General features: G+C 29.0%; 1 long non-coding RNA gene and 3 other non-coding genes across 5 annotated transcripts; 3 read left to right on the top strand and 1 right to left on the bottom strand.

Moving 5' to 3' along the window:
• Positions 1-592: 592 nt before the first annotated feature.
• On the bottom strand, positions 593-755 carry LOC132951514 (U1 spliceosomal RNA). Its single transcript, XR_009665342.1, has one exon. It is a non-coding gene; the product is annotated as a U1 spliceosomal RNA (small nuclear RNA).
• Positions 756-5,900: 5,145 nt separating this feature from the next.
• LOC132951516 (U1 spliceosomal RNA) lies at positions 5,901-6,063 on the top strand. Its single transcript, XR_009665344.1, has one exon. It is a non-coding gene; the product is annotated as a U1 spliceosomal RNA (small nuclear RNA).
• Positions 6,064-10,214: 4,151 nt separating this feature from the next.
• LOC132951515 (U1 spliceosomal RNA) lies at positions 10,215-10,377 on the top strand. Its single transcript, XR_009665343.1, has one exon. It is a non-coding gene; the product is annotated as a U1 spliceosomal RNA (small nuclear RNA).
• A 17,475-nt stretch (positions 10,378-27,852) lies between these two features.
• LOC132950981 (uncharacterized) lies at positions 27,853-38,637 on the top strand. 2 transcript variants are annotated; one of them, XR_009665275.1, is made up of 5 exons: positions 27,853-27,997; positions 28,065-28,204; positions 28,963-29,162; positions 29,263-29,772; positions 38,402-38,637. It is a non-coding gene; the product is annotated as an uncharacterized LOC132950981 (long non-coding RNA). The 2 variants fall into 2 exon arrangements; XR_009665274.1 differs by having other exon boundaries at positions 27,861-28,204.
• Positions 38,638-72,089: the final 33,452 nt, after the last annotated feature.

The raw sequence follows: 72,089 nt of genomic DNA on the forward strand, positions 1-72,089 counted from the left end.
ATGTTAATTTTGTAAATATTATATACGATATATAAAATATATAATATCCACCAAATTAACTATAACTATTATTGAAAGAATTGGTAGTTGATGGTAATTCATTAATGTTGTACGTTATAAATTATAATAAAAGCTTATCGAAAGTTTCGATTCATTTTTACTTAAAGGTTCAAAACCTAAAGATTCCTAATTACTAATAGTGGGACTTCTAAAAAAACCTAAAGAATCATTGCTGTTGCCTGTTGAACATTTCAGCTGTACACATCTTTATGACAGAAATGAGAAAAAGTCGATGTATGATGTATATAAAATATAGGTACCATAAATTAATTTGACCAACTTATAGAGTAAATAATTAAATGTACATTATAGTGTAAGATTTATGGTTAAGTCACGGTTGTTCATTTTAATAATATTCAAAGAATAATACGATGCGCAAAACTGAAAAGCGTATTTTATGCACAGTTGCAACGCCCAGGCCCTCAAGCGGTGCTCAGACACACTACGGGAAGCGAACGGTCGTAACAAGTAACAACGCTATACCGAAGCATACCGAAGTAGATTTAAAAAAAAAAATGTTTTTGGTCAATGTGAGGGACGGCGCGTACGCAGTCCCAGCTAACAAAAATTCTGCGCCCGAGGTATCCACATTAGGGATACTCGCAGGGGTCAACCGATTCCATGTGCAATGAACCGGCCTCGCCCTGGAGGAACCGCCTATGTGATCACGGTTGACCTCCACGCCAGGTAAGTATGCTCGTTGGATGTGTACCGAGACCTTATATGCTGTCCTATAGTGATCCGAAAATGGTAACCGCCAACAGCGAACCGGCGACCGAATCAGTCGGCCAACGGTGACGGCAACCGGCGATCGGTCTCGCGGTTTACCGATAAAGTGTCGATGACCGGGAAACGTTTGTGCAGCTTTCAGAGATGTTATTACGCGCCTAGAAGGTACGGTAAGTGCCAGCTCAAAGAGGCGGTCGGTGCGCAGCGCTTCCTATGAGTGAAACCGGAGACGCATTTGTGCACTTCTCAGTCGTCACCGCTTGAGTTGGAAATATTCACCACCGGGCGCAAGTGTTTCTTGTTTCAACAACGAGACGCAATACGCAATAACACATAATTGATATTAATTATTATAATATTCACCTTGTCTATTGCCATTCTCCATAGTCCATAATAACGCATGTAAACTTTATTTACGATTGTAAAATAATTATTGGTAATTATCCAACTATCGTAATCGTGTGACAATTTTATACCAGTGTCTGTAATCTGTATAAATTTATAATAATATATCTATCCGTATGCCTGGAGGCTAGAACTTGGTGATTTCTATATTGTAATTTATTGTTGTTGAACAATCGTTATTCGACATTTTGAAATTGTATAATATGATGTATTTAGTATTCGGTTACCGGTGTATTACGGCGGTACTACAAAGTTCAAACACTAACTAGAGACTAAAACAAAAACTACTTCTATCGGAAGACACTGGAAACGGTTACGACAATAAGTAACACAAACATACATAGTTTGTATAATATATTGTATATTGTTGGGCACCTATAAGACATTATTATTAAATCTAATATTTACTATCGTTTATGAACACACTTTTTCTCAAATTAATATAAAAATTATCAATACTATAAACATAGGTCATTTGTAAAATTGTAATATGTTAAACATTTCAAACATTTTGATGTAATATTCGTACGTTACAAAGGAGGACGCGCTTAACATCTCAAGATTATTATTATACTATTAATTTTTATTTATATTACAGGTATTAAAGTTCATAAGTGTTATGAACGTTGATCTTAAGTATTTTCTGTTTAGTACCTATTAACTATACAATTGCTAATATATTATTATGCACATCTGGCATCTAGCGATCTAATATTCAACGACAATAATATTGCAATAGGTATTAGGTATATTATATATTATTATGTTGACAGTGCTTTTTATTATTATACATACGACTTAACATAGGTTGAGAAACGCTGTATAAAAATTATTACATAGATAATATATTGTGTACCTATCTAATCATTCTAATCTTATAAAAATATAATAACTAGCATAATTTAAAGCCGTCCAGAAAGCAACGACTAAGCACTCCAGTAAGCAGTAATGTTAAGATTTATAATAAAGGCAGATACAAATTTTTTTTAACACATTTTATACTATATTTTGTTTTAGAAAAAAACAAATTTAGTAGGTATATTATTGTTTTATTCAATTTTAGAAATCCTGGAAATTATATTAAGCTGATAAAAACTGTTTTTGGCTTTTAATTTTTATTTGATATAAAACAGGACTAACTTAGTATGGTTAATGCACTCTAGTGGTAAAACCTATTTTTCGTCCAATTTTCAATCGGATTTTAAACATTTTAATAAAGTTATTAATAAAATTGGTGTTCATGTAAATTAAACATTATGTGTTCAATTTAATTCCAGTTTAATCTTTCAGTTGATCTTCATTTTCAGTGGAATCATAACTGTTATTACAAGAAATCCACAAATTTCAATTTATGGAATTTTGACCACTTTATTTAATTGGTTATTTAATATTTTTACTAAATTATTATTATGAATAGGTGGAATAGCCAATAGGTACTTAGATAATATAGTTATTTACACTTTGTCATCATTAACAACAATTTTACAACTCATTATAATATTTTATTGTCCGATAATTAGAGATGTTCAGTAGGTACACTATATTTATGTCATGATGGTAGGAAAGTCTCAGGGGAAAAAAATTCTGTTTTCTAAAGATAATATCTAATAATTATGTAATCATATAATAGGTAACTACTAAATACAAAACAGATAAAACAAAAATAATAGCCAATAATAATAAAATTATAAAAAAAAATATCTCATTGAATCTTAGTCAATAATATTATTAAAATATTATACATATCTATACCACTAAGTTAGATGTCAGAATAGAAAAAAAATTTTGCATAATTATAAAAATCCTACTTGTATTAATTGTTATCGCTGTAACTTTTAAAAATTATTTTAATAGTTTTATGAACTTTTTTTGCCAGACACTATTTTTCCTTGAGACTTTTTTTCCGGGAAAAGTATCTAACTGGTAAGTTAATAGTTTCTCTGTAGTCTGTACATATTTAAACATTTGATGATATCAGCATCGATTTGACTTATTTTAGATTCTGAGCGGAGCGAGGAAGCTAGTGGTTTTACAATGATGTTTATTTTAATTTTTAATTATTTTATATTCTGTAAATACAATTTCTACCAAAAGGAGTGCTTCGATGTCAACATTTAGTATCTTATCTTTTAGTAAATAGGATTAAGATGGTACTTTAGAGAGGTCATTACTCATTTTTCAATTTTCTCAATAGTTTTTTTAACGCCACTGAAAAAATCACCAAAATACCCTATTGCTAAGCTATTTTTTTTCTAATGCTTTATTTATTAGGTACCATAGAAACAAATACAATTTTAAAATAACCGCTAAAAGAAAATGTTTGAATTTATATTTATTCAATTTACTATTGAACACAAACATAATTTATGAATCTAATTTCAAATTATATAATATTATTTATTAAACATGCCTACTAATTTCAGTATATAAATAATAAATATATATATTACCACATATAATTATTAACTGTTACACTGATCCTCCACTCAGAATCGTATATATCGAATATGCATTTAAATCGATTTCTGCAATTATATACTATCTTGTCCAATGACCGAAAGGACGATGGACAAACTTCCAACACCGCTGATGGAGTATCCACCCTGCTGCACTTATCTGCTTTTATTAAATTTACAGTGGGAAAAGTTGATGGGAATAACTTGAACACTTTGGAGTGTAGTGTGTAGACAGGTACTTAGATCTGGCCTTCAACCAAATTTGGTCTGCAAATCATACTCCAAATATTTTATATAAAAGTTGTTACAAAGGATATTAAACAAAATAAATGGTATACAATTATAGGTCTCCTAATAATTAAATAATATAACTGGGCTTAGTATAATATTGATTTACAGCATTGATCCAATGATCAATAAGTCTTTCACAATATTATGTTGTTCAGTCGGGTGATTGAGAAAACTAAATAATTTGATACATACCAGAAGTATTTGTGCAAACATTATTATTTATTACTACTAATTACATAGCAATTTATTATTGCTTGATTTACAATTTAGTTAATAAAAAACATGACAAATATAGGTAAAACAACCTTTTTATAAATTATATGTTCCAACTATGAGTATTGTTAGATTTAATATTGGCCAGTTTTGTAATAATAAAAAAAAAAAAATTAGAATCTATTATCAAGTTTAAAGGTAAAAACATTGACTATTTTTTCACCGGTTTTTTGTTAGTTATTTTAATTTTATAGATATTATGTATGTGAATGTAAAGTATCACATTTTCGAAATGCTAGTTCACTTTAAAAATTTAATATCGAAAAAAAACAGATAATGTTCTTAGTTCTTACCTTTGAGTTACATAATTATTCATAATAGGTCATAATACTCAATAGTCAATATCGGTATTCACTTTAAATTTTAAACTTCATAAATTTGAAACTGCCGAACACAAAATAAATTGTCAACGATTTACGTTTGTAAGACGGTGTAGGTGTGGCGTCCTCTAGCGGAATGGTAATGTACGAGTTGAGTTGGAAATTTTGGACGATGGATTCTTGGTAGTAGACGACGAGCCTTATTTTCGTCTGTACGAGATGGACATTTAGAATTGAGCAGAATTAAGATCAAACATTAGACTAGATGAAATATAACTCTATAATAATATACTATATTTATAATCAATAATTAAACATAATATTAATGAGCATTTAAAAAAATGTATATGAAGATCACTTGCGCCATCTATGAACACCCAGTATTAAGCATTTTGTTCTCTCGATCCGTGAAGCGGTAGGACTGCAGCCATCTTTATGGCATATTATAATAAATATATTATAATGATTTATATACGATATTAAAATGTATGTTATAATATTCGAATGGTATATTGATATATTAGTATTATTATTCACGCCCACGGGCATGGGCCATGGTCGGGGGGTTACACTACGACTACAACACACGATAATAAAACATTTCGAAAATGTACAACGTACAATCGAAATCGGTTTCGCGTAGAACTGGTCGAGTTAAACCACTAATGAATTAATAACGATAATATTATGTTCGATTCGCGTAGCGCTCATAAATCAGCACACAATTTTATCGTTACAAAATGGAAACCAGACTTAAAAAAACGTAAACTGACCATACCATTCGAGTTTGGTGGTCTAAGTAGTGGAAGTTAGTACCCGTTTATAATATTTAATTTCAATAGATTGCGCGTCGAGAATAGGGATTAGTGTCTTGCCGACCGTCGATGGGACGTACGAAATCTCCATCTCCAAAACGGAAAACATAGGGAACCGAATTCCCTTCGAATTTAATCGACATTTTTCTTTTGAATACCGACAAGTGTAATCGAATTAGCGGTGAGGGGGGGGGGGAGCGTGTGATAAAAACTCGGTAATTTGTCGTCGAGCGATCGATCGTCCGTACGGGCGGTAGGCGGCGGCGACTTGAAGGCGACGAGCCATTTCTCGCCGACAGATGGCGGCGCGCCGGCCGTCGTTTGTGGCCGTACCGCTGGCCAACCGATTTACCTGCGATTTGTCGGCGGTGTGTCGCACCCGACAGTCGCCGACGGCCACGCGACCCGTTTACTGACCGACCACGATGGGCCAAACCGCGGCCGTTAAGTCACGCGCAATCGGTCGACTGGACCGGCGGCCACACCGTCAAACCACGTGAGCCCATCGGAACCGATTCATTATATAGGCGACCGGCTCAGCGGTCTACGGCATACTTACTTGGTGTCGAGGTCAACCGTGATCAGCGCGGCGGTTCCTCCAGGATGAGACTTTCCCATTGCACACTGGGGACGGTTGAACCCTGCGAGTATCCCTTATGCGGATATCTCGGACACGTAATTTTTGGTAGCGGGACTGCGTTCGCGCCGTCCCTCGTGTAAATTTTGATATAATAATTTTTTAACGCACAATTTAGTTATATCATTGAATTTAGATTATATTCTAAAATCAATGGATGGTTATATAGATTATTCAACGTTGTGCACGATTTTAATTGTTGTTTACTCGTCGTAATATTATTTGATTGTAGTATACGATTACCCGTTGTGCCACGTTGTCAATTACCTGTGTAGTGTGTGTTCTACGTATATGTTACGAATTCGCAAGTGTTCAGTATACTACGTTAGTACGTTATAGATGAGTGTTCGAAAAACGTACTCTGACTGCGTGAGCGTAGTCGACATAATAACTTACTACACATAACATTATCATCAACACTGATAACGCATGACCGGCAGCTTCTATTGTATTATTAGTTAATTTCGTAATTACGCAACACATCAATCAATTTTAAGAGTAGATTAACACTGATATTATTTTAATTATTGTAAATCAATGAAGGTAATATTCTAGTTTTCTTATCTTAATTTCTCTTTAAAAATGCATCGTTCTTTAGAGTACCTAGTAAATTAGTATGAATATTATCATAAAAAGTCAGTATTTAACGTAAAATAACGATGAAATAGCTGTACTTATAACTTATTACTACTAACTTGGCGTGAATGACCTTACACTATTTTCTTGGCATAAAAAGTAAATACTGTTATCGAAATACAATCATTAAATAACAATTAATAGTTATGTATGATATTAATATTACTATTTATAGTAACAGTTGACTAAAGAAACCAAACTAGCTTCCGCCGATACAATTATTGAAAAAAGTCCCGTGAAAAACCGCACGGATTAATTGACAAACTGCCACCGGTAGCGTCTAGGTCGTTTGCTAGCAACTAGAACGTAAACTGTGCATCATAAAATTTTATTATTTTTGATCATAAACCTCAAATACATTTTTAAGTGGACAAATTACGAAGTTATGCATACTTGTATAATATAATATTTAGGTTAATTGTTAATATAATATTTAGGTTAATTGTTAATATAATATTTAGGTCATATTAATTGAGATTTCGGATTTGTATAATGATTAATGATTAGGTACCTACCTATTATCATTCATGTTTTGCTATGAATATAATATTTTCCTATAAAACACACTACACAGATATTGCTTTATAAAAGTAATAAATTAAATTACTATTTATCATTGCGTTTATGCCACATCCATCGAAATTCATATTGAAGTTTTAGTGCATTGTTTGCAGTTCGTTGTTTACTTTTTTTTCATATACATTTTTGTACGAGGCTAAGAAAAATATAATTACATATGTTATATATAACTAGATGATAAAATAATTGTTTTATTTTTAAATTATAAAAATTAGAATAACCAAATTTATAAGTACAAATAATAGGTATTGTAGTAGGTATATGTTTATCATATTATATAAGTATGATTAACATTTTACTCAAATCGTATTCTTAAAGCTTTATTTCAATTTTCAATTATATAACTGTGTAACTTTATATAAATTTTAAAAATTAAAACCAATCATAATAAATTAATAGTTAATACCTATATTAAATTAATAATAAATGTAAATTATTTGAATTAAGATTATTAAGTACATTCCTTAATAGTATCTATAAAACTACCTGTAATCATAATATTTGTTTACACTACCACTGTCCATCACCATTGGCGCAACTAGGGGGGGGCTTAACCCCCCCCCCCCTCAAATATCCCTTATTGATTTAGATATAGGTTATTTTAAATAAATAGTTTTGTAAGCCCCCCAGAATTTTAACCCTAGTTGCGCCTATGTCCATCACATGTATTACTTTTTTAATTCATAAATATTTTTGAACAGCAGGAAGTACAAATATTTATTTGGAAGTATTTGTTAAAAATTATATTAAAAATGTAATAATTATAATATAATAATTTATGATTTGATACTTTTTTGTGCAGTGTCTCTATAATAAGATATAATAGTTATAAACAATCTTAATATAGACTTACAATCTACTTAATAGTTTTTGTCATAGGTATCTTCGTATTCACAACCATCAAATTGTTTACGACAACCAACCAATGATATGTATAATACAGTTCAGTGCAACCAACACATGGCAATGATTCTTATTATAGTTTGTCTTATTCTATAACTCTATACGATTAAAAAATACCTCTTTTTTACTATCTATAGGTAAGTACATACCTATAGTTATATTTTTCTTCAATTCTTACAATATTGTAAAAAAATGTTTTTCCAAAAGAAAACTACAATACAAGTGTAATCTGCTTGAATCATTGATGGAAACAATGCAGTGAAATTCAATAGATAATTTGTATTGAATTTCAGAATGGATATTGCGATTTCAGGTGATATGTTATCTAATGAATAATGATTAATTATTCAATTTATTACTTTTATATAGCACTTAGCAAAATTATATTTTATAGAAAGATATTCATAGCAAAACATGGATGACTATTTATTATTTATCAATTTACAAATCCAAAATATCAATTAATACAACGTAAATGTTATTTGATACATATAAACAATATACATAAATTCGTAATTTCGACACTTAAAAATGTATGAGGTCATGATCAAAAATATTAAAATATATTAATATCAAAAATCATCTAAAATAGTATAAAATTGTAATTATTATGTGATACACAGTTTATTTTCTACGCAAACACCTATATAGCTACTGATGGCGCTACTGATGTACGTGTTTCCTCGGAACGTTTTTCGTAAATTAATTTTGGTCTTCTTGTCTCTAGTTTTCATTATGTTGGTCACATAAATTAATGGGTACAAATAAATTATTTATCACACTCAAAATTCTATTATTAATACATACCTACACATTTGAATAAATTATTATGACATACCACATACTGTATACCTATACAATATACATATTAATTATTATATACTATATTGTACATCGTTCATATTATTATATAATATTATCTTAGTTCCGCACAATAAAGTGTTTATAAAATTTTATCTACAGTTTAATATAAATGTCGTTAAATAAACTTCAACTTGGCAAATTTCTTATTACCATAGATAATATAGAATGGATATGACCTTAGATCATATACAATGGATAGAGCTACTGCCTAACTATTTGAAACCAATAACGGCGCGGTCCTGAATTAGACCGTATTTTATCAGTATAGTGTGGCGATTTGCTTACATTTCAATTATGTGATAAAAGTAAAAGTAATAAGTATTAACATAGAATATTCTATGGTATTAAGTAATAACGTATATTCATTATTTTAAATACTTGCAGTTACATACAATACATTTGACAACAATTGTATTCCCTGCAATGATAATTATTTATTTATTTCATTTCGTAACAGTATAATAATAATGTATTTAAATAATTTGTATCAAATAATATAGTTATACGGATCTTTTAGATAATTAGGTTAACCTATTCAAAATGTTATCTAATATTACAGTCGGACTTGGTGAACTCGAAGTTGAAGGGAGTATGGACCGGGAAAAAGTTCAAGGTATCGACGATTTCGAGTTAAAAAAGTTAACGTTAGTGATATTGTCTGTATAAATAGTTTTTCAGACGAAAATGTTTCAAAAATATCATATGGGTACCTAACCCTTCTACAAATTGGATATAGTCACACAGTCATACAGAGTATTTTTTTTCGATAACATATCTACAAACAATGAACAAACACAAAATATTTCAGTCGGTGTACAAGTACGACAATCTTATGTACAAACACAATATACGTTATTTCGTTCATTCAAAATATCTGTTGCGAATAAATACAGTTTGTCAAAACCATGTCGTTTATGGTACGACGTGACATGGAGCATTTATGTCGACTATCCGTGAATAAATGCGTAAAATCATTGCGAATGACAACTGTTGCGCTCATAGGGGGCGCTGCACATCGACCGACGTTTTAGACATGTGCCCGCCGTACCGTCTAGGTGTGTAACCGCGTCCTAGAAAACTCCATAAACATTTCGAATTTACCAAGACTGTCATAGACAACTGCGGGACCGGTTGCCGGTTAACATAGTTGACGGGCGACTGATGCGGTCGCCGGTAAGCTATGAGTGTGACCGCTTTGCGGTTGCTGGAGTACAGTATATATAGGCCCGAACCGCATCTCAACAGCATACTTACCTGGCGTGGAGGTCAACCGTGATCAATTCGGCGGTTCCTCCAGGGCGAGGCCGGTTCATTGCACATGGAATCGGTTGACCCCTGCGAGTATCCCTAATGTGGATACCTCGGGCGCAGAATTTTTGGTAGCTGGGACTGCGTACGCGCCGTCCCTAATTTCAAATTTTAAATACCAATTTTATTTTAAATCTCTGACCGGGGCTTGTACTGGTGTAGACGAAGATGCATGTCTATGAATTGGAGACGGCCAAACGCGGGACTTCTCTAACTCGTTCATGGTACAGACTTTCTAATAGTATAATACCTCTATATTACCATAATAATAATATTTTATTTATCACGGAAATAAATTCCAATTACAGTTTTTTTTATTTTTTTATAATATCTATCGTAGTATACATACTAAATATATTACCGTAATATGGGGCGACTTCGGACAATATCATATACACGTCTAATTAAAGTTGAAATCCACGTTCATTTCTATTATAACCTCCATAGAAAATAATATTTATCGACGACATAATATTGTCATACTTACCACATGCTATAGGGTGGTAAATACAAAAGATTCTGTTTTTGGATTTTTAAATTATATAACTGATAACAACTGTAGCACAACAACACATAGACATATTTGATAGCTGTTTTCGGTAATCTACTCGTCAGTGGTGGATCCAGGGGGGGGGGCAAAGGGGGAATCCCTCCAATCGCCTTAGTTTTCTTTTGTTTTACACTCTGTTTAGCCAATTTTGAAACTTTTTGTACTTTTGCTCTCCATGCCCCCCCAAAAAAATTAAGGCCTGGATCCGCCACTGCTACTAGTTAACTTGTTTGTATTAATTTGTATATGTACAAATTATTAAGTTATTTGATATCACATAGGATATCATAGGACAAGTAAAAACAGAAAACTAAAAATTAAATTTTAAGTTGACATTTTTATAGAAAAGTAAAGAATTATATTTTTAAAATATTAAATAAATTATGTTGTATTTGCGAAAAATGTATGGGTTTTTTTATTTCAATTTATTACACTTTTTAAAAAATAACTATATTGTCCAAAGTCAACCATTGTAATTATATCATAGGTTTTTAATGAAATCTAATATATGTGTCCGAAGTCACCCCTATATTTTGTGAATCACTCCGGACAAAATTCAACTCTTAAAAAAGTGTGAACTTTATGATTATTTTTCTGCTATAATATGGTTTCAACATACTTAATGACCACGGTATATTATTTTCATAATTTTAGAAACAATAATATATTGAGGTTAATTTTTTAAAAATCGTTCAAATCTGTCCAAATCAAGTCATCCCATTTTACGGTACCTACTTGTGCATAAGTACTTTTGTATTAAAATCATAGCAATCTATTTCATATATCTATCATAAATCATAATTCATAATAATTAATGAATGCTTTGATACAATATTGTTTATACTTTATTTAATATATTTCTATAAACACAAGTGATTTTATCCAAATGTGCATAATATTGTTGTTCTGTTGTAAGTACTTATATAATAGTATATAATATATTTTTTTTATTTTATTTCTAACTTAATATAATTGTATTATAATATATTATGAACAATTATCAAACAAACATTTGGTGAAAAAGTATCTACGGTTATTGGTTTTCGAGTTACATACACTTTGGTATGAATTCATTGATACTCATAAATCATAACGAAAAATAGACTAGAGCATAATGTACCTACTACATCCAAATATCCAATTTTTAATACACAGAAATTGGATTCAATCCTCACTAAAATTCGATTACCATTAGCGTGTTGAATTGCATATTCGACTATAAATAAGGCACTATCAATTGTTTATTTATATTTCAATAAAATTAGTACCTGTTAGTGGCCATTACTAACACATAATTCAATTTATAAAACAATCTTTGATGTAATAATAATTTTCGTGTTTCTATTAAATTATCATAGTAGGTAGGTATTGAATATTTATTAACATATTATTATTAACTGTTAAAATTATTTTATTTAATATGATGAGTATTATAGGTACATTCTAACATATACCTTCTAATGCGCGTTGAGTAATGTTACTAATGTACAATCATCTGTTAGTAGATTTTTTTAATTACCATGTTTAACATAATTGGCGAGATATAAATGATTTTCTGATATTCAAGCATCACACTGGCACTTGCCATTTTGTGTTAGATATATTATGAATACTGATTAATGACTAATTAATGCTTTAGACGTCAGAATTCAGTAATGTTCTACGTACCACCTATAGTAGCCAACAAATAAAGAATTTAGTGACTTATATGAACTAGAGATAACAATGATTACCACAGAATTTGGGTAGATGATTTCTAGACGTATTTATACTTTTCATCTCAATACTTATTACATCTCAGTAATATCTGTGTTATAGGCAACGGTTGTTATAAAGGTGATTCTAATGTAAACTTTCATGAGTTTATTATTTTTAGAAGCTCATTTTGCTCATTGAATGGTATATTAAATGTTAAAGAATTCAAGAAAATATAGACGGAAACCTGATTTTCCCTTATTTATAAATGTGTAGGCTATTCAACGCACATATTACAATCATATTAAAAATAATAGTAAAAAAGCATCTGCTGTACAAGTCACTGTATAATGGATGGTATTACTTTTAAATACAATGATATAGTATAATATAATTATATTATATTATATAATTTGTATGCGAAAAACGATTCTGAGCGGAGACGGTTTGTCAGTGTGGATATTTTATATTATATATTTTATATTGTTATTACTATTTTTAATACGGTATCCAAAAGTTGAATTAATATTATTAATTACAACAAAATAATTAAGATCGTTATTCTTGGTTATGTAATATTATTCAGATTCGAACATAAAATAACTATAAAAAAACTGTTTTTTTATATTTTTTGGTCACAGAATAACTTACTTACGTGGAACCTTGTTTTAAATTTTAAATACTTAGCTATAAAAGTTGAACATTTTATAAATGTTTAGCTACAAAATCATTTTTAAAAATGTTGTCAAAGATCAAACTCTAAATGCTTACAAAAAAAAAAATTGTGCCTATATATTTTTAATATTTTTAACTGTCATTGTAACAATATATTAGGAGCGTTGTATTAAATTGTCAAGCTTTTTGACACAACGAATACAATTTTATTGATATTTATAGAAAAAAAACTAAAAAAATTGGAAACTGAATTAATCAGTAGGTAAACAGCTCAAAACAAGTCTAAATATTTTTTAAATGTTATAGTGTATAGAAAATGCTAATATTAACATTCAATAAAAATGTCATGTTTCTATGGACATTTTTTTAGAGTTACCCCAAAAACCAATTGTCAAACACCAATTTTGCGTAAAAATTCCCGTTTTTCCTTAATTTTTATTTTGCTTTTCTCTGCGCTTTTGAAAACAATTGTTAATTTTAAATTGTTACGTTCTGAACGCACCAACTAGATCCCCATCGAAGAAGATACTGTTGAAGAAAATCGACAGTTTTACTGCCTCAAATAGTGATGACTGACACAATAATATAAAAATTAAAAAAAACCACACATTATCATCGCTCAGCTCAGAATCTAAACTAACATAAGTAAGACATTCAAGTATAAAAAGGGGGAAAGTAGGTAACCACTCTGCTGTACAGAAGGTGTCGAGTGTACCTCGTCATTATAAAGTGTAAGTCACTGTAACTTATGCGTCTTAGAATTAGAATTCAATGATAAATTATTGCATGTGGAAAACGATTCTGAGCAAAGACTGTCTGACTAATATTATTATTACTATTGGCCGTTCTTACGACAATGTCCGGTTAAGTGTCGGTTAAGACCATGCGGCAGAATTCTATCGGTAACATAAATTAAATTCTGCCGGTTAGCGTTATCAGACACGCAACCCGACATTGTAAGAACGGTCGTCCAAAGTGTATTTTATGAAAATATATTTATATTGCTGCTATTCAATTAATTTATTTCCATTGGTAATACAGTATGTTAAATTTAATTTTGCCGAAATAATTACGTGCATGCGCCAGCACCGCCCATTGAAAAATTTTAATTTTTTATTTCATCAATAATTAGCACGCAATTTGCATGAATTTACAAGACTAATTTTTTAATTCGCACGATATCAGTGTCTCCGGAATCGCAAAAATCAACGGCCGGCGCCGTCAAAACATTTCCAAAAAAAGGAATTTTTTTAAATTTTACATATCCTTCATTTAGCACGCATTTAGCATGAATTTGCACGACCATCGACGAAATCCGCATGATTTAACTTCCGTGCAATGTCGTCCCCAATAATTTGCTGAGCGAAAACGGTCAGTCAGCCTATGATGTTACCAAGTATATTTGATGATATTATTGTGAATAAAGTATTATAACCTATTTACGTGGAACCTTAATCTACCAAAAACCTAAATCTATTTTCTCAAAAGCACTTTTACTGTCCTAAAAGGTGATGACAGACACAAAAAAAAATAAAAAAAAAATAACACACATCATTAATCAAAATCAATACATTTATCGCTTCGCTCAGAATCTAAAACACACATCATTGTAAAATCAGTACATCTAAAATCTTAATATAAATATAAAGTCTAGTTGAATAAATAATCTATTTATAAATATAATTTATAAAAAAATGAACATTTTATTAATTTTAATAATTAATTATTAGCAACCAGCGGCGCACATACGGGGGGGGGGGGAGGGATGGGTTCAAACCTTCCCCAGGACTAAAATAAAAGAAGTTGTGATATTATTGCTGCATTTCTTATTATTAATCATTCGTGTATACACAAACATACGTCATAATAATATGACTATTGAGTATTGCCTATTGAGTATATACTATACTTTACCAACAACGAAAAAAGATTTCATAACGAAATTATGGTTGCCGTAAAATAGACATTTGATTGTACACAGTCAGTTGCGTGCGGACATAATTACATAAACTAGAATTTTTACTATAAATAATTAATATAAGTAATATAATATAAATAATATTCTGTACACACTTTATGTGCATATTAAATAGTATTTAACTGCCATGATTTATGTAAACCTTTGTATTTGTTTTGTTATTTTGCCTAAAAATATTTATACGTGTATTATGGTGTTTGATTGTTAGGAAAATGGGTAGTTTTAAATAGAATGTTAGGATAATTTACGTCACTGTTAGCAACTAAAAAAATAACTTCTTATAATTATTAATAAAAATAATAAAAAATAATTCCTGTCGTAATGATTGGAACGTGAACGAGGTTGCACGGAAATTTCGATCGTGCGGATATCGGCGATAGTCGTGCAAATTCATGCTAAATGCGTGCTCAATGAAGGATATGTAAAATTAAAACAAATTCCTTTTTTTTCGGAAATGTTTCGTCAGCATCTTCCGTTGATTTTTGCGATTTCGGGGACACTGATATCGTGCAAATTGCAAAATTAGTCATGCAAGTTCATGCAAATTGCGTGCTAATTATAAATGGGTTAAATTATAAATATTCAATGGGTGGTGCTGGCGCAACGCACGTGAAATAATTACATTTGAAAATGTCATATTATATGTACAAAATATAATAATATAGATTGTACGTTAAAAGTGTCAAGTACCTGCCCACGAATAATATATTTATTTCACAACATAATAACTTAAATCGTTATTTTTCGTATAAATATCAGATTCTAATTTTGTCCAAATTTGAAGTTAAAATGTTAATAAAAAAAACTGTGTTGATACATTTTTAAATTTTTTGGTTTTAGTATGAATATTTATACGAAACCTTGTAATATATTTTAAATCTTCATCTATACAAGTTGAACAAAACCTAATTAACATTTTTAATTTGATAAATGTTGTCAAAATTCAAACATTAAGTGCTTGTAATAAAAAAAATTTGCATATGTATTTTAAATATTTTTTAACTGTTATTGTATCAGGAGCCTTGTATTAAATTTTCATGCTTTTTGACCCAACGAATAAAATTGTATTGACATTTATAGAAAAAAAAATTGTAAATTTAAAATGTCCGTAAACAGCTCAAAATGTGTCAAAATATTTTTAAAATTTTATCAAGTATAGAAATTTATAAAATAAACATATGGTGGAAATTTCAATTATTTAGAGTTATTCATTTTTGAATTACAACAAAATAAGAAAATCGCTACATGTGAAATCGAGTAACCGTATAATGTTTTAAAAATGTGTTACTTCAAACACTCATAACAATTTGATTTACGCTCATTTTTTTTAATTTCCACCAACACCAACTTACGAGGAACCTTGTGTTATATTTTCAAGTATATTGATCAATCGAAAATATTTTTTACCTACATAAACTGACAACAATCGAACATTTTATATGTCTATAAATAGCTCAATATGAATAAAAATATTTTTTAAAAATTGAATGGTGTAAACAAATTGCTAATATAAACATTCAGTGAAAATTTCACGTATCTACGGTAATTTGTTTTAAGGTTACACAAAAAATCAAAATCGATTTTGTCGAAAACGTTTTTCCTTAATTTTTTTTTGGTTTTTTAGGCAAATTTGAAAACTATTGGGAATTTTAAATTTGAACTTCCCTAATGCACCAACTAGATTCACTTTACCATCGGAAAAGATACTGATAAGTTGAAAATCTAAGCATTATTTCGACTACTTATCGCGTACACAGACATAAAAAAAACAAATCATTGTAAAATAAATACATTCATCTTAAATAAAGTATAATACGATAGGGACATAGGGATAAAATTAGTTTCATCTATTTTGTAAAAATATAAAAATATTATACATATTTTGCACACTAATATAGACGTTATCTTCACAAAATGTACTTAAAAATGATGTCCATTTTCAGAAAAGAGTGCTGTTAAAGATGCAATTTTATATAAGTACTGGTAGATAAAACGAAAAATTATCACGATGTTTATATTATTGTTTTTGAGTTTTCACTTATACTTTCACCAATGTGAAACGTCAACTGTAGGTTGTAAGGAATTCAACTTTGATGACGACCTTATTAATAATAATTACCAATCCGGTCAAAGCTATATACAAACTAAAAAAAAAACGCATTATTGCATACCTACATGTAAGTCATCGATTACGAATAATGGTAAATAGTAAATACTATAATTATACAGTACCTATATAATAACATTATATTATAGTACAATATTCGGCAGTAGTATTAAACAATATCTACGCATATTATTATTATATATATTAATATATTACAGTATTTATAATCAATGTTATCGTAACGTGTTAATATAGTAAATAGTAAACATAATATATTATTATAATTTATAATTAAAAAATATTATACGTTTTTCGTTTTAAAAAAATAACAGATTTGTTATTAATAATCATGACATTAACACGGCAATAAAATAGTCTCGTTAACCTTCAGGGGTTCTACAAAAAGTGTTTTCATGTACTATACCTAAATTTCGCACTGGACCTATATACACGATGATGTCAAAATTCTTATGAGTTTTGCATGTACAGTTATTCATTTTTAAACTGGTTTTTAAATTTTGAACGAAGTGATTATTCCATATTGGTTTTCAAATTGTATTTTTTATAGAGATAATTTTTTAATTGCACAGTCATTTATTAATTTGAAATCCCAATTATACTCGATTAGTTAAGGCCATCGCATAACGCAAATTTCAACTCTGCATAATATACCCTGCAATCCCATATAATATAATATGCTGGCCCATCTATCGAGGGAGGGTGGTTAGGTTATAGGTTTAAACCCCTCCCACTAAAACGTTATGCGAAAACATTTTAACTTTTAATTATTTTTGAACAATTATTATTCATATTGATTATGGTTTATAAATATATACCTCCGCCTCGAATTTATTTCAGAGTACGTGATTAGTCCAAATAGAAAGAAAGTCAGATGAGATGAATTTAGGTAATTGATGTCTTTAGGGTAACTATATTTGCCATCAATCGAATATTTTTGATACGAGTTAATTTTTTATTAGACAATCGGGAGAATTAAAATGGGTGAGAGGTTAGTTAGGATATAGATCTGTATAGTCTTATAATTTATATTTTTGTTACTCGAAGTACTACTGCATTGACTCGTTTAATAGAAGGAAAGATGAATCCGTACCGGTTTTCGTACTTTCAGGACGTGCAAACAAGAAAATTGGCAATTTATTTTTACTTGATTGTTTGTGCCAAGTTTTTGGGCATATTCTCATTACAAACAACTTATGAATGCATGGTATACCGTTATTATAGATCATGGCTGCATACCAGTATTCAACAATATATTATAATATGTGCAACAGGTTTACTGGAAATCGGAATATTCCAATTTGTAAACAAACGGCTTTTGGCTGGTTTAAAATCAAGGGGATTATGAATGATTTATTCATCAAATGTCCTAGGGATTTTTTATCACATATATTTCTACAAGTGAACAACAATTATTGTATTTTAAACTTTATATTATTATTATTTATTATATAATCAGCAATTCACCGGGAAATGAACGACTAACGTAAATATATATGTTTGTTAATACTTATCGCTTATTGGTGTCTATAGCTCCGAGCTTCTGAAAAACATAAATTGTATCACTTTTTATTCCTTCAGGCATTTCGCGTAACAAAAGTTGTAATTATGAACAGTGAAAATAAATATATGACACTCTTGATTGAGGCGAAGTTAAGCGATAAAGATGCTGCTCAGTAGTACAGGCACAACCAAGATTATATTGTTCGTTGAAAAATAAGTAAGCGGAAAGATGATAATAATAATTTTTAAAAAGACATTACATAACATAAAATATAATAAGATATTAAGATATACATATATCAATAGATTTTAAATTAATCAAATATTGACGAAATAAAATATACGATAACTATATATTATACTGTCGATTTCACCTCCGACCACAGAAAAAGATTATTTTCAGTCAATGTGTTCAAACAAATTTTCATAATAAAATAATATTGTGAAGCCAAAACATAGTCGTGTAAGCATTTAAGTTATTTGTTGAAAATACTACAAATTTTTTTTAATACTATTTACAACAAATTAAATGTTTAATATTCAGTGATAAGTGATAACTGAGAAGTCTCAGAAACTCTTTCATTGTGAGCCTGGGGCTTTATGTCCGTAATGCCATTTTATCGTTATGCCACTACCGTCCATAGGACTAGATACCTATACCTTATTATTTGTCTCAATTTATGAAACAATAGAAAATACTTGATCTAATCCTAATACAATTTACATATTTGGCATACATTATGTTAATTGTATTGCTCTTGTATAGCTTTTTAAAACGATAATTTTTAATTAAAAATAATTAAGAAAATTAAATAATCATTCTAATAGACCACTGACCAGTTATATAATATATACCTATTACATTTAATATTTTTTATACGATAATGTATATTGTATACACATAGATAATTTTTTATACCTAGGTTTTAAATATTAACTTTCACAAAGTATGAAGTAAGAAAACTCAACATGCCATTTCCATAAAATAATATTTGAGAAATTGAGATTAATGATAAATTATAATTTAAAATGTAAATATCAGTTGACGGATTAATATTACGTACATAATTTAATATAAAAAAATAGTAGCATTGGAAATACTAAAATAAGGAGGATTTATGGATAATATAAGTATTGTATATTTGTATATATTATAATATCTGTATAGAAAATAATTGGTTGTAAATTTATCCGATCCACTTTTATTACCTAAAAAATTATTTTATAAATAAAACTTAATAATACGTCTCAACAAACAATAATTTGGAAGCCATATTTACTCGTATTGGGTAGTAAACGAATTACAATGATGTATTTTATTTATTATTATTTAGTACTTTTGCGACTGTTATCACCATTTGATTCAGTAAAAATGTTACAATCTTATTCTTTTAGGGTAATTTCTGGTAATGAATTGTATCTAGTTGGTACTTTATAGTACTACTAAAAAGAATAAAGTACCCAGTACTTTTATAATTATGTATATCATTATTTTCTGCGCACAATTACATTTTTAAATATTTAGAATTAGCTGTGACACCCGGTATGGCCCCTGCCGAAGATTTGTTTTCTTATAAATATATAAAACTAGCTGTCCTGTCCGACGGTGTCCAGGTTTATTTTTAATAAATATATATTTTGTACAGAATGTATATGCCATATTTCTTCTAATTTATTATAATATAGCTAATCCCGCCCACTTTGTTGTCCGTAAAAAATGTCAACTCTAAAAAAAACTGTGATAGTTCAACTCCTTTTGGGTTTAACCTGCTGCAGTAAGTGCAACTCAGCCACCCTGGTAGGCAATTTCACTATGTTGGATTGCGGACAATGTGCGACAGCATATCAAGTATAAGGCATTGTGCGAAAATTTGATTGTATGCATGCTTGATCTGCCTGATTTTAAATAAACTGAAAGTTTTGCGTTTTATATTCTTATCATTTTGTTTAGGTTTTTTTCATAATTTCAAGCATTTGAAGAGCCAAAGGATAGGGCAAGGGGATAAATGTCCCCCATAGGCGACATTTTTCGGAGTTCTAACTTAAGACGTCTAGCTTTAAAAGCGGAACTACTGAATACAATCATATCCCCCCCCCCCCCATGACAAAAACCTAAATACGCCACTGAGCCAAATAGGTATACAATTGTATGGTTGTTTAAAAGTTTAAAAATTGTTTATCTTGGAATTATATGTTTTTCGTTACTACGACGAGATATATCACAAATCCGTAAAGGTTAACGGTTAACGGTTAACCTAATAATATAATATAAGGTTATGTATATTGGTACTAATATATAATATAAGGTTATATATATATTGGTACTAATATATTATAATATAAGGTTATGTATATTGGTACTAATATATAATATTATAAGGTTATGTATATTGGTATGTTCTAATGAAGTGTGAATTTTGTTTTGGGTATTGCACGTAAACTGGAATTTATTTATCCACCCTAAATGAAAATCGGTCACTGTTGGGCCAACCCACTTAAACATGAGCATGTACAGCTGGCTACGTTCTAAAATAGGTAGTCATCTAGTTTATGAATATAAATGTATAAATAATTATATGCATATATATTTTAAAAATATATTCGTATTATATTATAAGATAATACAATTTCGGTTTACGGTTGGACGCAAAACCTTGATTTTCAAAAGCCATCTAATATGTATTATATACGTAACGATAAAAATAAGGTACTAAATAATAAGTGCTTGGCGATTAATATTATTTTTGTGTGACGATAAATCTATCTATTTGGTATTCGTCCTTTCTTCTGCTCGAGTTGAACTCACTATTTTGATAAGAAATTCGATGGTCATAATATTTTATTACTCATAATTATATAGATCGATAGCTTGTAATATTCAAAATTCAACGTTCTAATATCTATAAATGTGGTTACAATTTCTAAAATTACGTGTTCCTCATACAAAATACGATAAATATATAATTGACAATGTATCAAATTGGGTCGTATAAACTATAAAATCTTGAGGTTATAAGTTAATAGGTTTGGTCAATAATACCTATAGTGGACCAAATGGCAAATTGATATATGTTCTAGACGATAAAATAATAATATCTATACTATCTACTGAATAGTGTAATCACGTAATAGTTATGTTACAGTACAATTAATGTCAATTAGAAATTAGACGTAACATATAACAATCTTTGGTACCAATAAATTTTAAGCTATTAAAAGTCTTAAAATTACATCAGAATAAAGCTCATCGCGTGAATGCATTTTTTTAGTTGATTATAAATTATTTTATTAAGTCTTAGCGTATCTATAGATATTTATTATTCCATGTTTTAACAAATTGTATCAATAATTTAAATTTTAAACAATTATAAGACAAAAACCTATTTTTAAATGAATGTAAGAACAAATAATGAGGCCGAGTTATCCCAAGACTTCACCCTCCTAAAGTACTGATTAGATCAAATTATCTACCAGAAACCACTCTCATTGTTGAAACGAATTGTCTGCTCCAAAACGTGGCTTTTGCGCTTACAAAGTACAAATATGCACTTTTTTTTCAACAATTTAACAACGCTCCGACAGTGTAACTCATAGAATAGTTTATCAATTATTATAAAATTATTTCCATAGTTTTAATCACGGACTAAGATAAACAGGACTGGAAACGAACAATAGTGCACTGTATAATGAAAAGATCCATATCTGTTACGGAAAGTCAACGAGCGATTGTAGCGCCATCACCTAGTATCTATCTTTTTCACCAGCTTCCTACACTGCTCTATTACTATACACAGTGACTAAATTTTAGTTACTCAATTTTGTCGCCACGATCGCTCGTTAACTTTCCGTAACAGATCTTGATCAAATGAGAAAGGTTCGTTTCCAGTCCTGTTAATCATAGTCCGTGGTTTTAATCAATTAAAATTTCAGTTGATAATACATTTGCAACATTACTATAAAGTAAATTAGAAATCGCCATAACATAAATACATTTTTTTAGACGAGAGTAAGTAATATAAAGAGTAACCCATTATTCATTAATCAAACAACTATTTTTCATCTCATTTCCCGGTAATGTACGTATAAGACTCAAAAGACAGTGGGTCAGAAACATACGAAAATGAAAAAAAAAAAAAACAATAGGTAATACCATGGTTGAAATATACAGGTTATTGCATATTGACTCGGATTGTTATCATCAGAACCAAAATGGCTGCGTAAAGGGATATCACAAATATAAATTTTTCTTATCATCAAAAAGACGCTGACAAAGCTAACAAATTCAAAATTCCCGCGCATGTATACTTGATTATTATTGGCTCCCTTTACGCTGTCATTTTTGTTTTCATAATCAAATATTTGATCTAGAATGGGGTTTAAATGCAATAACGTTGTATATTTCAACCATGAGTAATACCTAAAAAGTACCTGGTCGGGCGGCATTGCTCGACACTTATTACATTTACTCACAAATCACAATTGTACTAATTATATTGTATAGATTGTAAATCATTTTTAATAAAATAAAAAATAAATATAATTTAAGAAATCTATTAAATAATACTATTGTATCTTCACAAACCATGTGTTATTTCTAAAAATATAACGTAATATGATACTGATCATCTGAAAATACTTCTTGAATAAATAAATACTTTATTGAAAAAATCTACAAAACTGTCCTGGTTATAATAATTGGGTTTTTCACGTAAAATAAAATAGAATAATAATTAGGCAGACCAAATAAACTGAATGGATAATATTTTTGCAAAAGCTTTTTATATAAATATAGAGTAATTTTATAATTACGCTTGTAATATACATACAATGTTAACGTGTCAACATGTCATGTTAACACAATAAAAAAAAAATATAGTGCAATATTTGTAATGTGAAAATGTATAATTAAAAGGTGGGGACTCTCTTATAGACTAATAATTACTATGCATATAAATTATAATGGAGTTTGAAGTAATTATTCTATGAATAAATTATATGTATTGATGTCGGACAGATGCATCGATTTAGTATATCAAATTGCCACCGGGTTTCCAAAGTGTTGACGCCTATAATACATCTGCATATCGCCAACAAAAATACAACATTGTAATAGCCAGTAAATATATAGGTATCAGAAAAGGCACGGCGTACCTATACTATCGCAGCGACAAAACAAATGCGCGAAGCAAGGTGCATTGATCAATACACCTTAGCGCGAAGTTTATTATAATGTAATGTGATAATGAACCATATCACACCCACAGACATCAAATAGTGACTGCGTACAAAACGTCTCAATATACGCGTTGTCTCTTTTTGTGTGCGGATTTTTTATATGCAGCCAAGTCATAAGACAAATTATTATCAGGGGGACGTGGTGGCCGAGCGGTCTAACGCGACGGATTCGGCACAGCCGGTCCGAGTTCGATCCTCGACCACCGGGCGGCATTTTTATCCGTGCAAGTCACGGTGTCCGGAGAACAAGTGCCGCCATCCCCCCACCCGGGGCACGGCAGAAACCTACGGGTGCCCCATTAGAAATTCTGCCAAAACACAACACACACGTGTACCAACCTACCCAATATAAAAACCTACAGTGCCCTCCCCCACACCCAATGGCCTATGTTGCCGCGGGTTATCCAACAAAAAAAAAAAAAAATTATTATCAGTTTCTTTTGTTTAATAGTGTGCTCTGCCTTAAAGCGAGCGATATATTACTATCGTCCGTGCAGAAAAAATAAAGCTTTTACATTGTATAAACGAATAGTGTGCTCTGCCTAATGTTGAGCGAAGAAAAATGGCGTATTATGCATAAAATATCGCATATCATGTTTGCCTTTATTATTATTATTATGTAACTTTCTATCTATTTTAGAATAGCGTGCTCTGCATTTTAGCGAGCAGTGTCATTTATTTTGTATGTGATTTATTTAAATATTATAAAACCACGTATACTTTATTATTATCTCTATGTATAAAAATGAATCCCGATTTCCTTGGTCATCGGATCACGCGTGAACGGCTGGACCGATTTTGCTAATTCTTTTTTTGTTGTGTTCGTAATTGTAGAATAAAGTTCTTATGTAATAAAATGTTAGGAAAATTTCTCGGAAAAGTAGAAAATTTGGATGTCAAAAAATACAACCGTGGCGCCATCTGTCCAGAAAAAAAAACTAAATAATTAAAAATTCGAAATTTTGAATATTAAAGACATAACCAACACTAATGAACTAATCAAAATTTGAACTTTAAATGCTAATAAAAAATAATTGTGCCTATGTATTTTTAATATTTTTCAACTGGTATTGTAACAATATATCAGGAGCCTTGCATTAAATTTTCATGATTTTTTACCCAACAAATAAAATTTTATTGATATTTATAGAAAAAAAACTAAAAAATTGAAAACTGACAATGTCCATAAACAGCTCAAAAAGAGTCAAATTATTTGGAAATTGTTATGGTGTATAGAAAATGCTAATATAAACATTCAGTGAAAGTTTCAAGTATCTACAGTCATTCATTTTTAATTACAACAAAATAAGAAAATCGTTACATGAGAAATCGAGTGAATATCAAATGTTGTAAAAATATGAATTTCAAATGCTCAAAAAAATTTAATTTGACTTTCTTGCAGACATTTTTTTATTGATAAAGGTAGACAAACTTATGGATAATCTTGTATTACATTTTCAAATCTTAAATTTAAAAAGAAAAATTTTAATGAATTAACTCAACTCAAAATAATTTGCTAATTTTAGTGATTTTTCCGTATTTTGTCAAGATTTGAACTTTAAATGTTTAGAATAAAAAATTGTGACTATGGATTTTTAATTTTTTTCATCTGCCTATGAAACAATATTCTAGGAGTCTTCTAATACATTTTCAAGCTTTTTTAACCAACAAATAAAATTTTATTGATATTTATAGGAAAAAAAACTAAAAAAAATAGAAACTGAAAATGTCCGTAAACAGCTCAAAATATTTGGAAAATGTTATAGTGTATTGGAAATGCTTACTTCAAACCATCTTTAAGTATAGTTTAGTAGTTTTTAATATGACAGAAAACAAATTAGGAAATTAAATTTTTACTTTAAATAGTGTGAGGAAATTATTGTTTATTTTTTATTTTTTAAATTCATTTATTATGTTTTGATCCAAGTGCTAGCGTGCAGCAAAAACGACCCGGTGTCCTTAGGAAAAAATTAAATATTAAATTAATTTTTAGTTGGTAAAATATTATAATAATCAAAATATATTAAAACTACAGCTGCCATAAATATATACTTAGAGTAGGTCGGTTAAGGAATGTTAAGGCTATAAAACTGTTAATAAGAACAAGTCTATTCACTTTCTGTTTTGGTGAGAATATTTTTGAAATGTATTTGAACACATTTTCACAACAAATGTGTTTAGTAATAGTTATTATATGTATTCAAAATTCAATGAAGTAAGTATTCCTATTTCCTGAGTATTTTTTTTATTACAATTTTTGTTGTTAATCTAACTAATCTACTAACCTTGATAAAGCTTAATAATTAATATGGGCACAAAAATAAGCCTACTTATGTCTCGTCCTAATACTAGTCCTACATTTTAATATTTCATAATCGTTTTTATATACGAAAGCACGACACAATCATATCATTACCCAAATCAGTCGTTATAAATTATAATAATGAATAAGTAACTGAAAACTAATACATTTAAAATTTAAAAACCACTTAATGTGTTGTAAATTGTAAAAAATAAAAATAGGTAATTTTTGAAATTTAATTTGAGTTTTTAAAAAAATGTCAAACAACGTATGAAATATAAATTTATAACTCGATGGGAATTAAATCTGATTATCCAATGACAAAAACATCTTTAATTATATTTAAAACATACATTTTTTACCTGACTAAAGTTTCTAATGTATAAAATGATTCATCAAGCATGCTTACCCAATTTTCTCCTTTAGTAAATATGTACTAGATTCAATTTTACATCTATTATATATTTTTGGGAAATCATTATACATACTTATGTATAATATTATGTACATTTTAATGACTCAGAAACTATTCGCTCAAATTTAAATGTAAAGACACCAACGGAAGTAGGGTCATTGGACCTCCCCCCCTTCTATCACGCCGACCCGTCTTGTAAACTTGTATCCCCCATATTACCCATTGTATATATTCTTGTTTTATAATAATAATAAAAAAAAAGACATCAACGTTTACAACATATCAATAGATTAACAATTTACACAAAAAATGTGATTACCGTTTAAAAATAGATGTTGGCAATAGGTGATGTTGCCATAGAGAGCTCCTTAAATGGTATATAAAATCAACATTTTATACATTAAATATCTATACTATAAAAGCAAAATAGAAATCTTTGTTACGGGTTGGCTCCAAAACGGCTTGACCGATTCGGCTTATTCTTTTTTTGTTGGGTTCGTAATTGTCAGGACAAGGTTCTTATGAAAGAAAATTTTAGGAAAAGTAGAAAATCTGGAAGTCAAAAATACGAAAGTGGCGCCATTTTTCCAGGAGAAAAATAAACATATTAATAATAGTATTATTTTTAGTACATTTTTCTTTTGTGTGTGTTTTATCGGAGTGTACATATGAATTGTTCCGAGAAGTAAAATTCAACAATCTAAATATATCTATACTTCTATATTCATATATTTACGTGCTAAATATATAATACGCTATAAAGTAGTGAAAATGAAATCTTTGTGTCGAATGTACTCTGAAACTACTCATCCGATTTTCTTGATTTTTTTTTTTTTAATTGAAAGAGTACATCGCGGACCTAATTTTAAGGTAATTTTGTAATTACCTACCCACCGGTGTGCGCCTATCTGACTGGTTTATTCATACCTTGACCGAAATATAATACATATATACCTATATATATATATTTATAAAATAATCAAATCGTATTCACGACTGCACAAGCAACAGCCCCACTATTTGCAAACAACTATCCACGGGGGCGGAGCACGCGGGACACAGGTAGTTATAATTATATTAAAATGTTTCAATCGTGTTTTTTATGTTTTATAATAAACTATCAAATATGTATTCGGGTACTAATTACTAGGATCGAAAAATAATTAACTCCCGTCCAGTTCAAGTTGATCAACTATAATATATAATTACTAGCTGAACCCGTGCACTTCGTTACCTGTTAAATGTACAAACTGTATATGACTCAAATTTTGTTCAATGCGTTATTTAATATTCGGTGTATGATGTTCTAGATTTATCTTAACTTAATGTTGCCCGGAATAAAAATTCTGATTCGCAGCAGTATATTATCAGGTAGGCCATCTACCTGCGGTAAATCGCGGACCCCGTGCTGTTCGTACATGAGTGTATGATTTAACTATAAAGTATCAAAGTTAGTATACCAAGTTTGTCGTTTTTACTTAATTCCACCTACGGTGGATTAATATAATCAATTAATACAAAATCCTAACCTAACATAACCGTACTAAAATCCGATGAATAAAAAAAACCAAATTTAATCCTTTTTAAATTAGCCTATCTTCTTCCCTGAGGTCTAATCTAAACCAAACATTCATTTTTATGTATATATATATTGACAAAAAATAATAATACAAATTAACAAACATGCCCGATTAACTAATAGCAACCAATATATAATGCACTATTATTATTTTTTTCTGGACAACCCTTATCACTTAGGGGTATGAAAATAAGATAGTAGCTGATCCTCAGACCTACTGAATACGCATATAAAATTTCATAAAAATCGGTTAAGCCGTTTCAGAGGAGTATGATAACTAACATTGTGACGAGAATTTTATATATTAGATTTTAGACTCCATAAATAATACCTATACGTCGTGTAGTAGCACGAATAAATTAAATCTTAGGGGTATGGAGTGGCCGAGCGGACTAAGGCGTCGGTTGTGACGCACTCCGGCGCTGGTTCAAACCTCGGTCCGCGGGCGGCATTTTTTTTCGGTCAAGTCTGGTGTGCGGAGATAAGTGCGGCCATCAAACACAATTTGAAAATTCAAAAAATTCAAAAATTCAAATTTAGAAAAAGATTAAACACTGCTGCATTAAATTATGACTTAATTTTTTTATTTCCCTAAATACAATATAATATAAAGTAATTGTGTTTCTCAGGATGACACGCACGTCCGTTGTTCCAGACACTAGAAGCCCTCGTCAGTCGTCATCATCATCGGATAAAATATGACGTATTGTCATAGGTAGTATACCTATACGGTATAAGTGTATAACTTATAATATAATATTCTAATATTATAGCCGGGTGCACAAAACCTGGCACTGCTGATTCTCGGGTCGTCTTTTACACCTATAAGGTATGCATTATAATGTATATATGGTACCCCATTCGGGTCACACGCCGATGACCAGCTGTAGGGGGCTTTATATAATTGTCTCGTGTTTCGTCCCATACAGAGCGGCGGCCTTGGAAGATACTCCCCCAGAAATAAAAATAATTTTAAACGAAAAAATTCACGAGGGCGCCACCCCCGAGTTTGCCGTGTCAAAGTTCACTCCCAACCCTTATGTATATTATATTATGTATGTATTTTTATATGATATCAGACCTGCGCAGAATCTTTGGTTGTCTCCTGGTGGCGATGCGACCCATCGCGGTCTATCGACGTCGTTGCATATAGAAACCTGCTATTTATATGGGCAAATGTGTATGCATAATTTATAATATTATATAATATCAATGCCGAACGAGTGATATGCAGATATGTCGTCATTCGACTACTTGGGATAACGCGGCACTCATGGGTCCAGATATACCAAAGGAATTATATTATTCGATCGCAACGTTTTCACACGTACACGCCGCCACACTGCTGATGCAATCAGTATCGCGAAATAACGGGATCGATAGACGATGGACGGACGATGGACGATTCTGGTGATACATCCCGATTTTTTTACATATAGGTATGTTATCATTATTACTGAAGGTAACTTTTTAAAAATTATCTATAGCCGTGTAGGTATCTGTTTTTGAGTTACGAATATTTTACAGGGATATTTAATGTTTAAAAAAGCTGTTTTCAACCTTTGCAAGATTATAGTAGTTTACGCTGTCATTTTTTCGGCTAATTATTTTTGGTGGAAATATTTTAACCAAATATCCGCATTATTTTTTACTGCAAAACACCGAAACATTGTACCTAATTTTAAACTTTTTTTTACAATAAATATGTTTTTGGGCTGGATACAAGATTTTTCGTAATGTTTTCTTTGTCATGGACCATGGTTATTTATTAACATATTTACGATTCATATATTTTCCTTGTAGAGGAAAAATATAGAGATCAAGCTATGGTTTTTTATATATTCTTAATCAGTATATAGTTGCGGACGTTGCGGTTATTAGAAGTTATTACAGACATATTACTATAGTATTATGACGTAATGGGCACAATAATTAATTCCATTTATACTAATTATCAGCTAAATAGTAGGTAGTTATTATATGGGCGTATTTCCTACCTTATTTTATTTATTGTGTTACTCCCTATTTTAACTGAATATAGCTTATAGTAGGTATTACCATAGATTAAATAATATACTAGTATATTTAATCTATGGTATTAATGAAATATTAGACATGTAACACGCGCTGTGATCTTCTCAAATTATTAGTATTTTGTTAGAGCTAATTCTTTTAATTCTAAGCAGAAAGAGGGAAAAGTTTTATTTATAATAACAAAATAAATGATTTCTAAACAATTGTTGTGTATGGTACCAAGTTTTGAAGCATTCGACATTTTACAAAACTAGATACCTACTTAATTAAACGCAAACTTATAATTATTTTGTCGTAATTTAAAAAAATATTAACTGTACAAATTTGAAATTTTCCGCCATCAATCATCATGTATAATATTATCTTCTTTACAGAATGAATTATTTATACTAATTTTAAGGTGTTTATAACGCGAAATAAGAAATGTAGTCTTATAGAATTAGAGACGGTGCGTCTCCATTCAGAATCGTTTTTCATATTATGCAATTATGAATATCATTGAATTCAAACTGTACAGACATATTACAGTGCCGTACTCAATAATGACATAAGTAGGTACACTTGAAATTTACTTTACAGCAGAGCAACTTCCTTGAGTTTTTTCGTTTTTATTCTTATAACTGATATACCTAATTAAATTAAATAATGAATAATTTATAATAAAACTGTCACAAATTTAAAATTTAAAAATAAAATTATTTTAAGACTATACGAAACTTTGGTAGATATGATATTTGAAAGTTTAAAACAAAAATATTACTCAAACTATTTACAATAAATTATTGTATAACTTACACAGATTGCAAAACAATTAATTTAAATTAAATTTCTCTAAATAAAATCGTTTATTCTTATTACGTTTAATTGTTTAATATTTAAATTTGAAACCATACTTAAGACGTTACAATTTGTTATATATTTTATATAGGTGTATAATCATGTAATTTACGTAGCTTTCAACCGGTTATCATTTAATCTGTAGCTTACAGCCTTACAGGCATTACTATAGAATAGGTGCACTGGCGAAAACTAAAAATATTTTTTATGACGTTGATTCCGATGATTTAATTTTTTGATTTCCAAACAGAAGGTGACCTTATAGACAAACATTAATGTGGCTAATACCTAGAATATTTATATTTAACAAAATATAATGTAATCACATACTATTACTTACCAATAAAAACAAATAGATATTCGTATAACAAGAAAATATGAAGGAGCTGATTTAGGTAGGTACTTAAACGAATTTCACATATCTAATACAAATTAAAATATACTTGTAGTTAAAAACTCGTACAATTATAATGGCTTATTCGATTAAAAAAAAATGTATAGTAATATAACCTTATAATTTGATGGGTTTTAGATTCTGAGTGGAACGATGAATGTATTGATTTTACAATGGTGTGTGTTATTTTTTGTGTCTGTCATCACGGTTTGGGGCATTAAAACTGCTTCGATTTTATTCAACAGTATCTTGTTTAATGGGAAAGTGAATCTAAATGGTGCATTTAGGAGGTCAAATTTTAAAATTCCCAATAGTTTTTAGAAGCGACTGGAAAAACAACATAAAAATTAAGGAAAAACGGGAATTTTTATGCAAAATCGGTTTTTGGTATAACTCTATAACAAATTAACGTGTATACATGAAATTTTCACTGATTATTTATATTTGCATTTTTTATACTCGATACAATTTTCAAAATATTTTGATTTGTTTTGAACTGTTTAGGAACATTTTCAGTTTCCAATTTTATTAGACTTTTTTCAATGAATGTCAATAAAACTTTATTTGTTGGCTAAAAATGCTTGAAAATTTAATACTATAGGCTCCTACAATATAGTAGGATATATTGTTACAATGACATTTGAAAAATATTAAAAATTCTTAGTCACAGTTTTTTTTTTTATAAGCATTTAAAGTTCAAATATTGACAAAATACGGAAAAATCACGAAAATCAGCAAATTATTTTGAGTTGAGAATTCATAAAAATTTTTCTTTTTAAATCTAAGATTTGAAAATGTAATACAAGATTATTCATAAGTTTGTCTACCTTTATAAAAAAGAATGTCTACAAGCAAATCAAATTAAATTTTTATGAGCGTTTGAAGTTCATATATTTACAAGATTGAATATTCACTCGATTTCTCATGTAGCGGTTTTGTTATTTTATTGTTATTCAAAAACGAATAACTGTAGATACATGAAAATTTTACTGAATGTTTATATTTTCATTTTCGATACGCCATCAAATTTTAAAACTATTTTCACTCTTTTTGAACTGTTTACGGACATTGTCAGCTTTCAATTTTTTAGTTTTTTTTTCTATAAATATCAATAAAATGTTGAGTAAAAAATCGTGAAAATTTAATGCAAACCTCCTGATATATTGTTACAATAGCAGTTGAAAAATATTAAAAATACATAAGTACAGTTTTTTATTTAAGCATTTTAAGAGGATGTCTAACTTGCATATGTTGTCTCCGTCTTACAAATGTACAACATAGCAAAAACTGTTTTGCGCGGGACAACTTTTATATTTTCTTTTTTTTCATTTGCTTATAAAAAATTATTGGATAGTGCTATCAAAAAAAAGAGCACGCTGTTGTACAGATAAATGTTTCTTTAAGTGTTGTGAAAATTTTATCTAAGATATTACCTCTAAGTATATTTGATGATATTATTGTGAATAAAGTAATTTATATATAACCTATTTACGTGGAACCTTGTTTTAAATTTTCAATCCTTATGATAGATAGGTATATAAAAGTTGAACATTTTATAAATTTTTAACTAAAATATAATTATTAAATTTTAAATTTGATAAATTTTGTCGAAATTCGAACTTTAAATTCTTATGAAAAAAAAATGGTGACTATGGATTTTTAATATTTTTTAACTGCTGTTATAACAATATATCAGGAACTTTTTATTAAATGTTTACGCTTTTTTACCCTGCAAATAAAATTTTATTGACAATGATAGTACAAACTGACAATGTCCGTAAACAGCTCAAAAAGCGTCAACATTTTTTGAAAATTTTATCGTGTATAGAAAACGCGAATATAAACAACCATGTATATACGTTAATTAGATTTAGAGTTCCACTAAAAACCAAAATCGATTTTGTCGAAAATAGATTTTGCGTAAAAATTCCCGTTTTCCCTTAATTTTTATGTTGTTTTTCTAGGCGCTTGTGAGAACCATTCGGAATTTTAAATTTTGACCTCTTAATTGCACCAACTAGATTCACTTTCTAATCGAACAAGATACTGTTGGAGAAAATCGAAGCAGTTTCACTGCCCTAAACGATGGTGATAGCCACAAAAAAAAAACACATTATTGTAAAATCAATACATTCATCGCTTAGAATCTACTATTTATTTTGTTCATTATAAATTTAGTTGCTTTTGTATACATTTTAATTTTTAACCAATTATACATTACTGCGAGATATGTACCATGTGTTATGATATCGTTTATCGTAAATAAATCTATACGCAGTTACTATATTATTCTGTATACACGAGATTTGAAGCTATACATATGCGTACTTATATCTATATAGTTAAAACCTATCTAGAAATAAATTATAATAATTTATAGCCAATATCACTCGTATCAGCATGCTCTTTATATATGCATGTCTCATAATAGTTTACAACAGATTATTAAAACTAAACATACACATTAGTTATTCTTGACAATTTAGGCATGTCATTAATAGATAATATTTACTATATAGTGCCTGTGTTATAATTCAGTGCAAAACATAGGTAGTACCTACTTCCTACCTACTTATTACGGTGCGTCGTTGTGCTCCAGGGAAAAACTATTTTAGATTGATAGGTGTCTGTGCGTAATAGGTAGGTATACATACTACTATACTGCATGTCTACATACATATATGCAATAAACTATAATATAATATACTATATTGTATGTTATCTGTAATTTTTTATGTATATATTATTATACCGAACACTGTGGTATAATTATTAATCGCCGTGCATTAGACACGAACTGCTCGTTTGTATCGAAAAACAGCATCGGACTGTGTCTGTGTGGCTAGCACATAATACAGAATATTATAATATTAAACATACCTACCTAATAATTATTGAAATATTGCAACGCTTTACGATAATGTTGGCGAATGCGTATAAATAAAGAAAGTGGCTTTTTCGGCGACTGGACCAGGCGCGTATCTACATATTTTCGATTCCTATGCTGTGATTGGTCAAATATTGATAAACATAATTTGATTATAATTAAACGATCATGCTCCAATATGAACATTTAATTAATAAAACCTTGGATATATTTTATTTATTAACCAATCACAATAGTTAACATCATTAATAGTTATTTAGTAGGTATTTTTTTTTTTATGTTGGTTTGACAGAAGGTGTCAGCAACATGATAAAGTTTGGTTCAGTAGCAGCAATTTTCTGTTGTTAGCTTTAATATTAGAGTGAAATTATCTATAATCAAACTGAAAAGTTAAGAGCATGCCTGTGTTGACGAGTTAGCTTTTTTTTTTTAAAAAGATATTGAAATTTTTCTACGATATATGAGCATTTTTTTTAATCGTTATATTTTACATCTTTAAAATAATCAAAGTGAATATTTACGTGAATCGATTGAATCGTGATCGTAAGAAAAATATCAACCAACTTTTAAAGTTTCGCTGTATGTTATTTTTTCACTATATGTACCTATGTTCCTTAAAAATTACAATGATTAACGATAATGAGCTCTGGGCCGCCATTTCAGCCGTTCTAAAATTGGTCAGCATTAACAATTTAACCAGCTCGTAAAAATCTAGGGGAGGTATGGGCCACCTAAAACAACGCCTCAGATATAACGAATATTCGAACCAATCACAGCATTTGACGTTAAAATAGATAGATACGCGTCGGACGCTGAAATTGAATCAAATATCCACTTTTTAAATAATAATATCAATAATCGTAATTCGTGATGATAGAGCAATGGAGTAAAATATTATTATAGGTATTATACGTGCTTAAGTAGCGAAGTCGCCAAGTTGGGTATTCTAATTTTGACTTTTAAACGAACGTGGGTAAGGACAATTTGTATGGGGGTTGTCTCTATAAATATCTATTGGACTTGATCCGATTTTATATTGAGCCCAATGATTGAATTAGGTACCCATATATCATTATGAGAGGATACGAATAAGGTCACCACAAGGGGACGCAGAAGGTTAGGTAGTAAGTATAGTAACATATACTTATCGGTTAATCGATTCCGATTTAATAATATTTGTGTGCACCTACGCTCATGGTGAGGGTCACAAAACCGAAATTAATATGCCATATTTATTACTTGTTTGTATTTATCATGTTCAATTTCACAAACAGTAAAATATGAATTTTAACAATAAGTGTGTGTGATGGGCTTGATATAATTACAATTAAAATGTAGATAATACATTTATTACTTTAAAACATTTTTATAATAATTTAATAAACACGATTATTATTCCTATTGTAATCCTTTTGCAAAATGTATAAAACAATTATAAGTTTATAACATAGCTATAACATGAAACCACAAACAATAAGTGTACCTACCAACAATTAATCTCAGTGACCAGTGTTTAAAATACTCGAATAATAAAGAAAAAATAAACATTCGTATTATAGAGTCTGGTGTTAACATATCTAAAAAAAAAACTTTAGCATCTATTTGTAGGTCGGTACATTTATGTGACTTAATGCGAGACTTAAGAACGATACCTACATTATAATATTACGAGACTGACTTGGGCATTATGACTCGATCCATTTATAACGTGTTATTGGTCAACATTAATATATTATCGTCAGCAAGACGGAATAATTATATAATATATAGACAATATAGTAGCCTTAAAAATATCAATGTAATAAAATATAATGTCGTATAGGTACATATATATAGGTACTCAACCCTAAACGAAATATCGTAAATTACCGAATTTTTTTATTGAAATGTGTTCATTGACGTAAAATATCAGCTACATAAACTTATAAGTTATAACTACCGATAATAATAAAAAAAACCTAAAATAATACATAACGTATTGCAGATGGCTGAATATTTATGACGCACAAGTTAAATTAGGTCAAACGATATCTCAATAATATATTATATCTATCAAAAACCAGCAACCTGTATCAAAATATAGAAATTCAATTTTCCCGCAGTCGTTGCGAGGTTGCAGAATTACAGAACGTCCCTAATTGTCCCTATATTGCAATAATTACTATCCTATATATTATACAATATTGTAATTACTAATTACCAATAATGCTGGGCATTAACTAGTTAGAAAATTAGAAGTTAAGTTGATAGTTACTTTTGTTGGTAACTTTTAACTAACTATAGTTTCTTTGTTTAGTAGTTGTATTGTTCGAGTAACTTAACTATATAGTTGTAATTTTCTCATACATATATTGAGTAACTTAAATAGGTTAGTAGTTACTTAATTAAAAAAAAAAAAATTTAAGGTTATTTAGTTTTTTAATAAATTATTCTTAAATAATGTGCTTAATGTATCGAACCTCGGCGTGCATGTTTAAAATATGATAACATAATTAAAAATGGCCACTATTATAATATGAGCCTCATAAGTGATAAGTGATAAGTGTCTATATTTGAATTCATGTCTCCGGGACGTTCTTTTTTATTATTTATACGCACTGAAGACAATAAATCGCTTCCCAATATGGCAATATATATTATACATGATAACTATAGTCACCATGGCTAACCAATCACTTGCGAATCGTTGCGGAATATGTCAAAGATACGGAATATATATTTATATTATATATTATGTACTCATACGATTACCATATATTATAAACTGTTATATTAATATTATCATATTAATTAAAATTACTGCAGTGTATTAAGTGTAATTACTAATTTTACGGTGACTTGCGATAGTCGTTTGTAGTAAGTACATTTACTAACATAAATATAATTATAATAGTGCTTTGCATACAAGTGTTTTAATATTTTATATACGAATATATAATGTCTTACGAAAAATCAATAAAATTGTTCGTCACGCGTATAATAATATGTTATACGCATACGCTATAGTCTATATTATATCAACTTAATATAGCACCTACTATAAGTTATTATAAAACATAATTATCAATTACACATGTGTACGACACCCGGTTCCATTACGTGTTTTCAGAATGTTTTGTATTTTAAACGATTTTTTTTACCGTATTTTTTCTTTGATATAGATAGGTCCTTACATCATCTCCGCGCTGTTATCGATCGGGTTACCGAACAGTTATTGTATTTTATTTTAAAATCAGGTTTTGATATTCACATTTGATATTCACTGCATATACCTAAGTAATAATATTATGTAGGTATACCTATATGTAGTTGATTGTGTGACGTTTTCATTAACACGTTTCCTGTTGAGAGTCGTCAAATAAAAACATGATGTCGTAAACTCAATTGATTTCTTGTCTGTGTATTGGAAGAAAATCTACATGTAAATACCAGAAGCACGTTAAATCTACTTTGATATCGATTATACCTATATATATGGAGCTATATAATACAAGATCATAATATTATGTTTAAACTTTAACCTTCTAGGAAAAACATCGTAATTAAACTTGACATTTGTGGATTACAATATACCTACAATTCATCTTAAAGTATAGGTACTGTAAAGTATTGATGAATTAATAATTATATTTTACTTTGTTATTATAAAAAAAATTATAAAAATATTAAGCTTTTAAACTTTTTGACCAAGCAAAAACGTTTTCATCGACGTTTAAATAGAAGAAAAAACTAAATAAAATTGAAAATATCAAATGTCTATAATATAGCCCAAAAAGCGTAAAAAATGCTTATGAAAATTGTAATTATTTAAGGTTATTTCTTTTTGAGTTACATCTAAAAAAACGATATAAATTTTGTCAAAAACTGGTTTTGCGAAAAAATTCCCATTTATTCTTTTTTTTTTTTGTTTTTCCAGATTATTAAGAAAACTGAAAAGTGTTGAGATTTTTCAATGTTGACTTCTCATAAGGATCAATTACTAGATCCATTTTAGAAACCATTCCCAAAGTTGAAAATCGAAGCATTTTTTCTATTACATTTTGTATACAGAAACAAAGAAAAATCGCTTAATTTTAAAATAATATTATTTATTAATTTATTATGTTTTGACGTGAAACATGATTATATAATATGAATAATATATTACAAAAGTGATAATATTTGTATAATATTATTGTAATTTTCCACAAGTTCAATATAATAATCACAATTTACCTGACCGAAATAGACAACAATAGACAAACAACAATTCCGGAGGGTTAATATTTACACTTGGCTAAGCCTCCAAGCCCTCTCCTATTATATACGCCCCCATACGGTTATATTACACGTGTGCATTGTGCTTGGACTTTTTATTAAAATCCATGTTTAATACACTTTTAATTCGATTAAAATGTATATATAAGGTAAGTACCTACATTAGTTTTTAGTAAAATTATAAATATATATGTATTTATATATATTGCTAGTTTACTGTCGAACGTCGATAGTGGCCAATTATGGCCCCCGAAAGGACACTGGTATTTAAATTCACGGCTATACCTATATTCGTAATTCGTGTATCTCAGCTATAATGCTATATACATATATGAACTTGAACACAATTTTAGTTCAAAGCACGGGAGCGGATAACCCTCTATTTAAAACACGTTACGCCTATTTAAACAGACAACAATGGATAATAATATACGCTATATAACTACTACATTATGGCAGTTTGGAGATTACCAGAGTATTTATGTATTTTCATAGAGTTGGTAATTAAGGCGATACTTTACAGTGCCTAATGGATAATATAACTATATGTCAAAAACGCATAAAAGAAAGAGGATTAATGATGAGTTTATACGGAGGGAGTGGTCTAAAACAAGCGCCATTTAACCAATAGGTATAGTATTGCACGGTATAAACAATACGAGCTGTGACACGATTGCATAAATGCATAATATTATACATAATATTCTACCACCATATTCTTCGTTCTGTATATCTTACGCATAACAATTTTCGGTAATGCTTATAATTATATATTTATATATATATTATTATGCATTCATGTTGATTTATTTATTATTTACATTAAATAATAGCTTATATACTTTTGACCATTAATCACAATATATAGGTATATATGCGTATCCACATAATATTATAGATGTATTCGATTTTGACCATCGTGGTTAATAATATGGTATAAAATATAAATTAACGTAAGCGTTTATATAAAAGGATATTAATACAAGCGTATTATATAGGCCAGACCTAGTAGATTAGATTGCCGTTTTATTTAAATAAGATAATATAAAGTCCTGTTTATTAAATGTATCATAAACACAATAGCCAACAGGTGATTATTCTAAAAGTAAACACTCAATTCATCAATAAGTATAAACGTTTCTGATTTTTAGAAAATATTATTTTTACTTAATTTGGAGTCAATACAAAATATTTTTTAATAAAACTTACATTTTTACTGAGTTTTTAACTTTTTACAATGACAACATTCGGTTATAATTTCATATTCCGATGCAGAATATTTTTCTGAGATTTTCAATAAATAAAAATCGAATTTCGTATAAGTAATTAACTAGATAGTTATAACTTATAAGTATTTAAAGTTTTGATGAACGAAGTGGAGTAGAATCGGTACCACGCAAAATGTTGGTCCATTGTAGTAGAACTTTGAACATCCGAACTTAAAATACTTTTAATTAACTACTCAGTTGAAACTTTGAAATTCAATTTTATACGTCAAATCTTTAAAAAAAACAATTTCAAATTATGTAAATAAAAATTACCAAAAATATGAATACTTTTCGAGAAAAATATTTAAAAGATTAAACATTGTCAACAAATTAAAAGTATACACACTAGTCAAGTTACACTTTTTAATTTTTATTGTTTACGTCTGTACGATGTGTTTGTATTTTGTTTGTCTTAACTCATAAAATAATTACTGTCGTTATTTAAAAGAATAGAACATTACTCTAAGGATTTTTTTTTAATATTTATATAAACAAAGTTATCTCTAGTTTGAAAAATAAAAATTTTATTAGCGATCATTCCCTCTGACAAAATACGAAAATGTACGGTAATGACAATTGACAACCCACGGCGAGCATGACATTCTACATGGGTGTTCAAAAAGTTTAGAATCGATAATTAGACTAATTAGGACCGATCGACGATAATATAGTATATAACTAATGAGGTGATCAAGTATTTACCTTTAGGCATTTGTTATTGATACTCATATACTATATAGGTATAAAAATAGGCAAACAATAATTAATGCGTTTCCAAATATTTTTTTGAACACCTTGTACACAGCTATAACATTCCTGAATGATGAATGAGGATCGGATTATATTTTGAGTGATGTCGATGGGTTTGCTTTTATTAATTGACTGATTCAATTTGTAAAAAGTGGTTTCACAAATAAATTTTGTTTAACCACGATTGCTAAATTTATTCAACTATAATTTCTTGGATTAAATAATACATGTGTACAATTTCTCACATTTTACAAATTAGTTTAAAAATGTTAAAAATATCCATATTAGCTAAAGGTTGCCATTCCAAAGCAGTTTTAAATAAAATGTAATAAACTAAACGTAACGAAAAACACAAATCTAAACTTACAGTTATCGAAAACAAGGTCCGTTTTTTATTTAAACCTGAATCCAAGCACTGTTCATTATATTTTAACACGATAATAGTGTGGCTTTGAATGTTTTAAAAAACTTTGATGATTTTTTAATGCTTAATGATCAAAGCATAATATATGCACTCTTACATCCGTTTCTATTATTACTATGTAATAGTATGAATAGTGGACAGAATGCGTGGGTGAATGTAAATTCCTACACGAGACCTGCAAGTAGGTGAAAAAAATACTTATGTGTGTTCCCACTCGGTAGAAAAATGATATATGTAAGTTTATACACGGTAAAAAAAGTGCGTATGTAAATTTTCATAAATTTTATAGTTTAATAATTATTAAAAAAAACAAACTAAATTATTTTTTATAATATTATAAGTTATCATACGATCCATATTATGATTTTTTATTTTTTAAGACGCAATATCATCAGTTTGATAACTTATAATATTATATAAAATATAGTATATTTTTTTAAACAATTATTGAGTTATAAAATGTATAAAAAAAGAAATAGTACATTATGATATTTTATATAATATTAATATTATAATATCATATTTTTCTGCCATGTTTGAACTTACATACCAACTTTTATTACCTTGTAGGAACTTACTTATCTCGTTTTTATATTCGTGAATGAATTTACACATATTATGTAGGAATTAACGTGTGCAATTTTTTATCTATAACTCTCGTGTAAGAACCTACGATTCCCCGAATGCGTAACTCGAAATCCCGCTTTAAATCCAAATATTCAGTATTGCGTAGATTTATACGTTCTTCTGAGGACATATTATATATATTATAGGTACATGTGAGATATGAGATATGAGATATGGATAGCGTACCTAGCTAAGTATGTATATAGCCATTATGAATATAGTCACAGCTCTATCTTAGCAGTATAAAAATGTACATGGGAAATCAAATAACTCCAGCATCGAATACTATTTTTTATACATGTTTATTGTGTATTGTATAATATTGTTATAATTTGCCGCGTGTAATGAGCGTAAGAAACATGTGGAAAAATTATATACGACCACCGAATTACCTACTGAAAAAAATAATATCGGTGTAAAAACTGGGAGTTTTTTTCATACATTTATGAACACCTCTATTTATAATGCCTTCTGGTTTTATATTCTGTAGTTGCAGTATAATACTATAATTTATTAATTATTGAACGTAGTACGCGATGGGTACAAAGCTGCAGCGGTGACACTAAATTAGCTTCAGTGTAATAAACCTGTATGACACACTTGTACATTTAGAATAGTTTTCCTCAAAATTTGATCTTGCAGCAAAACCAATGGTTAAACACAATTGGTATGGGTTAAATAATGTCCTTGTTGGTCACAATGTTTATGGACAAACCAAGGTTTTAACCAATATTTTCATATTTAAAATATAAAGAGAAAGACAGAAAGAATATAAATACAAATTTAGGCCAAAGATTTATATGATATGCATTTTTTTTATTTTCATACAAACTCATCCATTGTACAACATTGTTTAAAACTGGTTTCAAATCTTTTTATTAAATAAAGGAATCCAGTCCACTAAAGAAACTATAAAAATATTTTTTTTCTATACTGTCTTCCTATTGTGCCTAATTATTTCCAATTAAAAGTTAATGTACTGTCTCAAGGACATGATATAATTGAATATCAAATGTATGCACTTATCAGAAACAATTGTTTTGCGTTCTTCTTTTGTTCAAAAACACTTAAGTGTCATTCAATATTAAAAATGTACGAATAATTTTTATTTGCGATAAGGACTACACTATATTAGTTCTTTCGTTGTATTAATTAAAAAAAAAAAATATTTAATTATGTTTAAACATAACAAATTAATAAAAGACAATGTACTGAGTATTCGTGAGTGTTGAAGTTGCAATATTATAACTAACCAATTTATGTTATTAATTTAATTTATGTGTATGTATCTGTACCATTGCAAATATATGCTGAAAATATATCGGATTAGAAATACTATTTTGGTTTAATTTTTCAACTATGTTCTACTTATAAAACATAGATGTCTGTGTATAATATCATTGACATTTAAACTCTCCTGTAGACTAAAATAAAGTAAAATTACATAATTTTAAACCCAATTAGGAATAATAATGATTAAGTCGTTTCCTAAATCAATTTATTTCTTACATAAAAAGAAATGGTTGGAATGCTTACTATATATAGTAATTGAAAGTAGTAAATCATAATCGTTGTCTACTGCAATTCCTTGCTTTCGCGTAACTCCGTCGCACTTTATGCATATCATATAATATCAGTACACTATGACGTAAAATGTTTATAAGCCTGTTTTATTTTATTTTGGAATTAATAACTACGAGCGTCTGACTGCAGGGTGTTAACCACATTCTTCTCCTTAATTACAGCATGTCTATTAACATTTATAACGAACAAAAAATCATTAATATATATATATTATTTTATATTTATAAAATCTGATAATTTATTTTGACTTCAAAAAATAATCGTAGAGGTCTAAACTATAATTTTAGCTTTACTATATTATATTCATTTAATTATTAAATATATATACATATATAGGTATGTATATGTTTTTTTAATACACATGACGTATGAAAAAAAAAAACTAATAGTATAGGCGGGTATAAATATTTAAATTGGATAGACTTATTTTTTAAAAATTAAGCAGCATGTTCTATAATAATTTTCTTTAATAGATCAATAGATTTTAGCATAGGTTTTCGTAGGTTTTCAGTCTATAGGCACAAATTTACGATTATAATTTATGTATGATTTGTATTTTGTTCATAGGTACATTTCGGATAGTCGATACAATGAATTACTTTATTGCGTCATTGCGTGTAATGATTTGTCGTACTTGGTCCTAAAAATTCTTATTATTATTGAGTAAAATGTGTGTGATGAATAATGGCAGGTATGTCTATCACTCATAGTTATAATGTATTAAACTTCTATACTGTTCTACTTCCTATTTACTTTATTAATTGTTTACAAATGCTAAAACTAGTTTGATAATAAATTCCTATGATAACAGTAAGAATTAAACTAAGTTTAATCATTCATTATTGTAAACACTTTTAAATCATCATTACATATAGGTAATGGTATGAAGTCGGTAATAAACTAGTAATATTAATTATTGAAACATTGGACGTTTGCTAAAACGTGGCTTGGTCACACGTTTTGGGGTTCATTTGTCGTGTGAATTGAAAGATTTTCTTAAAAACAAGTATAAGTTCTTATGGATTATTTATATCTTATAAGATAATAATTAATATAGTTTTATGTAGAGTTAGGTTTATGATCTTAAAAAGCTTTAAATATTAAGTGATAATGCAATTATTATATAAGCACTAAAAATCATTGAAATATCATAATGCTCTTAAAATATGGACAAAAGTAGTACTTGATTGCCATTGATAGCGATTATTACAAGTACTTTTCATTGATATATACAATATACAACATTTATTTGTAAATTCTGAAAATTAATATTTGCATTATATTTCAATAAACATCAATTGGAAGTACGTATTAAACACGATGTTTATAAAGTAATACACCCATTATAATTACAATAATTATACATAAATATATATGCCATATTTTTTAAGGTCATGTCAATATGTCAAAATGTAAGTACTGATTCACTATAAACTATAAAGTCATATTATTAATATATTTACGCGTACAAACATACTATTTAAAATAGTTAAATATTGACTACTTATCATATGCAATGATTAATGAGTAAATAAAAAAAAATGATAAATAAATAAAATTTTTTTTTTTACATATATTATTTATATTATTCATGTTATTGTAAGAACTATATCCACTCTTTTCAAATAATATGTGCCAACCAATTAGGTAAATGAAAAATGAAAACAGATTAAATTTTTTTTTTAGAATTTTACAGGAGCTTATAAAATTATTCCCTATTTTAATACTCTCACACCCAAGGCCCCAACTAAATAAAAAACAAGGTTTTAAATACATCCCTGCGTAAGTACATGATTTAAAGAATACGATTACTTTAATATTTGTGTATAATCTTCTGTGATAGAACTGTAGTATGACTAAGGACTAATACAATTCCAGTGCAAATATAATAGGTCGTAAAGTCAAATACCTACGTCGTAACTTGTAAGAAATATAAAATAATTTTGATAAAATACATTATTAAAAATTAGTTAAAAATATTAACAATCCACAATGATTGTATCAATAAGCTGCAGGCAAATGTTAAATTAATTAAGATATTTGTGTATGCATTCCAACACAAAACGATCATATATTTACTGTTGCAGTACGTGAATATATTATGAAAAATGAAAAGCACCATCGTAATATAGGAGACGTGCTAATTATGAATATGTCTTTTATTTATCTTTTATTTATTTTAATTTATCTTTGTTTACTGTGAGAAAATAAATTACTGTTTTTTATATTTGTGAATGAAATGTTGTGTAAATAAAATTATGTAATATCCCTAGAAATATAACGTATATTGCACACTTTAGTCCAAAATATACCTAGGTTCACTATATCTACATTTATATGTAAGCTGGTTTTTGTTTATAATAATATACAAATAACGGTTCAACTGCAATCATAAAATAATGTATAGGTCCTAGGTGTATTATGTATTGGGTAATAAAAATATGGCGTAGTTATATATAATTGATTTATTATTTTTTTTAATATATATTTTGGGCTTCAACAAATTATTATTGCATCTTATTATTTTGGAATATAATGATATAATTATACTTAACTTGCTTGACCACACCTATTCATTAAAATTAAATGTTTTTTCCTTCGTATAGAGTTTCACTTTAGTATTAAATTGGTCGAATAGATTCAAACTTAAATAATACATAAATTGTACACAATGGTGGCCTCAGGATATGAAACTTAAAGTATATATTTCATTACACGGTAATTTGTGCACCAAAATATTAAAAATTATGTTTAAACTGACAATTCACTATAACTTTTTCCATTGCAATTATTGTTGTAACAGGAAAGCGTTTAAAACCTGCAGAGGCGTGATTTAGGAAAGTGAGCTAAGCGCCTAAGCGCCTAAGCCCATCTCTTACGATTTTAACCTATCCAGATTTTAAAGTTATTTAAACAATTCCAATTGCATTTTTTTGTATTTATGATAAATGATAATATTGATAATTTTAATGTTCTCCAATAAATTATTGTAACTTTGCGAAAACAATTTGGGAATAATATTCATTTGCTTTAGTATTAGTGTTACTTAATACTTTATAATATAATATATATATATATTATATATTATACTCATTAAATGTAATTTGTAATAATATAGCTGTCCCGGCCGTGTCAAAGATTTGTTATATTTATGTACAAAATGTATATAGGTACCAATACCATATTTCTACTAAGTATAATAATGATATAATATGTAACCAATAGCAATCATTTAAGCTAACAAAAAAATATACTTTTTTCGCGAGCTGAAAAAATACCATGCGTGAGATACCCTTTAGCTAGGAGCAAAAATAGGGGTTGAAAAATATGCCCTAATTACTCTCCAAGTCTCAAGGTATTTATTGATATTTTTTCCTTTAGTAATTAATTAATTCAAATTCTGATTTTTGGAATTTTTAAAATATATATATAGATACCTGCATAAAAACCACATTTTAAAATTCTTGAGATTGTTTGTACTACTTAAAGAGTGCCCTAGGCTGTGCCTCTGCGGAGATAAAACTTCTGTTTTTAAAATGAGAACACTCCTTTTGTAATGTAAATTAATTGGTGGATATTTTTTTTGAAAATATTGATGTAGGTATCTAGTTCAAAATTCAAACGAGTAGTTTCTCAGTTATTAAAATGCTATTATAAGAATCATAGTCCTTAAAAGTGGTCTTTCAAAAATATAAAATAAATACTGGATCCAATATTACATCTAATATTCTAATATTAATTTTGATATACGTCATCTTTTACAGAGTATTTAAATGCTAAATAATTTACAGAACACTGTAGAATAAAGGGGATTTTTGAAAAAAATAAGTTTATATATCCTTAAGTATTTCAAGAGTCAGAAAATATGGTGTACAATTAAAAATTCGAAAAATCAAATTTTCAATAACTGCATTACTGAGAAAAATATATAGCGAGTGAGCATTCTTCACGAATCACTCTGTATAATAGAATACAAGTCAGTTATGCATTGCTCGTTGAACTGTAGGAATATATAGGTTGGTGGGCGCACTTTATTGCGTCATTTCGAAAAAAAAACGAGTAGGCAATAAGTGTTATGCCTATACGAACAGTTATGAAAAAAGAACAGTAACCGCTTGTTGCTGATGATAACACGGAAGAATTATTAAAATCTCCTCCGTGACCGTTATACGATGTGCGTAAAAAGAATAACGATTATTTTTACGTGGCTTTTTTTTTATTATTATTATTATAATTCTTTTGCTTTATATATATATATATAAATATATATTATGCGAGTGTTTGCTTGCGTATTCGTTCCAGGTGACCAAAACCAGTATCGGGACGTTCCGATACTATTTATAATATATGCATTACATTCACACACAAACATTAAATATCATTGTTATTTGCTATATAGTATATACGTATATAGTTTTACACGCGTATGCGCGCCCGCGATTCATCTTCGTGGCTGACCAGCAGACACCAGCTGCAACGAAAAGAGCGGAAAAAAAGGGTTAGCCGGACACGACGATAATAGCGTATAATAATAATAGTGTAATCGTGAGAAAAACCGCGCAACGACGATATAGGGACACTCGTGTCTTGTGTACACGCACTAAAATCACAACGATATTATGTACATATGGCGTACCTACCTATATATATATATATATATATAATAATAATATAATACGAGTATAGCGATTTTGCGATTGGCGACGACCACCGCGGCGGTCCGTCTTCGAAAATCGTAATACTCGCGATACATAATATTATTATGTATATATATAAAATATTTTATATTATGATATTATATAGGGGTGGCGCACACAATGGTGGTGTCTATCATCTGAGGGGATGTTCTCGAGAGCAGGTTTATTTTTTTCGACATTTTTTTCACGCTCGATTGTGCTTACATTATATATCATGCGTATTATTCTATTATTTCGTCGTCCATTTTCTAAAACGCACACGTCCCACCCCTTCCATCTCTTATTTTCCATCTATTTCTGTAGGTACATCGTCATACCTACCGTTCGGGCGCATGTACGGCATAGGCGTAATACGTCGGGTGGCGAATAAAACCCGTTTTCGGGTTGTGAAAGTTTTGAAAGGAAAACGACGTTACAGACGCCGTGGTCGAAGGCCTGTGGCAGACGTGCAGCAGCAGCTAACATCAACAGCACCGTGTTTCGCAACACACGTCATTATGTTATATATTATACGGATATGCTGTTTGTATTTTTTAACGGCGATTTGTGCATTTGTTTCATTTCAGTGTAATATCGGCGTCATCTCTTTCTATTTCATTCGCCTTCACTGCGAAGATAATATACAGGGAACAAAAAAAAAAAAAAAAAAACTATCGAAATAACATACCGGTATTTTGTCTAACGGACTCTGCCGGAGAGATGTCAACCAATGATCGAGAAATTCGGTTAATTAACGACCAACTGTAGAGGTTTCTTTTTTTCTTCTTTGTATATTACACGTAGGTATATATTCTCGAATCTGAGACGGCGTCTCATGAATAAAATATATATATCAATACAATTATTTGGGTCGGCCGACATTTTTTTTTGTCCAAACGAATGTCGATTTTGTAATTCGGTTCATATAACCTCTCGTTAAAATTCTATTCGTACGTAAGAATATTATAATCTTCTGATTCGACAAAATAAAAAAAAAGAATAAATCTTATGTTTTCTTTTACTTATTAATGTATTATACCAATGTTTTTTTAAAACCTATAGTAATGATCTGGAATTTAACCTCAGCTAAAACTTCTTCGAAAATCGTAGAGATTAACTCAATACAATATGGTAATCATTGGTCCGTGGCCGACCTATCGATGTGCATAATTTAAATGTATTATACCTAAAAATGTATAATCTGTCTATATTAATAAAGGGCAATATTTGTGTGTACTTAAGTGTAAGCAATCAACAGTCGAGTATATCGCATTAATGGTTTTGAAATTTGGTTCATATGTAATCCTATACCCGAGAGTGTGCACCTTGAAGCAATTTTTTTTTTTGCATTTTTAAGAGAGGCTCGCAAAAGGATTTGTTAGCTCACGAAAAACGAATATTTTTTTGTTTTTATATTGTTACCAATATAGTAACGGAAAATAAAATAGTCTTTACGGTTGGATATAATTTAAGATCTGTATTTTTTATTTGATCAAAACAACTCGAATAACTCTGTAAAAATGTGTGCAGTTTACATTTAATGGAGTTTAAGAAGAAGTAAATCCGTGGTCGTTTAATTTGTCACCGGCAACGCCGTATAGAATCAACTAGTAGATAATAATATAGAATATTTATTTATATAATATAATAATATATAAATGATATATTATTGTCATTAATTGTTATTACTACACGTTAACATAAAATAATATGTTATCATTATTTTATTAACATCTGGATGGTAAATACAATTTAATTTTTAGTGTCTGTCCTTGAGTATAATAAAACTATAGGTACCTATAGGCACCTATATTTATTTTTGTACCAGTCAAATACGTCACATAAATTGGCACTCTGTATACAACCGTTCAAATTTTTTTGATTTGTTATTTTTTTTATAAAAGCGAAAGTATTTGTATAAAGACCAATATAATATGATCTAAATTTGTATACCTATACCTATATGATATTATATGGCAGCTTATATAATGGCTAATAACCTAGTTATTAGGTTTTTTGCGAATTAACAGTTATCAACAATAAATAAAAATATTATAATTATATATTATTATCATAATTATTGACAGTTGGTAAGTTGACAATAGTTTTTTTATCGATTTTTATAGTTTATAAAAGTTGTATTAATAATAAAAGATAAATAATATTACACATAGGTATAACCTATTTCATACTTCTATAATATTATATAAGTGTAACAAATTATTAATACTTAATTGTATGTAAGTATTGTAAAAACAGAAGTAGGGAGGGCCACAGAGTTTTTCGTTCTTTGCATTCAATTGAGTTATTTTTAAATTCTCACTGTGCAAAAAGTCGTAATATTTATATTTTATAAAGTTCGAAGTTTACTTAAAAACTTAAGAATTATTGTGTAAGTTACGTAAATTTGACAAAAGATAAACCATAAATGTCCGACAAAACTATAATGTGATAATAACATAATCTTTATATTATATTCTGATGACATGATTATTTATACTCATACAATGTTTAAATTATGTTTTTGCAAAATTTAAGAATAACATACAAATTGAACAGAAATAAACATCAATGATACATTATTATAATGTTACAGTGAAACATTAAAATAACATTTAACCTTAACTTACACGAAACATCAATAAAACTTCCAATAAATAATACATAAATATTTTTTTTTATATATAATATAATATAGGTGGAAGTCAGCACAGATGTCAGATTTTTGATACAATTTTTAAAACCGGAATTTTTGTTTAAAACGTCATTGAACTTCTTTGCATTTTTTTTACCTTTTAAACATTTTAACTCACTTTATTTATTTTGCGCGGTTTCTATAACATTTAATAAATCATATAGCAAAACCCTTGTTTTTAAAAAAATTTTATGGACTTCGGTAAAAATCCAAAGTTGGATTTTATAAAATATGTTAAATTACATGGTAGATATTATTCTCTAAATATTTTATAGTAATGTGAATTGATACAGCGTCATCTTCGTTAAATGTCTGTACAACTGATTGAATTTTCGCAAAGTGTTCACCATAATACATTGTAGCGTTAATCCATCTCATGAATATGGGCTCTGGAGGTGGTAATGGTATTTTATGTTTTGTCATATTTTTAAATTAATGTATATACGTATTACGTATAGGTGCTATTCGAAATACCTGTTTCACAGAAGATGCTACTTAATCAACATCCGGATATTCACCTCGTATTTTTTTAGCTAGTCTATGCAGAGCATGTGCCAAGCAGGTTAATGCATGAATACCTTTAGAGCAAAGGGTTTGTATTGCAATCCCGGCCTTGACCATATATACGGAGCTGCATCGCTTAAAAACAACATTGTCATGTAAACCTCAGAAGGCCATAAAATCCCCATAGCTTTGTTGAATAATTTAAATATTATTTAATCGTTTGTTGTTTCTAATTCTTCAGAATGCAACAAAAATATTGCACTTTCCCTATCAACTTCTAACTTCCCAACTACGACATTTGCCACAATACTTCTGGTAGTGTCCGTAGTTTGGTCGATTGAAACCCAGATCTTTTTTTCATTGACGCGTAAATCCTAATTTTATAGATAATGTCTGTGTATCCTTATCTAGATTTGTTTCACTACCTAGCTACAGATTCATTTGTATATTTTTCTAAAAAGTTTTCGAAATCGTGATTCGATAACTTATTTAGGGGGATATTTTAAATATCTATCAAAAGAACTCTTGTTCCCCTAAGTTTGGATTTGTAACTAATTGTTGTGTTACCTTGTTGTTTTTATTTTCATTCCATATAAGTATAAAACATTTATGTTTTTTAGGTATTAGATATTGGATAACATTAAATCGCTTGTCACTCTCCACTTTTATTTTACAGAGTTTACATAGTAAAATATGTCCGTCAAATGCAAATACATCTTTAAACTCAATCACAAAACTTTTTAGACGGCTACTAGTCGATTGTTTTACTTTCTGCAGCATTTTAACAACACAAACGTACAAACAAAAGAAAGTGGTTTGCTAACACAAGAATTTTATAAAATGATATGGAACGTGGTCTATACGGACTATACAATATTAATCTAGTTTATCATTTTATCTAATTGCCGGTAAATGTGGGCCTTATGTATCGCGGGAAATACGATAAACTATACTATGCATATTATTATACAGTAAAACTTCGATAATACGGAACTTCTGTAAGACAGAAACCCTGGTAACATGGACAATTTATTTAGTCCCGATTCAAACACTAAATAATGAACGTGAACCCCGCCAAATCAGAAACTTTGTTAAAACGGAAAAATTGAACGAAGTTTTACTGTACTATTATACTATACATACTATATATCGGTGAAAGTCGATAGGCATGATAGTGTGTAAGAATTTGAATAGTGTAAATCATCTTTATAAATAGATGCCTTCATAAATGGCCTTTTATAGCACATAAAAAATACATAAAATATATAAAATAATATTTTATGCTCTAATAAGAAAAAAACATTGAAATATGCACTATACAATTTTGGATATAATTCTATATAACATGAACAAGATTTCTATTTTACTCTGCTACATTTGAAAATTCTAGAAGTTCCTAAACTTAGTGATAATCTATTGACCATACATTTATCGACTTGTCAACAATTGGTTACTTGTTTAGCTTTACGGGCTTTTTGAATTTTGATGTTTTAAAGTATTATAATTATTATAATAATTTGTCTTTTAATAAAATATGTCAGATCTCAAAGTGGCTAAAAACATAGAAACATTAGAAAAAAAAATTAGTGAAAAAGTAGTGCGCTAAATTTAAACAATCTAATAAGGGGGGGGGGGGTACTTAGTTACCTATAGTTGTAATGTTAGTGGCTAGTATGCTACAACAAAAAAACATTTGTAACCCAACCACTGAATGTGTATAACTTTTTTTATATGAGAAACTGCACAATCTCAATAATTGTTTTGTTTACAATAAAAATAATAAGTGTTTGAGCCGATAGAATATGGTTAGCACGAATTACCTAATAAAAAGAAGCCAACCAGCGGTGACTCTTCTTATGCTTTTTGGATTAATTAGAATTTATGAGGTCTCTGCGACTCTGCGACATTGGCAAGCTATAATTGCCAAGGTGGATGTCCTGGGATATTATTTTAGTTGAGATCTCTAAGGGGGTTTGGGTGGTTGGCTATTCGGGATTGGAACATAATTTACACATTTTGGAAGATTCTCATTTAACCTTTAAGGTTAATGAAGGAATTTATTTATTACTCATTAGTTATTGCTTATTACTAATAACATAAACTAAAATATTATACATTTAACTAAAACGATTTTAGTAATTTCTGCCTTCTTATATAATATTATTCAATGTGTTTCGATGTGTTGAACTCATTATAAACATTTTTTATATCAACAACACTAGGTAATATTAATATTTATTTCGTTATGCTATATTATCATATACTTTAATTTATTTATTTATTACAAAATATATGGGCTGAGCCTTTTGTACAGTTAGGTAGATAACATATAAGGTAAGATAAAGCAATAAAATTAGTAACATGATGATTTATAACATAGACAATATACGTAAATACATATTTGTTTAATTATCTGTACCTAACTACAATTAAAAATTAAAAAAATTAATAGTGGGTCCCGTGTTAGCATACGACATCAAACGTCGTATAGGTTCATTACTGTTACCACAGTAACTATACAACATGTAGTTGGTGCATGGTGGAATGAAGGGTAAGTTAAACATAGTTGCAGTCATAATAAGTATTAAGTAATATACGATTTCAATGTTACTGAAGTCACTATAATGTTATAATAATAGTTGCGTAACTACTTGAATTTTCATTGTACTTTTATATTTATAAAAGATTTTGGTTTTAAAATTGCAAATTTAAATTTAAAATAAATAATAATTAGACAGAAATTGCCTGTAAGTTATAAAGCTCATTATAAATTAATTCAAGTTTGTTATTTGTCATCACTGTATCTATTTACCAATGCAATTAGTTTTGTATTATAATTATAATTTATTGTAATTATTATTATTATTTTGGCCGCATGTGGGACAGTGAATTGAGCAACAAAGCTTGCTTTCGACACACCGAGGGTCCAAAAACATTAAAATTGAAAAATTAAAATATTTACTTATACGCGCGCATAAATTTAATATAAATAATACAATAAACATGTTATTATCACGCTCGCGCATCTATATTACAGCTATAATAATGCAATGATACAAACAGCAAACGTTCTTAATTAATAATATTATTGCAGTCACTAGTCATTCGGGCGTCATGATAGGTGAGGTTAGTATCATAATGATTTTGATACACAGTAACCGGTAAGTAGACAAGTAGTCTATTACGTATAATTGGTACCTACCATCGTATATATTGTATTAATGTTACCTGTAAACACTGCGGTCGCTGTTTCCGGCAAGGTCGTGACCAAAGTGCAACCGGTCTAGCGTCTAGCCATGGTTCCGGACGTGCATGGTGGCAGGCAGACACCCGGTCGTCAGGTCGTCAGGTACCTACGCCGGACGTGAAGGGTCAAAAGCGTAAGTTAATGACGAAACAAAACAGAATAGTCAGGTGTGACATAAACAATAACAACGATAATACTTATTATCATTATTATTATAGGTACTATTTATTATTATAATGTGTATATTATGTTAATAACGTGATGCGTGTACAAATTAAAACGGGTTTTCAGTGCGCCCTTTAATAATTGTCTGCATCAGATGACGCGCATGAGCGGTATTATAATAGGCATATATTATTATTATTAGCTATTTATAACATGCGCAGCTGCTGCAGCCGTCGTGATTCGATTAACGGACGGTAGTCGTTTAAAACAATATTGCTTTGTAACACTTCTGTGCACGCGCGGTATACCTACGTATCGCGTAATCCGACCACAGGTATTTTAATTACGTAGTACTTACCTATGTACCCACATACACGATATACCTACGTATTATACCTACGACAGCCCGTGCGGCGGAGACGCATCAAACCAGTTTCGGGACGCGTGCACTGCCGACCATCGACGATCACTTAACGCGGTCGAAAAGGATTGTGCAATGTCCGCACAAATGCGTCTGTTGTAATGTTACTGTCGTTGCTATCCAAGAGCCAGGAGTAGAACGCATTCCCCGCCCATTTTTTTTTCGTTGGATTTCGATATTATCGACAAAAAGTGATATTTGTTTTATATAGTACACCCACATATTATTATTATGTAATGTGTATTATATGTATGTATCGCAGAACCGCATACATTTACATTTCGTTGTGTCAGGTTTGTTTTGTTAAATACCAAAAAGCATATATCTTCAATCGTATCTAATATCTTACCGCTAAAAAATTAAAAAAGACACAAGATATGAAAAATAATTATCCAGATACGAGATAACTCATAATATAATATTAGAAATTACACAAGTTATAAGGTGTGCAAGGTATACATTTATCTAACATACAATAATTGCCCATCCCAGGCTGTGCCTATATACGTTATTTAATACATGATAATCTATCTGCACACTACACAGCAGAAGAAAACGATTTATGTAATTAATTTGAAGTATATTATACACGTTACGAGCAGTTTATCTTTCATTTTTCTTTTAAGGTGTATCTGCGGAAGTGTATCTTATACTATATTATCATCATCAGAGTACCTAATGATTACAAGATAAGAATAATATAAACAAATGTAACATTGAAGCTGTAGCAGGTTTAACAAAAATATCGTACTTCACTGAAATTTGTTTGTTTGTGCATAAGCGCATCAGTTAAAATGTCAAATTTATGGTGTGGGAATGACGATGTTATAAAACAGTTTGGGAGATTATTCAAGTGAGAATATACATATTATATGGGTGGACCTGTTTTCGCCTGAGAATATAAGCTATACATTTTTTTTTAATTTGTACAAGATAATATATGCATTTTTGTACATCACACTAAAATAGGAGCTGCTTTGTAACGTATAGCGACTTCTGATTTTGAAGATGGTCTGCAATATTGATCGAGTCAATATTCTTAAATTTTTAAGAGAAATTACCAATACTGGTCAATGTTACAAAAAAAATAATCTGAGTATAAAACAAAACGTGTAACAAATAGACAACTGACATACAGGGTGATTTTTTTTATCACGAAACACTCATTATTCCAAAAAGTATTAGTGCTTATAAATATTTTTTTACATAGTTTCAAGTTGTTAAAAACAACGTTTTTATTAAAAAATTATATTTTTAAATATTTTTTATCCTTATCGTTTTTAAGTTTTTTACTTTTTGGAAAACAACATAGAGTTTTAATTTCATGTTCCAAAGCAGAATATTTTCCTAAGTATTTTGATTCATAAAAATCGAATTTAGCGCGAGTAGTTTATGAGTTATAAGTATTTATAGTTTAGATGGGCGGTGAGGAATGGTACGGGGTTACCCCTCAAAATGTTTGTCCACTACTCCGCTTGTCTAAACTTTAAATACTTATAACTCATAAACTACTCGTCCTAAATTCGATTTTTATGCACCTTGGATAACTTACACTCTGTAATAATATGCATAATAGTTGTTATTGTTAATATGTACACACCACAGTGCGTTAGTGGTCGAATAGATTTAGAGAAATTAATATTATATATTTTATTGGTTCTACGTTTAAACGATATGCCTATTGTAGTCTGTAACCATGGTTCTACGAGTAGTTCGAGTGCGTTGCAGGAGTTTGTGAATAGTGGGGTGAACTGCAGTGCTGTGCTCATATACAATGTTTAGACGAGCAATACACATATTGTATACGTACATGTGTTTGCAACTTTAAAATATATATTTAACGAACTCGATTTCCATCTCACTTGTTGATATGAAAAGGAAATGTTATTGTAGTTACATGTTTTTTATTAACTGCAGTATTGAATCATATTGTAGAAACGGATGAAGAGAGTTAGCGAAAACTAGTTTAGCTGGTTGCCGAAAATAAATTTAAAAATCTCGCAGCTAATTATAGTACCCAAGGTGCACGGTAGGATGGATCCGCTTTTTATCTCCGTTCGTACATATACACATTATACACACTTATTGTGTCGTGATTTGGGAAAAAGTGAAAACTCCATAAATTTTGTTATTTCCAAAAAATAAAACAAACGACCTATAAAACAACAAACCCTCACATTTCGTACGCGGTGCTTCGACGACGTTAGTAATATTTACATTACTCAAACAGATTTTCAATGGGTTCGATAGCATTAGAAAATGGTTTGCTGTAGAAGTTAAAATAATATTATATTCCATTTTATGTTTGTTTATCCATACCCATAAATGTAGGATGAGTAAGCACTAAGCACAGTGCACACGTTATATGCCTTTAACGTAGTGTAATCTTTTTTGTTTGTTGTTGTCATTAGTATCCGAGGCTAACATGTTTTCGCCCAAAACTTACCTTTAAGTTCTCGTCCTGGTTTCATTTTTGCCCAACTCGAAAAAGGACGATTTGGTTAATAATATTTTTTATTATAAGCGGTTAATACATTTTGGTGAACATTTCATCACGGAGCGTCATATGGTATTTAAATAGAAAACGCCAGATTCGAGATAACACGTCGTCGTTGATAGAACGCGGATGTCCCTCTCTTGGCCTCTTCAGCCGTGGTACGTCGGCAGAACTGCAGAAGTGATGTGTTTGTGTAATAATGGTCATGTGTCTTTAATTTTGTGTTTGTGTTTTGCTCGCCATTAAAAGTGTTTCCGTTCCATATTTTGGTTAACATTTTGGTCACTACTGATTTAATTCTTCATGTCTTTATTTAAAGTCGAGTTTTAAAGGCATAAAGACACCGTCGCCTCACGTGTTAAGTCAAGTGTGCCGGTTAATTTCTCGTCTTTGATTTAAAGACCGCAATTGTGTTTATAGGTTTATTGCACTACATAGGTAGGTACATGATGTGCACTTTCATTTTATCAGAGAGGTACGGTAAATCTCTGATAAAATTAAAGCGTGCTGGTAAATGTTTGGAACAACATTTATAACAGTCGATCGTCGTTGAACTATTTGATCGAAGACCGTGTGTTATGTTAGGAGAGCAATGCTCGTCGTCTGAACAACGAATTTGATTTAGAATCAATGCATGTTTGAAAAATAAAATACAATGATATACGCCTTGCGACACCGTACGTCGCGGTTGGCCACGCTGGCATAGGTATATTCATTTAAACCATGTTTGTTATACTTACCTATATATAATACCGATTATATATTAACAACTTGTTATAAAAGTATATATTATAGTTAACACACTCTCTGACGACGGATAGTCACTCACATGCGATAGGTGCAGTATTCAAAACGAAGTCTATCGTAGTGCTGCGATCTGCAATTATACAGTTTTTTTATTCACAATATTATGTGGTGTCGGCGTGTTGCTTCGCAATAATAATTATCATTACGTGTAAAATCGTCATTATTGATTACCGCGGTTGGTATATTCTTTTTTCTTTACATACTTACACCTACATAAATATAGTAGGTTAAATAACTTAAATAATGTTATTATATATAGGTACCTTATTTATACCCATACCTATATTCTATGTAATTATTGAAGATTATACGTATTTATTTATATTATAACCATCATCTCGCACTTAATTTAGTTAAATTAATTGGGTAATTACAAAAATTGTTCGACTCTGCACCCTCGAAGCGCTGCCATCAGCACTTGTAACAGTGACTACGTATTATAATACGTATTATCGTCTCACACGCGAACGTTGCTGCGGTACCTAATGAACCAATATAATATGATATTATACATTTATACCTATATGTACGTTTACCTACTGAAATTGCCGTCGCCGATGGTTATAAGAATAATATTATTTTCTGAGTGTATATAATATGCGTGTGTTAAATACTGTACTGTATAGAACATATTATTATTATAGAATAATATTAAAGGAACCAGTGGTAACGTGTATTTTGGTTGAGAGTTGTGGTATTTGCAAGCTGACTATATTATCACGTACCCGCGCTCCGACAGCCGACAGCCAACAGATATATTATTTTAGTAAATAAATTTTAATAATAGTTACAGTTATTAATTAATAACAGGCTAACATAAAATTTCAACCGACCACAGTAATTTTAATAATTTTAAGTTACTAACGTGACTTAATTTTTGTATAACTTTTTACGATAGGAATCTAAACCTTGGGGTCTAAATTAAAATATTTATAGTAATTTATGCGTTAATACTTAAAAATAATATATGACAAATTTTTTTTTTCATAATTAATAGTTTTCGAAATAACATGTTTGAAAAAGTTACAATTTTTTTTCCTCAAAATGTATTAAGTTTTTTACTTTTTATTAAAACAGCATACTGGTTATAGTTTATAATTTTATATTCTGAAGCTGAATATTTTTCTGAGTATCTAAATATATATATGTATAGTAATCGAATTTACAATGAGTAGTTAGTTAATAATTAGTTATAACCAAGTAATTACTAAAATGATTAAATATTTAGATTGGTGGAGTGATAATTAGTATTAAAGGAATTTCTATGATAACAGACTGTTGGCAATAATCAGCCCTGCACAAGGAGTCGCTTATATTGTGTCAACAATTATTTTTGAATTTAAATAAGAATTATCGTAGTGATTAGAACCTATTTAACATAGTATAGACTATTTACACGATATAATGTAATATATAATGTAATATAATAATATATTATAATACCTATATGGTGTAATACTTTAGGTATGCATAAAAAAAATAACGTCTTCAGTCAAACAAAACAACATCGGATACGTTTCAGGTATGGGCCACGTTTCCCGTGTGAAGATTTATTCGTTGTGTAGATTTACTGATGTAAATCATCGGTAAAACGTTAAGTGTTAAAAAAAAAAAATACACATTCAGCTACATAGAGGATAATCGCACGACGCATATATAGTATTATACGATATTGACCAACGCGCACCTATATAATATTATAATGCACAGCGATGCACAGTATAGGAATTATTCCGAAACGGGATAGGTGCTATTGAACACAATATAACCCTTTACCGGACATTCGGAAACCGGATGTCCCGAAACGAAAACGATCGTATTCTGGCCATTGTCCGAAGTACGCCGATATACACCGCGAGTTTCCCATCACACCGGTTCCCGTTGACGTTCCCACACCGGGGCACCTCGTACGATATTATTATTATTATTATTATTATTCCCAATCAGATATTATATTATTATTTTTATTCCGAAGAGGACCCGCCGTGGACATTGCGATACACACGCGCGCACACATTATAATATTATTATAATCACGCCCGGGTGTCCACCATACGGGACAATGGGACGATTTCCCACGGACACCCTACTTCTAGAACGTCTGTCGATGATGACCCTTTCCCGATTCGGTCGACCCTTTCAGTCGGACACTCGCGCCGGCCACCCCTTTTACGCTTATTTTTTTTCCGCGGCACCTAGCAATCGTGTGACCTAACACGAGCATAACCGGTAATCGGTACACTCGGCAATTCGTTTTGTTATTATTATTATTATTATTACTGTTTTTTTTTTCCTTTAAAATCTCTTGAGCGAGTCAATTAGTTTTTCTCGCTAATGAACGCGTGCTAAACAATTAGCTCGTGTCACCCGAAGTTATTGTCTTGCATATTGTATGGCCCCATTAACACTGCTGTTTGTATTATTATTATTATTAACACCGGTTATTTTTCATAGCACGTGCGACGTACCACACGGAAAACAATGGCGGGAAGTGAAAAATTATTACCTACTGCATATACGTAATACAATGTAACACATTATAGGTGCATACATCAGTAACGCGTATACGTAACGATATATTAAAATATTATAACATTCATGTTCGCGTGTCATTATAGTCATTACACAATAACTGAACAAATTGAAAAATAATTTTTTTTATTTCAAAATCAATTAGGTATTATATTTTATCAAAAATAGAAATAATTATCTTCTGTGATTATAAATTAACCACAGCGTAGGTAGGTACCTAGGTACATCATCAGTACATGTTATTATATCAAGCAAGTTATAGATAATTTTCCACTAAAGGATAACACGTATTTTTTCAAGATGCATATTTTCACACAAAAAATATTTAAGCCAAAAAAACTTGCAAAATCGTATAAACATTCACGTTATATCATAGATTAAATGTTATAAGTACTTTGTATTAGGTATATTACATATTGATAGGCATCAAATAGTAATGCCCAGTTCACGAAACCGGTAAAAACTTATATTGTTTCACGTACCGAATACAATTCACTTCTAAAATCTGACTTATATCAATGCATCAATAGTATCATAGTTACATATATTATATGTTATACAGTATAAATTTAGTAAACCTGTTCTTCAAAATAGTTTAAATGTACCTAATAGTATCGTATTATTTCTACAAAGCTATATTGTGTAATAAAGACGACCATTATTGTCAAATTCATGAAATCTATATTAATTGTTCACCCTTGTAGAACATCAAAATCAATTTTTTAAGTAGCATATCATTTTTAAAATCTATGGCCATCAACTCTGTTTATTAAAATATGTCCTTATTAGCAGACAATTCTTGTTGTCATTATATAATTATATAGGTAGATATAGTGGAATAATAAGTGGCGTTTAAACTACTTCTTGAATCTATTTAATAGAAACATACATATACAATTATACAAGCATTACACGCATTACAAACAATTATACCTATAGTTGAAAAAATAAAAAATTGTACATTGCGATACGCCAATACTTATACTTATACAGTATTATTATAATAATTATTAATAATTTAAGTTAGTAATTGTAATTCATTACGTTAACTTAACGCAGTACTAAAATGGTTTTGTTAATAATATATTATATAGATAAACGTAATTATTACTGGCTACCAATTTTAAAATAAGACGAACTACCTACCTATTAATAACATTTTCTCTATAAAATAAGCATTATACCACGGAAACCAAGTTAGTTCGAGGTGGTATATCAAATATTTAAGACCATTCATTATGAAACTGTGGTTGGGGTGATTAATCGTAGATAGTACTAATTTGATTGTTTGTCGGATGCAAAAATATAACATCTAGTACAAAATTTCATGCATTTAAATTGACAGGATTTCCGCATTATATGGTAAAATATAATATAATGGAATGTATCACGGGAAATCGATTATGTATCCTTGAAGGCTTGAACCACGAACATTTTCCTAAAACCAACTATAGTGTATAATACATTAATACCTACCATCTACATATTATTATTTTTGAAATCTAGAAATGCATTTTTTCTTTTTAGTTGCGTAGTCAATCGATTGATTTATTTTGAAGATTTTATACATTACATAGGATCTTTAATAACCATACGAAAGACGTATGTACAATGATTAACACTAAAAAAATTAATATCCTTCTCGTGCGATCATGTGATAACTGATACATACCCAAGTCACGCATCACGTGATATACATATTAGGTACCATCGTAAATATTTAAACATTTTCAGATGTCATTTCAATCGAGGCATAGATTGATTTAAAATGACATTTTTTCATTTTGAATTATACCTACGCGTTTAAGATACATTAATTTAAAAAGAAAAATTTTTATGAATTCTCAACTCAAAATAATTTGCTAATTTTCGTGATTTTTCCGTATTTTGTCAAGATTTGAACTTTAAATGCTTATAAATAAAAACTGTGACTAAGGATTATTAATATTTTTCAAATAACATTGTAACAATATAGTAGGAGCCTTGTATTAAATTTCCAAGCTTTTTAACCCAACAAATAAAGTTTTATGGACATTCATAGAAAAAAATACTAATAAAATTGGAAACTGAAAATGTTCCTAAACAGTTCAAAACAAATCAAAATTTTTTTAAAACTGTATCATGTAAAGAAAATGCAAATATAGACAACCAGTGAAAATTACATGTATAAACGTTCATTTGTTTTAGAATTACACCAAAAACCAAAATCGATTTTCTCAAAAACATATTTTGCGTATAAATTCACGTTTTTTCTTAATTTTTCGTTTATTTTCACGGTGTTTTTGAATCCCTAAAAGGTGATGACAAACACAAAAATAAAAATAAAAATAAAAAAACACACATTATTGTAAAATCAATTAAGAATATTAGAGGATGACAATGCTATACCACTACATTGTAGGAATTTAAAAAGAAAAAAATTTTAAATTTTTCGATCACAATCATAACTCGTATATTAATATAATATCATAAAATATACGATTAGTTTGGATATATCCACATACATAAACATTTTCCAAATAAATATTGACACGTTTGTAAAATAAATTGAAATGGACATTATAAGTTAATCAATTATATTTTACTCCAGTAGTTTTATACATATAAGTAGTGTTTTAATATGACAAGGTCACAACAAATAATTAATTGTGTTATTTATTTCACATATTTTGGTATTTTTTAGAGTAATATATTTTAAATTAATTTAATACGAGTAGTTGAAACACGAATAATAATTAATTGACTATGCGAGAAAAAATTACAGTAGTAGGTATATTTAAATTATTATTAGGTATACACGTCATTTGTGGAGGACGCCTGCTAATGGTTATGTTTTCTTCATAAATATAGGTAAGCACAATTTAAATTATAAGCCAATACCAACTATAAATTAAAATCATTTTAAACTCTTTAAATTTCTTCCTGTCCTCGTGCCTAACTTATGGCTGATGCTTAAAAACATGTACACATAAAATATCTTTAATTATATAATTATTGTCATTATTATGATCATGTTGACCATTTTGAAAAATAGAAAAAATAAATAACAAATTATAGTAAAAATAAATTGGCATTTAATAAAAAAAATTGATATTTTATAATTGTTATAAAATATTAGTTGGCGGTACCTACTTATTTATTTTTTAAATTCAGATTTTCTTATAAGAGTAATTCAAGTTGTTTTTAAATTATGGTGTTTCTTAGATTTAAAAATATTATATTAAAAATGTATTATGTGGTATTGTAATTAAAAATGTAACTACATTTTAAGTTTAAAATAACATTAAATACACTATAACTAAATTATAGTAAATTATCGTAGTTGAAATGTTCAATGTTGATAATATGAAGTAGTACCTTGCCTAATTCCTAATATAGCATCTCTGAAAGCTAATTAGAAAAAATATAGTATTCATACAAATATGTACCTAGGCTGCAAAAAATATTTAACTTTTATAATATGTATAAATATTTACGAAATTGTAATCTGGTTTAAGTATGTTAATTCTAGATACTATCATTTATTTTAATTGGAATTTCTATGCCAAGAATATATATAATTAGGTTAATTTAAGCCCGATATAATAGATACAAATCAAATTCTAGATGTTTCAAAATGGGTAACCTCATTACACAATAAGTTTAAATAATTTAAAAACTACTCGTACAAAATACGTCAACATTTTCAGAAAAATTATTTGCTAAATAATTTACAGCGAAAAAGAGGGTGATAATTTGAAAAATAGAAGTTTGTATTTTTACAGAGAATTTCTTAAGTAGTACAAAAAAATTAAAAAACTTGAAAATAATATGGTTTTTTAGTACAGGTATTTTAAAAAAATCCGGTTTTGAAAAATTACATTATTGAAAAAAATGGGGTGAGTATATGCTTGGTTATCAATTTATCATGTATAGAATTACCATTCAATTATTACGTTTGGTTATACGCAAATGTCATATGATTTATTATTATTTCTTAAATGTTGTACCCATTCTTCAAACAAAAATGTAATAAAAATCACTATTGTTTATAAGAAGACGTTTGTTTTGAAAATAACAAACCACAGCTCGTTATTGTCGTTGTATAGGTCACTGGTTTTTTTTTTAATATATAATATATACAGGCGGCACGCACATAATATATGATATGTGTGTCTATTTTATCAGTGTATAATACAAATTATTCTAAAAATTATCTAAATTATCTAAAAGTATATAGGTATATAATAAGGGTATCCGCATATCTTAGAAACAAACACTACAAATAGATATGCTAATAGGAAGAGCACATGCAAGCAAAATGATTTCGAATAGAATGTAAACAACGTAAATGAATGGGACAGTGTGGCACATAAACAATGCGGACTCATCCTAGCATGTAATACGTATAAAGACCCATAATATAACTATAGGTACTTTATAGCCAACGCCGGGGATATGTATGAATGGTTAATTTTGATTTTTATCAAACAACCAGATATTATATTAAACTCTGCGGGATTAGGTTTAGGTATTCGTTTTTAGTTTTTACATAGGTAAAACTATATTTCGACCTGAAAATGCATTAATTTCTTGAAAACGACACTTTTTAATCTTACCACATCCTTCGCGACCATAATATCATCTTTAAAAAAATAATACGAGAATTTGTGGCTCGATGAAACCTGACACTAATACCCATAAACGTGTTTTGGGGCTTCATATTTTTTAAATTTATTTTTAAACGTAGAATTGGAACAGTGTCTAATTGCATTGCGAAATTGTTATGCTCTTAATTTGTTTTTAATATTGTAATATTAAATTGAATAGTATTAGGAAGTTCTTTGAAATAAAGTGTATAGTATAGAATATAAAAATAATAACTTGGAAAAATACTTTTTTTCCCATGGTTGATATCAATTAATAATTATTAACTGAAAACTTAAGAAACCAGAGGAACACAGTTTCGTGTAAAAAATTTACTAAATATTGTTTAAAAAAATGGTATCCACGAACATCCTAATCCTCTAAATGCAAACCTGGTCCTAATAAACTAACTAAACTAGGAAATTGAGTTTCGTGGTCAAAGGTCAATCTTCATGCGCGCGAAGCATTGCCAATTCATTAACATTTTTTTCTTTCATAACATTATATAATATGCCTACCTACTCTACGTATTTTTTTTATGCATTAAATATTTTTTCTTTCCTAAAAAATGTAATTATTGTTCTATACTACTATTGTAATGCATTTATTTATAATTAATATTATCATCTATTTTTTTTATCATAATTTTTAATACATATAAATATAATGTAGAACATGTAGATAAGTATTTTCATTTTATTATGATTTAAATTGCTATACATAAATACAATTTTACTAAGAATCATACATTTAAAAACATGCATAGGTTCTTAGAAGTATTATATACACAATACAATCCATAAAGTCAGAATACAGTTAATATAAAATGTATAGAATTAGTTAATAAATTAAATTGACAAAATGTATAATATAGGTACGCATACAGTATAACATACAAATGCGTTTATATTTTCAAATCATAATTTTAAATGTATAGGTATAGATCTCCATAAATTCTTAACATTGTGGTTTAGTGTTTATAAACGTATGTACGTGACTTAATGAAATTATTATTATTGTAAGAAAAATCACCATATGGTATTATTATGGGTTTTGATAATAACTATAAGGGGTTTTTTTTTAGTGTTAACTAATACGATGCTCGTTTTGGTATAAACGTATTTCGTGTCTCGTTGAATTAGCATGTTTGATCACTGGAGACCGTACATGTCAATATTGCACACAATTCATAAATAAACCAAATTCAACATCATCGAATCAATCACTAAAATAGTATATTTCCATATATTGTGTTATATACAATGATTGATAATAGTTTTAAAGAGTAGTTGTATAGGAGGTATACCTATATAAAAAATGAAATTACGACAAAAATATTTGGAGGGTACCTTATTAAAAAATTTCTATTGCATAAACACATTTTTTAGTGCATTTTCTTAGTTCTTAGCATCAAATTCCCATCCATAGTAAGTTATTATTTAATTTTTGAGTTATTTTTAGTGGTTATTATTATGTTGTTGATTACAGCAGATTATCGATTAACAGTCATATAGTCTATCCACTATTGCTATTCATAATATAAAGTTTAAATTAAATACGTGTTCGTGTGTAATATTATTGAATTTAAAAAAATAACATTTTGAAAATTTAAAAATCTGTAAAAAAAAAAGAATAAAAATATAATATAAACAAACATAATATATAAATAATTACTGATGGGTATATAAAAGTTATATTCACGTCATTTACATAACGTACACCACACACATGTAGATGCTTGAGGCAATTTTAAACATTTATAGTATCGTTTTGTTTCGCCATTATTTATAATTCCTGAACTATTTACTATTTAGTATATTTACCTAATTTGCGAGTAAACATATTATAATAATATTATAATAAACAACGTCGGATTAATGGTAGATCACAAAGCACTATTTTACATAATATTTTGTTCGAATTTTATGTATAGCCTTATAGGTATGCTAATTCTTATTTCTCAGCAACAACGACATAATATTATTACTGACAGGTTTCATTATATGCCAGGGCGGGACTACAGAGAAATAAATTGTCCAATGGAACGCACAGATCTCGCATTTTGTTATATAATGGCAATTAATTAATATGTTAACATAAACACTACCTAATGGTTTTCGAAAAAACTGAAAACACGACCTCGATAAATATGTGTCTTTCGAGCATAATATAATATAATATATATATATATCTATACTAAAATATAATAGATTTTTTATGTTTTAAAATATATGACGGCGGAGTACTTGATACAACACAAATATGCAATTCAATTATGTAATTTAAATGTTGATTTTAATCAGAAAATGTATATTAAACTCCATATAGATTTATCTATATATTATCTTTGTCATCGAAATCTACCTCGATACTTTTTTGATATAATTAACCTAAAAAGTCGAAGTGACGAAACAGGGACATATCAACAATGTCAAGCGTTCATACGTCTTATCGGATAAAGTTATTATTTGGAATGCACACAATATATTATGACGTATAAATACGCGTTTAAATATATGCAGATTAAAAACTACAAAATAATGATATGTAAATAAATAAATCATATTTGTGGACGTGAATAAATTGTCACACTCATTTGTAACTTGTTTCATTTTAAATTTATTATGTTTCTATAAGACATATTTTTTTTAAAAAACTCGTCACGCGTCATGTTTATAAGAAGTTTATATTTACATAGGTACAGGATTTTAAATTATAGCCAAAACATTTTGAGTATAATGTACTAGATTATATTATTTGCACACGTCCACGTAAAAAATAATGTCTAAAATTAATCTATAATAAAATGAGATTAAATGAAATAAATAAATTAGATAATATTATTATGTTATTATACAAAAATGAAAAATATATAATTTTTTTATTTAAGTTTAAAACGATTTTTTTGTGGTCGTATTCCTAGAAATTGATAAAAATTGCTAAAAAAAAATAAAATTTTTTCCAAAAACGCTAAAAAAACTCTATATCATTAAAAACCACGTTCTAAAATAAATTTGTCTTTGGAATACCATGTAGTTATAACACATTTGTAGCTTGGAAAGCATCGTGGAATGGAATAAAAAAATATATGCAAATGTATTGAAATCGAAGCCTTAATTATAATAGGCAATATAATATGTTGAAACTTATTGTAATGCGTTGATTAATGTTGATCAATTAAATATTGAAGTTGTTTATTTAATATTAGTGAAATCAAAAGAAACGATAAGTAAACATAATATGTGTGTGACGGAAAAAAAATTACAATATCAGACATTTTACGATATAGCAAACCTACCTACGTAGTATATATATTATAGAATGTTGTGGGCAGGATGGTATTCTACACTAGAGAATAGCTGTTTTACTACTCTGGGAAATATTTAGTCGTAGAATATCAAAATGATCAATGGTCAGAAGTTAGCCGTGGCCCGTGGGGCTTGTGCTGTACGTGTAACTTACGTTAGAACGTCAGAAGTGTGAATAATCTAGTATGCCGGAAGTAATGCGATGTAGGAAATCGAAACGATTTAACTGTATAGATATTATATCATTATACGAAATATATTATAATATGCTACGCACTTACGCGTAGTTGGTATAATGATTTTTCTGTCGAGCCACCAGCGTAGTACAAACGCAAGAGTCTCGACACACTTCGATTATAAAATCCATTTCGACGCTATTAAATCCCGAAACTGTATACCTACTTTATTATAATAACGGGTGGGTAATCATTATATTTAACACACACGCGGGTGCGCGCGCTGAATAGAGTTTGTGTGTATGTATATATATATAGTGAGACGTCGCGTCGTGTGTGTACCTATACGTCGGATAAAACCAATCTGACGTATTATATTTCTGTTTGACGTTCATTTTAAATCGTCTTCGGATCGGACTTACAAAGATTATTCCGTTTTTTTGTCATGTCATATAATATTACTATATCGTGGAAACTGTTGCAGCCTTGCGTAACACGACCGATCCCTCGTATACATACAGAGGCGAAATATGATGGGGGGGCTAGACGTCATAAGAGCCACCCGTACTGGGCTGTACATAATACATATTGTATAGCACAGAGTTACCTGTAAGCCTGTTGTTGTATATATAATATAATACATACCTATAGTCCATTAGCATATCTCTGACACGGCGACGTAACAGCTGCAACTCTTACATATAGGTACGATCAAAGGTTGGTGCCTTTGATGATGATTGTATATACCTATACAACTACTTTAATCCTGCAGGATCATATTATGTTGTTGGGAAAGAAAAAATATAGTAAAACTAAACCGGTCGCTATAATAGCTATTATTGATCGCGAATTTGTTTTTGTATTTAAGTGGACTCGATTTAATGAATTATATACTGAGTGGTTCTTTTTACAGTAAACACTCATTATAATATCAAAAATCTTATAAAACAATAAATAATAAAAATAAAATTAATGCGAATACCTATATAATATATGTATAGAATGTTATTTAGGTAGGATATAGGTGTAGGTCGCAAGGGCGAAGTACCTCCTCGTAGCACCGTGATACACCATGAAAAAAAATTTAAAAAAAAGTGTAAGTCAGTTAATATGCATGTATCCAGACAGTAACAATTATGTCCAAAAATCTTTTGAAGTTTTGTGTAAACCAATATAATATTTTAAAAAACCGGTGAAGTCGCTTTGTTGTACCAGCTATATCAAGTTTCACATGTACCTCATCACTTAGTAGGTCACTGTAATGAATGTATTAAATTTGAAATCATTGATACCATTGACGGCACTTCCAGCTGACATCCTATAAATATTTATAAGGATATTTTGTAGTTTATTTATATTTTATACTATTATAATACATTTATTTTCTAATTATTCAAATAATACGGTATGTTGAAATCATTATTGCTAAAAACATTGCATTTGTTTATCCATTCCTACCCATTAATTTATAAGACGTCAATTCCGAAATTAAAACGAAAATTGTACCTGTTTGTATTTTTAACATTTTAAATTATTTTAGTTTATTCGGAACCCTTTCACCCGTTCAAGCTTTTTGACCGACCTTAAATATTTTTATCGACATTTTAGAGACATTTTTTTTATTAAAAAAACTAAACATTTATAAAGCTTATAAATAGTTCAAATGAGTCTTCATATTTTTTTAAAATATTTAATTGTATATAGAAAATGAAAACGAAAATAATTGTAGAATATTTTAATTTTTAACGATTAATATTTTTTGAATTACATACCTATTTTAAAAATAACGAAAATCGCTTAAGAAGAAATTGTTGTTAAACGTTTGAATATCCAATTTCATCAAATTTTAACTTAAAACGCTCATAAAAAAAATATTGGACTAAGTATTTTTAAACGTCTATAAAATAAATAGCTTAAAAAGAGGCGAATATTTGAAAATTGTCTGACCCGGAGAAAAATAAACATACTACATACTAATAATATATTTTTGTTTATTGTAAGGTTGCTAATGATTATTATTGTTATAGTTTTAGTTGTTAGTTTTGAATAATTTTTGTTTATTGGTCAAAATGTATTGTTTTATAATGCCCATAAAGAGGAAATCAAACCTTGGCCGCTCCACGAAAGGTGCCAAGAGGATGCGCTTATCTTTGAACAATATAGTTAAAGATTAAATTAATTATATGTCTTTGCAGCGATGCCAACGAGGGGATATTAATCTGGAATCAGCTAAAGGCTAAGAAATAAGAAAAGAGATATGACCATTATTGTTTGTCCATTTTGTTCTGCGCTGAAATTCAAATCAGAAACTCCTTCAATGTGTTGCTCTAATCTATACTATAGCAGCAAGTCCCGATTTTTGTAACGCATAAAAATCCACACCGTTCAACGTATCGTCACCAAATTTTTTACTGTTGTACCTGACAGTCTGCTGAATGTTTTAGTACCACTTTTTTTTAGTAAAAAATAAGTATAAAGTTCTAATACAATTAAGAAACAAAGCTGATCTACTTACGTATTTCGGGTATTCCCGTGACCGACCGCGATAGTATCTATAGAACCTGTGGGGTTCAAGCTACCTGCAACCTGACTTTTTTCTTTTGTGTGTATTTTATCGGCGTGTACATTTGAATTTGTTCCGAGAGTTAAAATTCAACAATCTAAATATATCTATAATACTTCCATATTCATATATTATACGCTATATATATATTGTATGTGAAAATATATATATATGTGTCGAATGTACTCTGAAACTACTCATCCGATTTTCTGGATTTTTTTTTCAAATGAAAGAGTACATCGCGAACCAGTCTATAGGCTTAATTTTAATGTAATTTTGTAATTACCCACCGGTGTGTGGTTCGCGATCCGACGTAGTCGGATCACCTACCTGACTGGTTTATTCATACCTTGACCGAAATATAATTCATATATATTTAAAAAATAAACAAATCTTATGCACGACTTCACGAGTAACAGCCCCACTATTTGCAAACAACTATCCACGGGGCGGTGCACGCGGGTCACAGCTAGTTAT

The sequence above is a fragment of the Metopolophium dirhodum genome, chromosome 8 (assembly GCF_019925205.1).
Source record: "Metopolophium dirhodum isolate CAU chromosome 8, ASM1992520v1, whole genome shotgun sequence".
Classification (NCBI taxonomy): domain Eukaryota; kingdom Metazoa; phylum Arthropoda; class Insecta; order Hemiptera; family Aphididae; genus Metopolophium; species Metopolophium dirhodum.